The following is a 72,089-nucleotide window of genomic DNA, read 5'->3' on the forward strand; positions in this document are numbered from 1 at the left end:
ATTACAACCAATATTGTTTACATTCAGTACATTGTTTTAACATTACAATTTCATAACATAAACCGTTTGATCATTAATCTAAGCAAAACACCATGATATAACTTGATACATATTCTTCTGTTTACCTGTTACCTGAGAATACAAGTTATTTTGAAAACGGCCACCATATGAAATGTTGGTGAGTTCATAAGTAATGTTATGGAAAATGATTTTTGTGAAGTTTGAAAACCCAGAAAATCCGATATTTTCTGAAAAGAGTATTGTTTATAAAAAGTGTGAAGATCCGTAAGTATGCTTGTCGATTTTGAAAACATGTATAATTGTTGAACTTTGTATACATCACGTAGGTAAAAGTGTTGAACTCCCCGGGAAAACCCGATGTTTTCCCAATGCGTAAATTACATGACTTGTTTATTGTTATACCGATACGACGATTGTTTTTGATTACCCAGGTGACATTGGATTAATTAAGGGTTGTGAGTTGTTACAATCACGCATTATTGAAAATGACTAGTTTGTAACTACAAATTATGAACGATCCTTGATGCGTCATCCATACTACTCACATAATCCAACCACCCTGACTTCTCTTGTTTAACGTCACGAATCTGCTTACTCGGTTTCTCATAGCCCCACAACCGAGGAGAAAGCAGGGTAAGAAGCCTCCTTTATTTCCATAAGTCATTCAAGGCTATCGGGAATGCGAAAAGCACTTGGCTCGACTCGCATTTGACTTCTCGACTTCGCTAGCAGTACTATTGGACCCTTGGGGCCCAACAGCACAATAGAGCTATTGAAAGTCCTTTTACATGAAATTAGGTCATAGAAGGCCCATTAACATGTAAGCGTGTCCCCTTCGGGCCCAAAGATCATGTTATTGGGCTAGCAAGGCCCAACAAGCACGATTTGAAACCTTCAAGCCCAAAGATTGAATATTAAATCCTCGTAGTTGTCGCGTGTTTATTGAAGTACTACGGTTATTTTATTTTTGTTTAGTTATTGATTCGAGACCGAATCAATTCGTTTGGTAGCGATATTGGTTGTTGAAAGTGTATTTGTTATTATATTTCGCCGGTAGTCGTGGATCTCGTATTTTGTCTTAAGGGATTTGTTTGTTTAAAAGTAAGAATTTTACCTTTTCACAACCCTTCTTTTATAAAGTTAACACTTTTAGTCCTTTATATAAAAGAATTTCCATTTTAGTCCTTAAACCATTTTTCTTGACACTTTAGTATCAAAACTTGTTAAAAAGACATTTTTAGCCCAAATTTGCTTTGTAAACAGCTTTAGTCCTTCCAGAATGAAGTTTTCTCGGTTAGAACCCCTATTTTCGCAACTTTTATAGTTTTGGCCCAAAATAGAATTTTTTTACATTTTTGATCTCTTTTGAATTTGAAAAACATTTTTGACCTTTGAAATGGTTTTAATACACTTTAAATCCCTTGTTTTACAGAAAACTTCCTTTTCAGCCCCTCAAACTTAAAAATCTCGCATATTGAGGCTTATTGGGCCGAAAAGCCCAAGTTTAGCCCATCAAGTGTAAAATTTACATTTTTAGTCCTTCAACAATGTTTTGTTTCAGAAAAATTATTATGGAAACTGTTTTGACTCTTTTGACCCTCCAGAAACTATAATTTGTCGGTTTGGGCCCTTAGTTTTGTATATTCAACAATTTAAGCCCAAAAATGAGTTTTATGTTCAAGTATGTTCATCCTAACCATATAAACTATTTTTCTTGACTTGATTAGTATAAAATAGTTTAGGTTATGTTTATTTCCTCCCCCATTTTTTAGATCTCGGTTTTACACACTTGTTGAATAACATATTCATCACAAACACACGATATCACACACATACATGCATCAAATCACACATAGCATACATTTACACATAGATCTACACATTTACTTGTATTCTCCCCAATAAAAACTCATAAAAACCGAAAAGAAGGGGGTATGAAACTCACCTTTGGTGTGGTTTCGGTTTTGGAAGGAAATGATGAGAAGAATTCGATCCTTGCAACCTTTCTTGGAAGATCTCGAACTTGGATGCTTCTAAGGTGCTAGATCATAAGTTTGAATGAATTAAGAGATGATTCTCGAATGAAATGAAATAGCTAGCTTATGGATCTAAGCAATATCTTACCTTAGATGATGATTTTTATGGAAGAAATCCCTTGAACACCTCTTAGATCTCGAAAATATGGAGAAGAAATGAGAGAGTTTCTTAAGATTCGGCCGAGAGCAAGAGAGGGAGAGAGGAGAGAAGAGAGGTTTTGAAGTGATTTGCATGAAAACATGAGATGGTGCATTAGAATCCTATGGACAAATGTGAGGTGGCATGGGAAAGTCAACTCTTCATTCTTTAGGTTGGGCTTGGGCCGAGAATTGGAGAGGGAAAAAGAAAAGGATTGGGCCTTGTATGCTTAAGCCTTTTTTCATGGTTATGTTAAGTGATGTTTGGTCCAAATAAATATAAATGTGATTTTTATGACCTTTTAGGGTAAATTAGGTTAATTATGGCCCAATATGGTTCATTTAAATAATTTATTTCATTCTAGGCCCAATATGGCCCAAAATATTGAAATAAATGGAAGTGGGTCCAATTAGAGCCCATTTAAGAGTTCTAAGCCCAAGATAGTCAAATTGGAAGCTTATTGGTCTATTGGGCCCAATAAGGAAGTCCTAGTCCAAAATGGACTTAAACAAGAACTTCTAGGGTTTCCAATTGCTTATTGACTACTTGAAATGCTTGTATGAGGTGTTTGATTGAAATTTTGTTGTCATAGAGTAAGCATCATACATGCTCTCATGTCTTTGATTCATAATTTGGCTTAAGTGTTGTAGTTACAAGGCACAAAAATTTCTAGTTGTGACATCATCCCCCCGTTAGAGGGAATTTCGTCCCGAAATTCTTTTGAAAGCTAGATCTGAGAATGCTAGAATAGATGAGGCTACTTTTGCTTCATTTGGTCTTTGCGTTCCCACATGAATTCTGGCCCACGCTTCGCGTTCCACCGTACTTTCACGATCGGGATGCGACTTTGCTTAGTACGCTTCACTTGCCAGTCCATGATTTCGACTGGTTCTTCCATGAACAGGAGATTCTCATTGATTTCAATTTTGTCAAGGGGAATGACGAGAGTTTCATCTGATAGGCACTTCTTTAGATTGGAAACATGGAACACGAGGTGTACACTGCTGAGCTCAGCGGGTAGCTGCAGTTTGTACGCCACTGACCTATTCGGGCAACGATCTCGAAAGGTCCAATGTATCGTGGGTTCAGTTTTCCCCGTTTTCCAAAGCGAATGACCCCTTTCCAGGGTGAAACTTTTAACAGTACTCGATCCCCGACCTGAAACTCTAAGGGCTTTCTCCGTTTATCAGCGTAGCTCTTTTGTCGGTCTTTCGAGGCTTGTAGTCGAGCTATGATTTGAACTATCTTTTTTGTTGTTTCACGAATAATCTCCGGTCCTGTTAACGCCTTGTCCGATGATAGTTCCTTTGCTAGCTGGGTGTCGCCCACCTCAGCCCAACACAACGGTGATCTACACTTACGTCCATATAGCGCTTCGAAAGGAACGATTTTGATGCTCGAATGGTAACTGTTGTTATACCAGAATTCAACTAAGGGTAAGTGGGTATCCCAAGACTTCCCAAAGTCTATCACACATGCGCGAAGCATGTCTTCGAGCGTCTGGATGGTTCGTTCGCTTTGACCGTCCGTTTGTGGGTGATAAGCGGTGCTCATGTTGAGATGGGTTCCAAGTGCTTTCTGAAGTGATTGCCAAAAACATGAAGTGAACCTACTGTCTCTATCTGAGATGATAGACACTGGTACTCTGTGAAGCCTCACGATTTCTCGGATGTATATTCGTGTCAGTCTCTCCATCTTGTAGGATTCTTTTATTGGCAGGAAACGGGCAGATTTCGTCAGTCGGTCAACTATTACCCATATAGTGTCTAATCCATCTGACGTCTTGGGCAGCTTGGTCACAAAGTCCATAGAAATCCCTTCCCATTTCCACTCGGGGATTACTGGTTGCTGTAATAACCCTGAGGGCTTCTGGTATTCCACCTTTACTTTGGCACAAGTAAGGCACTTGCTGACATATGTGGCAATTTCTGCCTTCATGTTAGGCCACCAATAATGTTGTTTAATATCCAAGTACATTTTTTCCGAACCTGGATGGATGGAGTATCGCATCTTGTGAGCTTCATTCATGACTACCTCCCTAAATCCTCCAAGTTTAGGGACCCAACTACGGTTCATGAAATAGTATACTCCGTCCTCTTTTACCTCTAGATTCTTCTCCATTCCGCATAATGCTTCGCTTGCTCTGTTTTCCGTCTTCATGGCATCTGACTAGGCTACCCTGATCTGAGTGGCTAGGTGAGATTGGATGGTTATTGAGAGAGTTTTTACACGATGATTAGAGTACTCTTTCCGGCTCAAGGCATCGGCTACCACATTAACCTTGCCTGGGTGGTACTTGATTTCGCACTCATAATCGTTTAATAGTTCAACCCATCTTCTTTGTCTCATATTCAACTCTTTTTGATTCAGGATGTGTTGGAGACTCTTGTGGTCCATGAAGATGGTGCACTTCGTACCATAGAGGTAATGCCTCCAAATCTTCAGAGCGAAGACCACTGCTCCCAATTCCAGATCGTGGGTTGTATAGTTCACTTCGTGTGTCTTTAGTTGGCGGGAGGCGTAAGCTATTACCTTTCTGTGCTGCATGAGAACGCAACCTAAACCCTGATTTGACGCGTCATAGTAGACCACGAAATCTTTTGTTCCCTCTGGTAGAGATAGTACCGGGGCACTGCATAGTGCTTGCTTCAGAGTTCGGAATGCAACTTCTTGTTTGTCCGTCCATTTGAATAGTATGCCCTTTTGTGTAAGCGAGGTAAGTGGCTTGGCGATCTTAGAGAAGTTCTGAATGAACCTCCTATAGTAGCCTGTTAGGCCTAAGAATTGGCGAATTTTTGTGGGTGTCGTCGGAACTGCCCATCCTTCCACGACTTTTGACCTTAGAAGGATCCACATGTATTCCTTCCCGACTAACAACATGACCTAAGAAGTTCACGCTACGAAGCCAGAACTCACACTTGGAGAGTTTTACGTATAGTTTCTCCGTCCGTAGGGTTTCCAGGATTTGTCGGAGATGTTGGCCATGCTCTTCTTCGCTTCGGGAATAGACTAGAATGTCGTCAATGAAAACGATAACAGAGTTGTCGAGGAATGGTCGACAGATTCGGTTCATTAGGTCCATAAATGCGGCAGGGGCATTCGTTAGACCGAAGGGCATTACGACAAATTCATAATGTCCGTAACGAGTTCGGAAAGTGGTTTTGGGTATATCCTCTTCCCGGACCTTGAGTTGATGGTATCCAGATTGTAGATCTATCTTAGAGAAGTAACTAGCTCCTTGGAGCTGGTCAAATAGATCGTCGATTCATGGGAGTGGATAGCGATCTTCGACAGTAAGTTTGTTTAGCTCCCTGTAATCGATGCACATCCTAAAAGATCCGTCCTTCTTTTTGACAAAGAGGACTGGAGCTCCCCATGGCGAGTAGCTGGGTCGGATGAATCCTTTGCCCAGGAGTTCGCTGAGTTGGCTGGACAGTTCCTGCATCTCAGCAGGAGCCAGTCGGTAAGGCGATTTCGCGAGGGGAGTTGCTCCTGGAACAAGATCAATTCGGAATTCAACTTGTCTCTCTGGGGGTACTCCAGGAAGATCTTCAGGAAATACGTCTGGGAATTCACGCGCTACTGGAATGTCTTGAATGCTAACCTCTTCCTTGGTTTTATCCACTATGTGAGCCAGGAACGTCAAATCGTTCTTTCGCAGATGCTTCTGTGCCTGGATGCACGAGATGAGGCGAAGGTTCGTTCTAGGTTTCTCTCCGTAAATAACTAGGGTTTCGTGATTGGGAAGGTGAAGGCGAACGGCCTTCTCGTGACACATAATTTCAGCATGGTGGGGGCTTAACCAGTCCATGCCAATAATCACATCGAAACTCCTAATGGAAACATGCATTAAGTCTATTCGAAAGACGTGTTGATTTAGAGTTAGGGTACATCCGATGTAGATTTCCCTAGTGGATTCGGTTTTCCCATTGGCCATTTCCACCGTAAAGGTTTCATTGAGCTTCTGGGGTTGTTGTTTTAACAAATGTTTAAACTTATTGCTCACAAAACTTCGCTCCGCTCCGGTGTCAAATAGGATGCATGCATAAGTGTGGTTTAGGGGAAACGTACCGGTAACAATAGCGGGATCCTGAATCGCCTCTCCCTGACCCATGGTCAGCACCTTTCCTGTTCCTCCATTTCCGGGATTGTTGTTGTTAGGGAAATTTCAACGGAAATGCCCAGTCCTTCCACATCCATAGCAGGTGTGGCTAGGTCCTGCATTGTCGCCGCCAATGTTGGTGATGTTGTTGTTGCGGTTATTGTTGTTGTTGCTTCCCTGTTGTTGCTTCCCTGTTGTTGATTCTGAGGATGGTAAGTCCTGCAGTACCTTGCCGTGTGCCCCTTCCGATTGCAGCTGGTGCACTGCATCTCTCTGCATTCTCCATTGTGATGGAGACCGCACTTGTTGCATTTGGGAAGATTACCGGAATAAGGTCTAGGAGCACTCGGAGCAGCTGAGGCTGGAGCATGTGGTGTGGACGGAACTTGTGCGGTTGCAACATTAACTGCCACTGTTTGCTGCTTCTTGGATGATTCGGAGCCTTGACGCCCATTTCTCTTCTTGTTCTTCCCCTTCTTGCTATCATTTTCCTTCTTAACTTTAGTCTCCACTGGTTTCTCACCCTTCTTGTTGTTGTGGTCATACAGCTTCTTGGCCAATCTCTTAGCACTGTTGAAAGTTTCGGGATTTGCAGCTATCATGTTTCCTTGGATCGGGGAGGTTAGTCCCTAGATGAATCGCTTGATCTTCTTACCCTCTGAGGTAATCATACCAGGGCATAACAGAGAAAGTTCACTAAACCTTGATATGTAGGCATCTATATCAGCATTCCGGACAGTGAGATTCCACAGCTCTTGTTCCATTTTCTGAATTTCACCACGAGGGCAGTATTCGGCCATCAGCATTTCTTTCATTTCTGCCCATGGCATGGAATTGGCTACGGGGAGTGTCATGGCTTCCACGTGTCCGTTCCACCAAGTAAGCGCTTGGTCAATGAAAGTGCATGCGGCAAACTTCAGCTTCATCTCTTCAGGGCAATCGCATATCTCGAATACCGATTCCACCTTCTCGATCCATCGTTTCAGGGTGATCATTCCTCCAGTGCCGTTAAAGGTTCGTGGTTCGGCGTTGGTGAAGTCTTTGTAGGAACATGTTTTGGTAGGTCCTTGATTCTTCCCGTTGTTCGAACTTCCAGCGCCTGGTCCGTTGACTCCTCCATTGTTCCCTTGGTGAATTTGGGCCATAGCCGCGGTAACCGCAGCCGACACCGCTGCCTGAAAAGCAACAGAGTTGAACTCGGGAGGGTTTGGCTTAGGGTTTCTGCGGGTGGGTCGTCGAGGCATCTTTCTGTCATGGAACAGAAAGATGTTGAGTATCTGTGCTTTTTGTGAGAGTGTGATCCTATAAACTAGGTGTGGGGCACGAACTTAGGTACTTTCACAATTTGGCACACAATCATGGATATGTAACACATAGCAGATTACAACGTCAAAGTAAAACATAAAAGAAAATTTTACTAATATTATCCGTATTTGATACATGAAAATTTTGCTCGTAAGAGCATACATAAGTGATACTAGTTCGACAACATAAGGACTCTATGAGTAGTGTAGTCACTTAAACATAGAGTGGGGGTACATAGCATGGATCCTAATGACATAGTACTAAAGACTGATACTGCTATCCCTAGTACTCCACGGAGTATCCTAAGATAGGGGTGAGATCATATGCCGAAGTGTTGAGCCAACAACTGAGCCATCTCCATCATGTCTCCAATGACCTCATCCCTCTCATGCTCAGCTCGCACTGCACGTGCTTCCATGGCGAACAGCTGTTGCCGCAGGGCGGCAATCTCAGCTTCGGGGGAGCGATTCTCCCTTGCGGGGTTCACTAGTGGGGTGGGGTGGTCCTGCTGTGCCTCGCTAACAAACGACGTGGCATGATCTTTGCCTGAGTCTTGTCCTTCCTCCAGATCATCATCGGCCTCCTCGAACTCATAGTCGGTGTCCGTGTACTCGTCAGGACCGACGTCGTGTGCTTCCTTTTGATCCCCTTCAGGTTTATCTTCAAGCATCCCGTGAGCCACTAAGACTTGATGGAACTGAATACCCTGCTGCTCTCCCTTCATGAAGACTGGGAGAAGGTATATGAATAAACTATCGTTACTCTTATGACTCTACAACTATTGTATAGGTTGAACGGATGTTCTCTTCTTGGAGGTAAAGGGGTATGTTTTTAGGTTCCCTAGCTATTACGATCTCCTTAGGACGTGTGATAGTTATACCTTGGAGGAAATGTAGTTGATCAGGCTATATCCACTCCTTGACACGACTAAGAACAGTCCTGGCTTAACCGAGATACTAGCATTATCTTGTTTGGTTCGGTATTATGTTCTTTTTCCAAATACAATCAAGGATGCTTTTATTGTTACGTTTTACTTGTTTTGTTCAGAGTTGTGTTAGTCCCTCTTTTTGGTTTATAGTTGCATATCAATGTGTGGTTAGATATGCTAGTTCACTATAAACAGAGCTCTGATACCAACCTGTCACACCCCCAAACCAGACGGCGGAAACGTCCGAGGGCTATTGTGACTTAAATTGAATACCATCACAATGATTATACATGAATCATAACATCATTCATCACCATGCATTGAAATATTACAACCAATATTGTTTACATTCAGTACATTGTTTTAACATTACAATTTCATAACATAAACCGTTTGATCATTAATCTAAGCAAAACACCATGATATAACTTGATACATATTCTTCTGTTTACCTGTTACCTGAGAATACAAGTTATTTTGAAAACGGCCACCATATGAAATGTTGGTGAGTTCATAAGTAATGTTATGGAAAATGATTTTTGTGAAGTTTGAAAACCCAGAAAATCCGATATTTTCTGAAAAGAGTATTGTTTATAAAAAGTGTGAAGATCCGTAAGTATGCTTGTCGATTTTGAAAACATGTATAATTGTTGAACTTTGTATACATCACGTAGGTAAAAGTGTTGAACTCCCCGGGAAAACCCGATGTTTTCCCAATGCGTAAATTACATGACTTGTTTATTGTTATACCGATACGACGATTGTTTTTGATTACCCAGGTGACATTGGATTAATTAAGGGTTGTGAGTTGTTACAATCACGCATTATTGAAAATGACTAGTTTGTAACTACAAATTATGAACGATCCTTGATGCGTCATCCATACTACTCACATAATCCAACCACCCTGACTTCTCTTGTTTAACGTCACGAATCTGCTTACTCGGTTTCTCATAGCCCCACAACCGAGGAGAAAGCAGGGTAAGAAGCCTCCTTTATTTCCATAAGTCATTCAAGGCTATCGGGAATGCGAAAAGCACTTGGCTCGACTCGCATTTGACTTCTCGACTTCGCTAGCAGTACTATTGGACCCTTGGGGCCCAACAGCACAATAGAGCTATTGAAAGTCCTTTTACATGAAATTAGGTCATAGAAGGCCCATTAACATGTAAGCGTGTCCCCTTCGGGCCCAAAGATCATGTTATTGGGCTAACAAGGCCCAACAAGCACGATTTGAAACTTTCAAGCCCAAACATTGAATATTAACTCCTCGTAGTTGTCGCGTGTTTATTGAAGTACTACGGTTATTTGATTTTTGTTTAGTTATTGATTCGAGACCGAATCAATTCGTTTGGTAGCGATATTGGTTGTTGAAAGTGTATTTGTTGTTACATTTCGCCGGTAGTCGTGGATCTCGTATTTTGTCTTAAGGGATTTGTTTGTTTAAAAGTAAGAATTTTACCATTTCACAACCCTTCTTTTATAAAGTTAACACTTTTAGTCCTTTATATAAAAGAATTTCCATTTTAGTCCTTAAACCATTTTTCTTGACACTTTAGTATCAAAACTTGTTAAAAAGACATTTTTAGCCCAAATTTGCTTTGTAAAGCGCTTAAGTCTTTCCAGAATGAAGTTTTCTCGGTTAGAACCCCCATTTTCGCAACTTTTATAGTTTTGGCCCAAAATAGAATTTTTTTACATTTTTGATCCCTTTTGAATTTGAAAAACATTTTTGACCTTTGAAATGGTTTTAATACACTTTAAATCCCATGTTTTACAGAAAACTTCCTTTTCAGCCCCTCAAACTTAAAAATCTCGCATATTGAGGCTTATTGGGCCGAAAAGCCCAAGTTTAGCCCATCAAGTGTAAAATTTACATTTTTAGTCCTTCAAAAATGTTTTATTTCAGAAAATTTATTATGGAAACTGTTTGGACTCTTTTGACCTCCAGAAACTATAATTTGTCGGTTTGGGCCCTTAGTTTTGTATATTTAACAATTTAAGCCCAAAAATGAGTTTTATGTTCAAGTATGTTCATCCTAACCATATAAACTATTTTTCTTGACTTGATTAGTATAAAATAGTTTAGGTTATGTTTATTTCCTCCCCCATGTTTTAGATCTCGGTTTTACACACTTGTTGAATTACATATTCATCACAAACACAGGATATCACACACATACATGCATCAAATCACACATAGCATACATTTACACATAGATCTACACATTTACTTGTATTCTCCCCAATAAAAACTCATAAAAACCGAAAAGAAGGGGTATGAAACTCACCTTGGGTGTGGTTTCGGTTTTGGAAGGAAAAGATGAGAAGAATTCGATCCTTGCAACCTTTCTTGGAAGATCTCGAACTTGGATGCTTCTAAGGTGCTAGATCATAAGTTTGAATGAATTAAGAGATGATTCTCGAATGAAATGAAATAGCTAGCTTATGGATCTAAGCAATATCTTACCTTAGATGATGATTTTTATGGAAGAAATCCCTTGAACACCTCTTAGATCTTGAAAATATGGAGAAGAAATGAGAGAGTTTCTTGAGAGAATTGTGAGTGAAATGTGTGTGTGTGTGTGCTTGGATTCGACCGAGAGAAAGAGAGAGAGGAGAGAAGAGAGGTTTTTAAGTGATTTGCATGAAAATATGAGATGGTGCATATGAATCCTATGGACAAATGTGAGGTGGCATGGGAAAGTCAACTCTTCATTCTTTGGGTTGGGCTTGGGCCAAGAATTGGAGAGGGAAAAAGAAAAGGATTGGGCCTTGTATGCTTAAGCCTTTTTCATAAAGTGATGTTTGGTCCAAATAAATATAAATGTGATTTTTATGACCTTTTAGGGCTAAATTAGGTTAATTATGGCCCAATATGGTTCATTTAAATAATTTATTTCATTCCAGGCCCAATATGGCCCTAAATATTGAAATAAATAGAAGTGGGTCCAATTAGAGCCCATTTAAGAGTTCTAAGCCCAAGATAGTCAAATTGGAAGCTTATTCGTCCATTGGGCCCAATAAGGAAGTCCTAGTCCAAAATGGACTTAAACAAGAACTTCTAGGGTTTCCAATTGCTTATTGACTACTTGAAATGCTTGTATGAGGTGTTTGATTGAAATTCTGTTGTCATAGAGTAAGCATCATACATGCTCTCATGTCTTTGATTCATAATTTGGCTGTTGTAGTTACAAGGCACAAAAATTTCTAGCTGTGACAACAACTATCAATAAATTGTTAAATAGCCGATGCACTTTTAATCAATTCCTTTAATCCCAAAATTAATCACAAATTAATTTCTAATTAAATATTAATTAAATAACATGATATCTAATTAATATATTATTTTCATAATACATTATTAAATCATTTTAGATATTAATTTATTATTCCAAATAAATATTCTTCCTCTTTCTCGATGGTCATCCTATCAAGTTGCTAGTATGAAGGCAACCCAAAAGGACTATGCTACTATTAATTCAAGTAAATACTAATTATATTTATGGTTTTAGACACCTAATCCACCAGTCTCCTACTTGGATAAGTCTAATAACTATATTGCAAGTATAACTTCAAATTTGACTAGAAAATTGTAGCTCTCAAAGCCGCTGTCGAACTCTGACCTAGTAAGTAGCGTGTCCTAAGATAAGTGAAAATATAATCATGTATTCTGCAAGATATCATGTGGAAAAATGACATGAAACAAAATCATTCTCATTGTCCAACAGTTTGCTCCCCGATTTATGATTTTTAATGACAAAGAACTACAATTGAACACATCAATTAAGTCCTGACCGGGCCCGACACATAAGTCAACACCAAATCATCAAGGGTCCCAAGATATCGCTTTTTCCCATTAGGGAAAAAGGAACAAATAAACTTTGACTTATATGATTTCACTATTTACTCATCAAATCATGCACAACAATACATTTTATAACATCAAGTTGCTAATGTGTTTACATATTATCAATGCACAACCAACTTAGAAACAACAAATCATATATGTCCGTTTAAAGACAATATTATCGTCTCAGAATTACTCGTGATAAACTCCATGAAGTAATTCCATGAGCGTGGGTTAAGTCAATACTTAAATCTGTATTTCAAAAGTACTCATGAATGTTACAATAAACCATTGCTATGTCTGAACCGTTAGACAATGTACAACCCAATTCTTGACAGCCTTAATTCATTACTTACTTCCAAAGTATGATCGACTATAGATATTTGAATAGTCTAATTATTCGGAAAGTAAAACACGCAAAAATGAAACATAATGATAAACAATTGACAAAACATAGTAAACGATACTCATAAATAAATCTCCATTATTGAATCATCAAAGGTCCATTACATTTACTTTGTTACAAATTTCTAAATATCTATCTAATCACTAAAGCTACTATCATCCTTCAGACCAATGCTCCTCGCATGCTGAACGTGCTTAACCTTACTAAGACCCTTTGTGAGGGGATCGGAAGTATTCTCTTCAGATGATATCCTCTTTACGATGAGGTGTCATTCTTTTACTCTATGTGTGATAAAGTGGTATTTTCTGTCGATGTGTCCAGATGCCATGATCTAATGGTTCCTTTGTTAAGGCAACTGCTCCTTCATTATCGTAGAAAATCTCCATTGGCTCCTTTATAGATAACAAAACTCCAAGGTCTTCGATGAAGTTCTTCGACCATATAGCATCCTTCGATGCTTCTCTTGCAGCTATGTATTCTGATTCACATGGAGAATCAGCCACAGTTTCCTGTTTGTAACTTTTCCAAGTCACTGCTCCTCCATTAAGGGTAAACACACAGCCAAAATGAAAAAAAAAGTTGTCTCTATCTTTCTGAAAGTTGGCATCACTACACCTTGTAACTCTTAATTCATCACTACCACTAAGCACAAGGACCCAATCCTTAGTTTTTCGCAGATACTTAAGAATGTTCTTGACGGCTATCCCATGAGCTTTACTTGGATTTCCCTGGTATCGACTAACCATGCTTAAATCAAAAGCCACGTCAGGTCGAGTATATGTCATAGCATACATGATCGATCCAACGATGAAAGCATATGAAACTCAACTCATTTATGCTATCTCTGCATCAGTACTCGGACTCCGAGTCTTACTCAGTTTGGTATTGCTTTGGATAGGCAACTCTCATTTCTTGGAATTTTCTATGCTAAAACGCTTTAACACCTTATCTAAATAAGTGCTTTTACTAAGTCCAATTAGTCTTCTACTCCTATTTCTCAAAATATAAGCAGCCTCTCCCAGATCCTTCATAGCGAAACACATTCCAAGCCAAGATTTAACCTCTTGCAAAGTTGGAATGTCGTTTTCTATGAGTAGTATGTCATCAACATATAATACCAGAAAAGTGACTATACTCCCACTAGCTTTGAAATATACACATGATTCATGTTCACTTCTAGAGAAACCAAACTCTTTAACTTTCTCGTCAAAGCAATAATTCCATCTGCGAGAAGCTTGTTTCAATCCATAGATTGATTTCTCAAGCTTACACACTCTATTGGGTACTTAGCATCCACAAAACCCTTTGTCTGACTCATGTAAACATCCTCAGCTAACTTTCCATTAAGGAATGGCATTTTGACATCAATCTGCCAAATTTCATAATCATGAAACGCAACTATGGCTAGCATAACCCTAATAGATTTAATCTTAGCCACTGGTTAGATTGTCTCATCATAGTCAACCCTTGGGGTTTGAGTAAAGCCCTTCACAACCAGTCGGGCCTTGAAAGTGTGTGTAACTTTCCATCCATGCTGGTCTTATTCTTGAAGATACATTTGCACCCAACTGTCATACGACTTGGTACAATGTCAACCAAATTCCAAACTTGGTTGTCATACATGGACTTGATCTCGTTATCCATTGCATCTTTCCACTTGGCAGACTCAGGGCCTGCCATTGCTTCCTTGTAGTTAGTAGGTTCATCCAAAATTACCAGTGAGCTATCACAGATAAACATATAACCTTATGCAGTTATATGGAAACCATACAAGACATGCAAAACGCTAACTCTACTAAAACACCTAAGAGGCAATGAGTCGTCAACTGGTTCAACATAAATTTCTTCCTCAGGTTGAGTGCTAGTGTTAGAGGTTCCTTTATTGCTTGATTCTTGAATTTCTTCAAGATTTATTATACTCCCACTGTCCTATTTGCATATGAGCTCTCTCGCGAAAGACTTTACTTCGTGATACAAAGACCACATTTCAACTAGGTCTGTAGAAGAAGTATTCGAAGGAATTTTGTGGGTAGCCGATGAACATACATCTCTCACTTCGAGGTATAAGCTTGTCGTGAGTCTCTCGTCTAAAGAACGCTTCACAAACCCAAACCTTGATATGTGCCAACGAGGGAACCTTCCCTGTCCATATCTCGTGAGGTATTTTGGTTAATTTCTTTGTTGGGAAGGGATTAAGAATGTGGGCGGTAGTCTCTAAGGCATACCCCCAGAATAAGATTGGAAGTGAAGCTCGACTCATCATGGTAAGAACCATGTCCAAAAAGGTTCGATTACACCTCTCAGCCACACCTTGTCCTTTCATTCCACTCTCAACAGTTCTTATCAAGCTCTGAAGTTAAGTCAACATGGTTTCTTGGCTGTTCAGATGATAAGTCATGATGAATTGATCATCATACCTAGGAAATGAGTTCAAGACTATGTCAATAGCTAATTCCTCATCGAAGTTCACATTGAGCTTCAACAAACGGTTCACATATCGTTGCATATGTTGCAAGTGGATCGTGACAGACTCTCCGTCCTTCATCTTGCTTGTTATGAGGGACTTCACCACCTCGTATCTTTCCTGGCGAGCTCGTTGATGGTACTTCTCCATCAAGTTCTTATTCATCTCATACAACCAATAGTCCTCATAGAACCTTTGCAGCTCAGGAGTCATAGTAGCCACCATGATGCATGCCACTTTGTAGCGTCATTACAATGTCTCCTATACTCAGCCATTTGTTCAGGAGTAGCTTTTGTTTCATCAATCTCGTTCAGATATTTTTTGAGCATATATTCCTTTTCCTTGAAGCGTAAATCCATCTTGATGTTTCGCATCCAATCATCATAATTGGTGCCATCAAAAGTGACTTTTTAGCAGATGCTCAAGATCGAGAAGTTGTTGGAGGAACGAAAAGCATTGTTGGAAGTTGACATCTGAAAAAGAAGGAAAAGTTTTGATTAGATAAGAAAATCCTTAATATAACACCCATATGAAATACTAAGGCTAGGATCCAACTAAATATTTCACAATTCAGAAGAGGGATGCCGTAATCTAATTGTAAATTATTCAAAGGTAGGTAAATAATGATTTACCAATTGCACCACGAAAAACGAAATTTTAATGAATTTAGTTTTAAATGAAATTCCTAGATCTTTAGAGATTCATTAAACTATTCAATGACATGTTTAATCTCGATTATGCTCTTCCATTTGTGACTGGGATACTGACGATCATAAACAAGATGTGAATAACCATGCAAATTAGCTTGGTACTCTCGATGTCATTTATCACCTAATTAATGTGCTGGTTAACCACACACGCTCCATTAATGAATGATAATTTACGAGACACCCATTGCCACCCTTTATTAGTCCATATTAGTGTGCCGGTTAACCACACATGCTCGACTAACGACTTATATAAAATGCAATGTGCAGTTTCATGGATTAGCATCAAATTCACATTTTCCTAAAGTAACTATGATTGAGAATTTTAATAAAAACATTTAGTTAATTTATTTATTACATTATATTTATTAATGGGAATTAGGTGTCCTATCAAAACCGTTAGGCTAACGACCCTCCACCAATCAAGGCGGTCATTATAGGCCGCTTTCTTAAACTCCCTTCATAGATCGACTTCGTGAATGAGGCGTATTAGTGGTTCGATTGACTTGTCTTATACATATAGTAAATATTAAACCTTTAATTTTACATACAGTATAAGGTGTATTTTAAACATTTTAAAATGCTAGGGTTTTTAAATCTTTTAAATTTTCGTAATTAAAAACAATTTTAATTAAATTAAAAAAACGATTTAATAATTATCTATTAATTAAACTTTTAATTAATTTATTAAATCATTTGGGGATTATCCATTAATTTAATTAAAATAATTTAACCTAATCTCAATCACCTAATTTTCGAAAATATGGGAAGGATATATTAAAAAATCTTTAATTTTCTAGTTAATCAAATAAAAGATAATTACCAAAATTAAGATCCCTAACCATAACCCTAATTTTCGATATTAACATGTCTCGGGGAGGAAGGCAAGGTTTTCAATCCTTGCCATATTTTCAAAAAACCCTTGGGTTAGGAAACCCTAAATCTCAAAATTTTGGAGGCCAAAGGAAAGGGATAAAACCCTTAGGCAAAATTTCGAAATTAGGGTTAGGAAACCTTAATTTGCAAAAAACCATAACCCTATGAGTTTAATTGCCATAAATGCTAATTGTTAAGTTCAACCAATTGCATCAAATTCAATAGAAAACAATCCTAGAATCTGATACCACTGATGGGTTTTGAGCATAACAAACAATCCCTATGTGTGCATGCAACCCTAATTTGTAGGATCTATGTTTTCACTAATGGAAATGCAAGTATTGAACCCAAAACAAGAAACCCTAGGAGGCATCTATAATTTTCGAAATTAACAATAAACTAGGGTTAGGATACATACCTTGATTCTTATATTGTAATAGCAATGAAATCCTTGAAGATCTTCGACTTGAGAGCAAGTGTCACAAGTGTAACACCTCTAATGGCTCACAGACACACTTAGCAAGAGGATGAGAGGAGAGAGGAGGAAGACACTTCCAAAATTTGGCTATTCTTAGGATTATAATGGCATTGCCGAAATCAAGTGGGGTTAAGGCCCTTTATATAGTTGTAGGTAGCTTAGAGCCAAAGCTAGGGTTTTAATGAGGAAACCCTAATTCGTTAGCTTAAGGCCTATCCAACCCATGAACCCTCATCCAATAGGCCTTGGATGAAAATTCTAGGTCCTCCCTAGAAGTTTTCGTCCAATCCTCATTAGGGAGGTCCAAGAGCCCAATTTCACAAATATCAATAAATTGCTAACTAGCCCTTACACTTTTAATTAATTCCTTTACTCCAAAAATTAATTCTAAATTAATTTCTGATTAAATATTAATTAAATAACATGATATCTAATTAATATATTATTTTCATAATACATTAATAAATCATTTTATATATTAATTTATTATTCCAAATAATAAATTCTTCTTTTTTCTCAATGGTCAACCTATCAAGTTGCTAGTATGATGACAACCTAAAAGGACTATGCTACTATCAATTCAAGTACATACCGATTATAGTTATAAGCTTAGACACCTAATCCAACAATTAGAACCCCGAAATCCTTTGAAGTTAGTGTTCAGAAAATCTTCAGTTTGAACTGGCAATCCAACCTTCAAACCTACGATCCTTTTCACATTCCAGGACTCGTATTGAGGCTTTGCATTCTTGAAATAAAAGTTGAAGAGTTTTCTGTTGAAGGATTTGTTGGTGAGTTGAGTCTTCTCAATCTATTGGAGGCATCAGAACAAGAATGCTCGTGGGGTGAGAGGAAGGTCCAACTAGAATTCAATGTCGTTGCAAGTATCGAATGACGTCTTAGGTTCTAGCCAACATATTTCTAGAAGTTCGATGGCTTCCTTCTGGATTCTCTAAATGGTCCAAACCGGAAACAAGGACTTCTAACTTTTGAGAATGAAAACTGAATTTTTGACTTCAGCCTCTTCTGCCTCAAACTTCTGATGGAGAGCTTTAATGTAACGCCTGTGTTTATGGGCTTGTCATTAATGTTGATGTAATAGTCTAGGTTAACCTTTGTAACCCGTTTGAAATAATAGAAGTGTATTAGTTGAGTATTATGTGTTTTGTGCTTAATTGTGTGTCTTAATTTAATTAAGTATGAAAATAAGCGTCAAAATGAAATGTTAGATAAAGCCGATATCTATGGATAATGTTGTAGTAGTTGAAACGAGGTTTCCGAATATACAAAGAATGCCGAAATCCGAGTTATAACGAAGAAGTTATGATCTGTTGAAGTTTCACGACAGAACCGTCACGACGCTGAATGACGTAAAATACGAAATTAAGATAGAGCGATATTTATTCCTAGTGATCTAAACGAATGTTGAAGAGTTTGTTAAACCGAGAGCGTACATAAAAAGAATGCCCAAATCTGACTTCGTATGAGGAAGTTATGATTTTTCTAAGTTTCAGCTTAGCAGTTTGCAGCCCGAAACTCGAATTCGAGATCAAGTGATTTTTGGTCGAAACAATCTAAACGAGAATCGAAGATCTCATTGATAGTAGTGCATTGGTGAAAAGACATGCGAAAACGGACGTCAGATGAAGTTATGAATTTATAACGGAGTTTTCCTGTCCCGGCCTACTAAAAATAAATAATAAAAATAAATTCAAAATTAGCCGACGAAGTCTAAACGAAAGTTGTAGAGAGTAGTCTCACCTACGCGTGGATATAAAGAACGTCGAAAACGGAGTTCGTATAAGAAAGATATGAATTTTTGAAGTTTATTAAATAATTAAGATATTAAATTTAAATATAAATTCGGATATTATCCGAAGGAGGGGAGGAGTCATCGATCCAATCCGAACTACGCCCAGCGTACCCCGATGCATGAACCACTCAAGTGTTCCACCTTCGTAAGCGATGATGACTCCGGTCTGATCCGGTCTACACCCCGCGTACCGGAGAATTACGCCCAGCGTAACGCGAGGAATCAGACCCTATATAAAGGGTGCGAGGCTGCCAAGTTTCTTTGCCAAGTTTCTTTCCTTCTCTCTTGTTTTTGCATGGTTTTGCATGCAAAAAATATCCCGAAGCCCTGATATCATTCCCGAGTACCAAAGCAAGTCCCAAAGCACCGAAGATCCCGAGAAGTAAAATTTCCGAGCCGAAGCTCTGCCCACGAGAAGCCCGGTTTTTGTGAAGATCTCCCCGTTTCACCAAAGGATACTACTTCTACAAGTCGTAGTGCTGTCCGATCATCTTCTGATCAAGTGAGTGTGTAGTTACTTTCTTCTAACTCATAATTATGAAGTATTTTATACGAAATACGTGTTATGTGTATATTTTGTTGTTATATGTGTGAATATATATTCACTTTCTTCTATCTCATAGATATGATTTATTCTCTATGAAATACGTGTTATGTGTATGTGTCTCATTTGTTGTATGGAATATGTATTGAATGAGAATGCTATACAGGTTTTAAACTATGTATAAAAATATATATTTTTATCTACTAATATGTTGGGTAGAACATGGGTAGATAGTTGATGTATGATAAACAGATGAGAGGCCTCGATGTTGTTGATCTAGTCATCTAGCGGAGTATGGATGACGACCATAGACTCTTTCTAGACAGTGCAGTGGAACGCTGGCAGGTTCATAACCTGTAGGTGTTGTGAACGATGTGTTCACCAGTATACTGTATCCCCCTCATGGTTGCCTTTAGGAAATCTAATGTTTAGGAAACCCCTTTGCAGTAATGTTCGTCCCGATGAAAATCCTAGATTAGGTCCCTTGAGATAGATGTTGTTTTAGGGACGTAAAGTGAGGATAATGGGAATGGTTAATCGGGTTATTGTTGGTTGGTGAAATTAAATATAATTATTTATTGCGGGTTGAAAACCCTATATGTTTACCAGGCTCCCAAGCCTGACCCACTCAGTTTATTTGTATTACAGGTAGTGGCGCGAGGGCATAAGATGGATGAATCATCAAGTTATTTTGTTTATTAGACCAATTGTTATATGTAACTGTTGTATGGTCTATCTTTTGTTGTTTAAGCTTTTGTGTCTGTATCGGAACATGACATCCCGAGTTATGATTATATAATGAAAATACATTTATTTTTGAAATGCTTTGGTAAATATTATTTTTATCATATTTTGTTTTTGGGAACAAATTCCGCAACTCTTTTAAATCAAAAGGATTTACTCTGAAATTATTTTAAAAACATAAATGAAGCCGGTCTTTTCTGGCCGTGATTTTGGGGATGTCACATTTAAGATCATCAAGCTCTTTGTCGTGTTTCTTTCTAATAAGCTTTTCGGATTCAGACAACTCTTCTTTTTCTTCATCTTTGTCAATTCCTTTTCCCTTATCCTTCTTTGATCCAAAAGCTTCATTACCCTTCTGATCAACTTCATCTTTTACTTTAACCTCCTCTTCTCCCCCTTGTTTCGAAGGAGCAACACTTCCCGAAACACCTTGAACTTGATTTAACAAAGCGAACACATGCTTAAGTTTTTCCAAAAGAGCAAGGCGGAGACATTGTCTGACGTTGGTGTTGCCCTTTGTTCTGCCCTCTTAAAAGTGATCTGCTCTTTGGCCCGATGAGCCAAGACCTGCATTGTTGAACATATTTTCAACTAATGTGACAATATCGTCCTCTTCCCCCCCCCCCCCCCCCCCCCCATGTAGATAAAGAGTTCAATATACAACAATCTTGTAATGATTTCCCATTTACAGACCTACTTTATTGTCTATCTTAGGCCATAACACCTACAAAGTACATCGGGGAAGAAGCAATAGCCCAACCCATGATTCAACAGACTTGGGGTGAGCGACCACCGTGTTAAGAGTAGTTTGCAACACTTGAGAGAAAGCCATACGACAACTATGAGAAATACTTTTGACGGTCGTGATAGGTGCCTTGAAAACACGATCAAGCAGCTCAGCATCCAAAGCCATCCCTTCAAGTACTACGATTTAATTTCCTATGGAACCCGACTTTGAAATGCCAATAATGTGTCCACTCATGCCGCCAACCCCACTAGTAAATTGTACAAGACCATCCGGGTGAAGGCCAAATCGACTCAATGCATGAATATACATACAATTATCGAAGAGATAGTGGGAATGGAGTGTCGTGAGTGATTGTTTTGATGATGTGTGTGTGTCCCCAACATCATATCTCCATGGATGCATTAAAAAGATTAAAGTTTCGGGTTTATGACCCTTACGTATTTCATAGTTTTGAACGGTTTATATTTTTGATGATAATCACGATGATGTACCCATGATGTGCTAATGAGCTCCTCGACATTGATGACCTACAATAACAAGTCGTTTGATTTATGAGGTAACCTTTCTTTTATTTATTAAGTTATTTGGTTCTGAGATACAAGAGCAAATGTGTACAGTAAGTTAGTGGTACAAACTAAAAGTAGAAACATGCATTCCCTAGGAAGTGATAGATCGTAAACTGGTTAAGAATTTGCATCATCAAGACTCATGCAACAATATGCGATATCCAAGTCCAAATATCATTTTTTAATATCGTAACCTGATTAAGATGCTTTGATCAAGGGATTATAATCTAGTAAGTAGTATAGAAGAGACTTATGTGGGGGTACATTACAAAGTCAATGTACAACAATTCGTTTATGAGGATAGATCTAAAAATATCCCAGACGTAATTCTATTTATGTTTTAGACTTGAGATATTTAATGGGAAATGGACTTAATAAGGTAACTAATTTTTTTAATTTTTTTACATCTGGATAATTCTTTTTTTTTTTTTTTTTTTTTATACTTTTTACATCTGGGTAATTCTTTTTTTTTTTTATACACATCTAGGTAACGAACTTTTTGAAAGTGTTCACATATAACCATTATGACCAGCTGTAGCATGTTACATCCGGTCATAATGATCATATGTGAACATTCCAAAAAGTTCATTACCTAGATGTGTACAAAAAAAGATAGTTACCCAGATGTGAAAACACCGAAAAGGTAAGAGTAAATTACACAAATGGTCCCTATAGTTAATTTGTACGTTTGGTCCCTAACTTATTTTTTAACTAGGATGATCCTTACTGTTTATTTTTGTTGTGCGTTTGGTCCTTGTCTTACCTCAAAAGACTATTGTGCCATTTTTAATTTATTTTTTTCATTTTTTTTTCTTATTTATGTATTTATTTTTTATATATTTAAAAAAAGTAATAGACCCCACATATCTGCATCTCTTCACCCTAAACCTGATACCACATTTGAGAAATTTAAGTTGGGTCCCACTAGTCACCATCCCATCTCTCATCATCCTCAACTTTTATTTGCTTTCCATCTTTAGTGATATTGACGTTCACCACCCCTTATTTTTTTGGTCCTTCAATTCCAACGAACCAACCCCACAATCCACTGTCTCTTCATTGAATTTTTCACCACCACAACCCAATAGAAGGGTTGTGGTGTTGGTTCGTCGGAGTTGAAGGACCGAAAAAGAAAGGACAGTAAAGATGTTGATGTCATTAAAGATGAAAAAGGAAAGAGAAGTTGAGGAGGTGACAAATGGGATAGTGACTGGTGGGATCGTGCTTAAATTTCTCAAATGTGGTTTCAGGTTTAGAGTGAGGAGATACAAATATGTGGGGTCTATTAGCTTTTTAAATATATAAAAAATAAATACATAAATAAGAAAATTAATTAAAAAATAAATTAAAAAATGGCACAATAGTCTTTTGAGGTAAGATAAGGACCAAAACACACACCAAAAGTAAATAGTAGGGATCATCCAAGTTAAAAATAAGTTAGGGACCAAACGCACAAATTACCCAAACTATAGGACCATTCGTGTAATTTACTCTTACATTTTCGGTTTGTTCACATATAGATAACTATCTTTTTTTGTACACATCTAGATAACAAACTTTTTGGAAGTATTCACATATGACCATTATGACTGGATGTAACCTGCTACAGTCGGTCATAATAATCATATGTGAGTACTTTCAAAAAGTTCGTTACCTAGATGTGTATAAAAAAAGATAGTTACCCAGATGTGAACAAACCGAAAAGTTAATTACCTTATTAAGCCCATTTCCCATATTTAATTTCTCTATTTAAAATTGCAAGTCCATTAAAATGTACGAACTGTTAAGTTACAATTTAGATGTCAAAGTATGTACATATAGTTTGAATGGTATGGGTAGTCTTACTCATGCATGTATACGTTGTACCATAGGGAGGAAGGCACATGAATGGATATCTTTTACCTGTAAGAAGTACATCCATATCTATCATATGGGTGTATGTCCTTTTGAAAGTTATTAGTGGAATACAACAGAAACATAAAAATATTTATATGTTACGAATATTTTAAATGTATGACCATTATAGAGAAGGAAATTTAGAGGGGATATAATTTACATGTGGGGACCATTTCCAAATCCAAGGAATAGAAAATTCCATAAAAAAAATGCATGGAAGATCATATGGGTGTATGTCCTTTTGAAAGTTATTAGTACAATACAACAGAAACATAAAAATATTTATATGTTACGAATATTTTAAATAAATCATAATAATTAATGAAAAATGAGTGGAAACGAAAGTTAGTTTAACATGCCAATTAACGAGTCTATAGTTTTATGTTGGGAAGTGATATTTAAGGATAAATGATTTTTATAAGAGAAGTTAAATATCCTTCTAATTTTTGTTCCTAAAAATCTTTCTATCCAATTAAATGATGATATATATGGGTTGTATTATTTATGACTAAGTATGATTAAAATAATGACCAAGTAAAATACCATTGAGCAATGTATTTATTCATTTTTATAAATGATCTTATAAAATGATTTGATACACAACAATCTCTAAGACCGAGTCATTTATGGATGCGATGCTATTATAATACTGTTAACTATACATTCGACGTTGAAGTGATCTTATAAAATGATTTGATACACAACAATCTTATGGATTTTTAGACAAAACTGCAAAAATGGTTCGTGTGGTATGCATTTTTTTAGGTTTTGATCTAAACCTCATTTTTTTTGGATTAGTGGTCATTTTAAGCTAGTTTCGTTGTGGATTTGGTCCCTCGGTAAAACTGAAATGACATTAATACCATTGGGATATTTAGTTTCCATTTTTCTTTCATTTTTTTAGAATATAATATTTAATTATTTAGTTTAATAATTAAAAAAATAAAAGGACGCCCATCCCCCCTCTCTCTCTCTCTCTCTCTCTCTCTCTCTCTCTCTCTCTCTCTCTCTCTCTCTCTCTCTCTCTCTCTCTCTCCCCAACCTGCAACTAAAATCATGTAAATACACACTTACACATCAAAATTCACATATAAACACCAATTGCTCTTCAAAATTCTTGTGTTAATTAATTTCCCAAAGTTTATAAAAATCATCTTCACATATATAAACAGAAAGAGTTTCACATATATAAACAGAAAGAGTGAGGGAACACATTATCGTACACACTAATTACACAAACATTAACCCAACAACAATGGTGATTGATTTCAGATACATTAACCCAACAACAATGGCGATTGATTTACAGTGTGATAGTGGAAAATCATACCATTTTTTTCATTGCTCGTTCTTTCCCGATTCAGAGTGTGAGGGAGAGAACCATTTATCGAATCAAATTAAATAGGATATTAGATAGTTAGGTACAAGAGAGGGGAATGCTGAGAGAGACGAGATCATTGAAGCCACCATCTCCTCCCTTAAGCCACCATCGCCGCTGCTCAAGAAGGGTGATGAACAAACAGATTGTAAGAAAATGGGAAGAAGATAGTGTAGGGAGAAATCGAGATCGGTTTCCAAAGAGAGAGGTAAGTAAAGAAACCATCGCCACTTTTCTGGTGATCTCCCCGCAGTCCCCATTGTCACTTTTCCGATAAGCCCCTCACCATCCCCTTTACAGCTGAAAATGGAAATAAAAAAAAATGGATGTTTCGATTTCCACAGATCTGGGTCTAAAGTTGGCGATGTCGGAAACTTGCTTGTTGGTCTATAATCGTCGCTAGAGTTTGAGGAAATAGCGGAGGAAGCATAAGGTAGATGGAGAAGCACATGTTGCCGGTGGATTTGACATCACTGAGTTGAATCAGATGCATATCCCCCTTTATCTCTGACAGGATAAACGAAGGTGATGGCGGGGGAGTGTGGAGGCACTGATTGTTACCGGATTTTTATGTGTAGGGGTTTCCGTTGAGAGGAATATATTTCTGGTTAGAGGCCAAATTTCTTTTGGATGTGGAGGTGGAAGACAACATTAGAGAGAGAGAGATGTGGGCCCAAATTAATTAATTATTTTCTTTTTCATTTAAATTAAATAGAAAAAACATAAAACATAAATCAGAAAAGCATTACAGCCATTTCAGTTTACCGATGGACCAAATCCGCAACGAAACTAGCTCATAAGGACCACTAATCCAAAAAATTCAGGGTTTTGACTAAAACCCCCAAAAAATGTATACCACAAGGACCATTTTTGCAATTTTAAGGGTTTTTAAAGTACATTGTTAGGGAATTCCATATCTTAGATGGATTGGAATGAACCTAGACTATTTAGGTTGCATGTGGCCCTATTGTATTTAATATGTTGTTGGTTACTATGTTCCATTATGTGTATGAGAATTTATGATGGTTAAATGCTAGATTCTTATTTTTTTATGTGAGTGGTGTGTTAGGGCCATGATAAAAAGAGTGTTTTGTGATGATTCTATGTGATGGATGCTTGCCATGTTTTCATGGAAACACTTGTCGATGATGATTAGGACAAAGCACGCTAGTGATGTTGTCAAGGCATAATGATGATATATGCATGAACTTATTTGTTATGTAAAATGTTTTAACTTGTATTTACTTGTTTACATGTTTACATAAGAAGTAATTTAGCAAGTAATATGCTTCAAAAAGATGATAATAAATATGCATGATTACTTATGGATGTCATTTGTGTAATCCCTTAAAAGATGAATTAATAATTAATTCATTAAAAGAGGAATACACTAGTGGGAAAAGGTTAGCAACCTAGACTTAGGTGTGTACCATATCCGAATAATATGATGGCATTATGGATTGAAAGATACCTATAAGATAAGAGCTTAAGCCAACTTTGACGTTGAATGGTTTTTCTAGACAACCACTTGGGGCATGGTCCTAGTGCACATTGGTATACCGAAAATGGAGTGGTGTTGATGATTGATGGAGCATCTACCCAAACACCACGTGGGATTTGGTAGGTGTAACTTGAAGGAATTGGCACCGCTCGCACCAATCCTAAACGACATCACATGTACTATTATATGCGACGTTGGTGTAGCGAACACGACAAAACTTGGAGCAATGTTACAGGTGAGAATCACATCTCACTTAGTGCATTGGGTCGTGCCAGTCATGTTAGTAACGAATGAGATACTTACCTTGGGGTTAATGACGAATATATAGACCGATATATACCATGTATTATAACAACAATTACAAAGATGATTAAGAGGAGAGTAATTCTTAATGATGATAATGAAGATTAATATTATTTAATAATATTATAGTGATGAATGAAGTTATAAAAGATGCTTACAAAGATTAATATGGAAGTGTAACTAAATGAACAAGCTCTAAAGATGAATAATATTTATTGAGCTTCATTGTGTTGAATATGTGAAGTATGTGATTTCATGCTATCTGAGTTTTTTTAATGCAGGTTTTCATGATGTTTTGTTTGACCCATTTGGGATATGTGCATTCCATTACACTGTACGTATGATTATCTCACTTATCATTTTATGACACTTGTTTCTTTGCATGTTATTGGCCTTGATTGGAACAGGTAACATGATATGATGCCTGGAGAGGATGGTGACCTTTTGGGTATTTATATTCTAGTTTATGCCTTAATATTGATACCATTTTGGACATGATGTTGAGTTTTCATCACATTTGCTTTGGAGGATTTAATTTGGTGTAAGTTTTGAGAAATTTTATTTTGATGAACTTGTTTTGATAATAAAGTGACATTGGTGATGTTTTCATAATATTTAAATTAAGACTTTCGCTAATATATTCTGGTTAAAATGTGTACAAAATAAAAAGAAATTTTTTCGGTGAAAAATCACGGTGTTACAAGTTCTTTAGATGGTTCATCCTTGGAAGTATCCTTGTTATATTTGGAAGATAGGGGATAGAGAAGTTTGGAGACTACTAAACGATCGACATGGAAACTAAGGGTTTCTCTGCTACGACGGTAGCGAAGCTATTGGTTTTTTGTTCTTTTTCGGATTTATGTAAGTTAGGAAGATCTAGAATAACAGATTTAAAGTATTATGATTATGTATTGTTTTGGAGTTGGTATAAGTATTATAAGGCACTAGGTATCTGTAGCAAATCTTGAGGACATTCTTCAATCTCTAAAAGTCTCAACCATTGTAGTTTGTCAAACACCTTGCTCAAGGTTGGTTGTGAATCGACCCGACCATAACTAACATAGATGCGTACTCTAGGTTTATTTATGGTAGGTCTTATTTATAGTACCAACCTTCCTCAAGGTGTATGACCTAAAGGATTGAATTTGTAGTTTTAGTTGAAGATATGCTAAAGTTTTAATAAGTATTCTCATCGTAGGTCTCCGTGTGTGTGTGTGTATATATATATATATATATATATATATATATATCTAACTTTTATATATGAGTGTTGGTGAGGTCTACAATATTATTAGTTTTTTTGTACTCCAAGACTATCAAGTACTGATTAGGGTCAGAAAAAAAAAGCACCGGATGGCAACATCATTTTAGCATATAGATGTTTTGAAATCCAGCAACTCAAACAACACTTCAAACCAATTACCACTCCCGTAAATATTCAATACGTAGGGTAATTAATATAATAATTTTATTATGATGCTATTGATATAGTTGTATTCTTGTTTTGAGGATTCAACTTCTCTTTAGTCAATTTAGCTCAGATAGCAATCTGTCACACTCCTGGCCAAGGCGGCGTAACATGTCAGGTTTAGTTCATGGATGATAGTTTATTTTATTTCCTTCTTTTTTACAGTTTAGTTTAATATTTTTATCTCTTTTTATTAGTATTGCACTGTATATTATTTATTTTATTTATCGCAGATTGTACCGGGTACTTTCTATTTTGCATGAGGTATTTTGCAGGGTTTTGGAGCTCGTTGCAGTTGTGGATTAGCTTAGAGATGGGCTTTGTGAACTTTCGAGGCATTATTGGGCTTTCTGGATCCGTCAAAGAGGAATTGGGCTTAAAATGTTGAAGACTTGGATGAAGTAGGCTAATGAAGATGGGTCTTGGATTCTTATTTTCGGCTTCGTCTATCCATAGTTTGAAGCTCTAAGAGGATTGGCCAAATTTGACTCATGTGAGGTGTGGAGGGGACCAAGGGAATCTTGAGTAGTGGGGTGGTGTAGTGGAGAAAAAAGAGCCAATAACATTCTAGCAACACTTGCGAGGGTATTCGCACAACTACACACTTTGGGGCTTTTTGGTCATTTTGCTCATGATTAACTTTGGGGATTAGGTCTAGAAGCTCATACTTTGATTTTCCACCATTAGAGAGCATTGGAGATGATTTTTGGGAGCTTTATACACATTCTTCTCATCTTTCTACCAATTGTTTGTTTCTTGATGAAAAAAACACTTTTGTGATTGTTATCTGGTTGCCGTGAGTGGCTAGTTTCTTTATTTTGGTTAACTTTGGCTAAAACCTTCGAATATTTGTAGGTTTTGAAGGATTCATGATTGATTGTCATTTATCTTATGTTTATGGTTCTAGTTCATATTTCTTATGCTTATTTAATACTTTGATTATGAGCTTGGTACTTGAATGAGCAATTGTTGGTTTATTTCTTTGGTTTAGCATTGAATCATTGAATTTACTTAGAACAAAGGCTTTATGATGGTAGAAATCATATCTATCTTATGGATCATAACTCCTTTATGGACGTGTAAGCATTGACATCCTCTAGGAATTGTGGATTCCTTAATTCTTAAGGCTAATCAACTTTATGGGGTTCGATTGCTTCAATTGAATCCTTGATTTTGATTAAGAAGGTGTGTTGTGGGCTTCCCCAACCTCCATACTACCTATGAGGAATCTTGGCATATCATGCTTCATGATTGCTATAACCAATTTTGTTAGGACATGATTTCTGGTTTATACTTTACTTTTGATAGATTTTAGAGTTCTCGATATAGGACCGAAAACTCCATGTTTTTGGTGGTGTTTGGACCAAAATCACCATGTGATTTCGGTGGGCTTAATGAGGATTTCGGTTGAGGTCTTGGGATGGGCTTTTGTAATTTGGTCTAGGTATATATATATTGTATTGCTTCAGCCATGTTTATAGTTAGTCAATCAGAGAGTACGTGTGTGCTTCATAGAAACAGCGAGGAAAGGGTTTATGTATTAGACAATTATAATCTATAATTGTATGCATTGAAACCTTTGAAGATTTGTGATTGTGTTCTTAACTCGTTATAACTGTTTTGCGTTAATCATTAGATTGGGATTCCGCACCAACTCTAGTAATTTTGATTGATACCTTAAGATCGGGTTTTACAATTGCTATCAGAGCATGGATTGGTATCAATCAAACTAGCAAGATATTAACTGTTTCTTGGAGGTTTTCTTGGTCTTTTTAGTATTTTTGAGACGAATGTTTTTGCTGTTGTTCTTCGTGTTCTTTATTGTGTTGAAGACTTTGATCGAATTTGGTCTTAATTAAAATTAATTTCGTGTTTTCGGGCGTCTTCGACCAAGTCTAGGAGTTTTCGGCGGCAATCTTCGGAGTTCTTGGTTCGGTTTGAGAGGTCTCGGCGGGCAACTGATCGATCTCGGTTAGGGTTTCCAGCTTCTCGGTCTCAGGCTCGGTGTTCTCGGTCTTAACTTCAAGTTCTCGGAGGCAACTCACTATTCTCGGCTAGGTCAATTTCGCTTCTCGATGCTCTTGGGTCTTCAGTCAACATCTTCGGAGCAACTTCTCGATTATTGAAGATTTCGGTTAAGGTTCTCGATCAGGAAAACCTTGTTCTCGGTTAGGTTTCTCTTCGGACAAAGAGTTGATTTTCAAGGTTTTCGGTCAAAGGGCATCTATCTTGGTTTTTGGATCAAAATCCTTTTACACAATCAGATTCCTTTCGTTGGTAAATAATGAGTTCCTACAACAATACCAAGAAGGTAAGTGAAACCCATGCTCTCAGTCTTATGAAGATAAAATAAATAAATACTGTGAGCATAATGAGTTATTAATTAGGGAAATTGAGGACCTTAAATATGAAGGATATACTCTTAGAAAGGCCCAAAAACCCTTAAAAGAAAAATTAGAGGCCCAAACCAAAGATCTAAAAGGAATTAAGGAAGAATGCGACACTAAATGTGAACACCATGATTATGCTCAAGAAAAGATTGCAGTCTAACTGCCGAGCTTGATACACTAAAAATTAAGTTTGAAAATTCAGATTTTAATTTTAAAAAATTTGATGTGTCAAGTAAGAAAGTTGAGACAATGATTGAAAAAAAACTTAGATGGCAAGGTAAAAAGAGTGTAGGTCTTGGTTATGATAGTTCCTCCTCCATTCAATGATAACTACACTTTTACTCCTTTAACCAAGGAAGAAATGGAAAGGGAAGCACACCTACAATATGACAAACCTACTATAATTGAGACAGTAAATAATGATAGTGTGAACGATACTAATGTTTCTACCTCATGTGCAGATAAGGTCTCAGTGCAAGATGGGCATGAGCAGAACAAAAATAATTCTAGTTTTGCTGAAAATGATTCAAAAACTTGTGATGATGATACTCGCACTGTTGAAAAATTCAAGCCACAAAAATCTGTTAAACAATCTAATAAATGTTCATGTGCTTGTGCTTGTGGAATTTCCTTGAAACAAACTTTATTTGGACAAGGACCAAGTCACAATCTTATTTATTTAAAAAGACAGACTTGTTTTTACTGTGGGACTCCCGGTCACATTGCTAGAAATTGCCCACATCGTTCATATGTTCCATACTATGAACAAGGTTGACAGAACGTGCCAAATGGGAGATCTTCCAAAAAAATCCTTCAAGCTCACGTTCACGCAGTGGTGATTGGAAAGCTAAAAAGGCCAAAAATCAGACTCCTAAGGACAAAAAGGGTATGTCGGAGAAGAAGCCTAATTTGAAAGATGGTTCAGCCAAACCGAAATCGGTAAGGTTGAAGTCAATCCAAGGGTTGTCCTCTAGCTTACACTCACAACACAAACCCAAATCAAAAGGAAGTCCCAGCCTAAAAAGCAATTGAAAAAGGTCCCATTTGGTCCAACAAGAAAGTACCCAAACCTAATTACCAATGGGTTCCCAAAGGTCACATTTCAAAATCGTTCAAAAGTCCTGTAACTTCTTTATGTTCTTTTTCTAATAAACAGGATATGTCATGGGAAAGAGTATCTTGTGTAGATAGTAATGGTAAATCCAGTTTCAAAATGGAATGGGTTCCAAAAACCAACTAATCCCACACTATGTGTCGGAGCAGCTGTTCCAGACACATGACATGAGACATCTCTCAACTGCACGACATTCAGAACTTTAATTGAGGGTATGTGGCCTTTGCAGGAAGGAAGAAATAAAAGATCACAAATGGGGACCGTACTTAACGACGTGATGAATTTTGAATATGTTAACTTTGTTCCGGAATTGAAACACAACTGAGGCTGAATATGTTGCTGTCTATGCGTGATGTTCTCAGGTCATCTGGATGCAACTTCAATTGCTGAATTACGGTTTGAATTTTCTTGATACTCGTGAGTTTTCTTAAAATGATTCGTTTCAAAGACTTTTTTTTTATTTAGTTTGTTTAAATTTGCGCATTTATTTTATTTTCTTTCTTCCCTCTGCATAAATTTAGGGTGAGAAATCAAAAATATAAAAAAAAAAATTTAAAAATTTAAAAATTATAAAATAAAAATTCCAAAAACATGTCTTTTTTCATAAGTGTTCTTGGGAAGTGATATGCAGTTTAGTGTTAAAGGGCAATATGAAATACGTGTAATGCACTGAAGCTGAATTGTTTAGACTCTATGTTCAATGTGCTGGTAGGCACGAGGATTCAAAATAAAAGGACTTGACACTGTTGACAATGAAAAGACTTGACAGTGTTAACTCATCTGGACTTAGATAGTTACATTTGGACTGACCATACAACACTTGGATAGATTGAGCAGTGAGATAAACAAGGGAGCCTACGTGATACATTAAAGTTACGTATCATCTAGAACTGTGGCTCAACACTTCTTCGACATATGGACTTATGTCCTTAATTTTGGTGTTGATAGGGTGACTGGGGGGGGGGGGGTTAATAAAGTAGGTTCGTGTGAATTTTTTTTTTCTTACCCTCTATGTCAGTCATATGTTGCCCCCTTTGCGTGATTGGAAGAGATCCGATCTGGGACGCAACGTATGCATCTCTATTTCTATGCATCTCTCTATCTATGTTAGTTATATGTTATCCCCTCTGTGTGATTAGAAGAGATCTGACCTGGGAAACAACATGTGTACCTTTCTATTTCTCCATCCCTCTATCTATGTTAGTCATATGTTATCCATCTGCGTGATTGGAAGAGATCCAACCAGGGATACAACATACGCATCCCTCTAAAATAATAGAACACTCACCTAAATTTCAGAGCTCTTTGAAATTCCTTGATTTCTAGGGTATGTCGTGAAGTGGGGAACATTTTGTAGTGCACTTAAAGTTGAATTGGTTCATAAGGTTGACTGTAGATCTCGCTGCTGAATTTAAGTGGACAACAATATCCTTGGTGCTCTTCAGCAAATTGGTCTATTTAGGAACATAATTGCAATCTCTTGTCACTTATAAATATGTCCAACTTGCAAATATCCTTTGTGTTTAAGTGGACTACAATATTGGTGATTGACCAGTGCTATCCATGCAGGTGTGTGCTGATAAACGATATTAAATTGCTTTACAACTTTTGATCCCAAAAGTTTTAAATTTAGTTATTAAAATTGTATTTGTTTTATTTTATTTTATTTTGCATTTATTTTGCATTCATTTCAAATTTTAAATTTTAGTTTTATTGTATTTCCAAATTTAGGGGGAGAATTAAAACCAAACAAAAATCATAAAATTAAAAAAAAAATCCAAAAATATGTTAATTTATGTTTTTATTTATTTTTCAGAAAATTCAAAAAAATCCAAAAGCATTGTTTTGAGCGTATTTTAAGACAAAACTGCAAATTTGGTCCTTGTGGTTTGGCAAAACCTTTGGATGGGGTCCAAAAAGTTTCTAGCTTGCACCAAAGGTCCAAAATCAAGGTTTTCATGGGTTTTTAGTCCATTCCGTCATTGACCGTTTGTTTGGGGCCGTTAGTGCCTTCACGTGCCCTCCATGTGAGGGCATTTTGGTCATTTTACGTACTTATTTTAAATAATATCATATTTCTCCTTTATATACATACTCATACGCAATCCTCTTCTTCTTCTTCATTTTTATTTACAGAGAAGCAACAAAAAGGGCTTCTTCTTCGTCTCTCAAAGGATTCTTCTTCTTCGTGTCTCGTCTACTTCTACTGCTACGAGATTCAAAAATGGTGCTCTGCTTCTGTGGGAACGTTGCTGTTGTGCGAACCTCATGGACTTCACGAAACCCTGGTCGTCGTTTCTATGCATGCCCTAAAATGGTAAGCAAACTAATATTAGGTTATGATATTTCGGTAGTTATGCAATAACTCTTCTACTTTAATGTATTTTTGTAGGGATCCAGATGTGGATTTTTGGGGTGGTTCGATCCCCCTATGTGTCAAAGATCAACTGTTATCATACCAGGACTGTTGAGAACAATGAATAGGTATGAGGTTGAAGTGGGCCAGCTGAAGATGTGTTTGCTTGTCTCGTGGGTTTTGTTTCTGTTGTTTGTGCTGTTTTGGAAATAGGAATTAGAGGTTAGGACTTTTTTGTTGGTAGTAACCACTTAAAAATGTGGTCTTTTGGTGCTAGAAGGTTTAATTGTGGTTTATATATGTTTTTGTTGGTAGTAACCACTTAAAAGTGTTATCTTTTGGATCATTGTATATGTAATGCTTTTATGACAATGGGAAGTGTAATGGTTTTATCCTTTTATGAATATGAAATTATAAAGGTTTGATCTTGACAGATATGCAAGTGTAATGGTTTTTCTCTACGTTTGAATATGCAATTGTAATGGTTTTATATGCATACATTAAGTACATTGCCATAACATCTTCATGCTTTGACAGTACAACATAAACAAATAACAAACAACATTACCAAAAGGGGACCATAACAGATAAATGCCAAAACACAATCATTACCAACAAAGGGCATTAAAGTACATTATCATAAGGGCATCAAAGTACATTATCAAAATGGATCAAAAAAAGGCAACAAAGTAGCAACTAAAGTGCATTAACAAGTCTTCACAAACATAAAAAGTACTTAAACATCAATTCCCATCTTTGGACTTGCAGGTCCTAGCATTGTGACCGTTTTGCTTACACTTACTACATGTCACAGTCAAAAACTTCCTGCTCAGTGATTGAGTTTCATTATCATTTTGACTTTGACTGTTTGCTTGCCTCTTACGTTGCTGGATTTCAATCCTTTCCTCTGCTGTAATCCTTCTTTTCTTTTTTGGCCTGCCTATAGCTTTGTTGTGTGGTGGAGGCACAAGAGTTGTTGGGCAGTCACTCTTAGGCCACATGGCTCTACCTTTGATAGGCTCCACCTTGAAGGAGTACATCTCTTTCCATGTATCAAGCCAATACACCTTATGCACATAGGTGTATAGTTCTCCCACCTTTTCATTATTGTCTGCCATTTCATTTAGGCTTGCAATTGCATGTTTGCAAGGAATTCCAGTAAGCTCCCACTTTCTACAACTACACTCCCTTTTCTCCATGTCCACCACATGTTGATCATTCCATGGACCTTTAACCTGATACTTTTGTCCCCCATTCCATCGTGCATGATACTTACTAGCTAGTGTTGTGTTTGATTCCAAAATCCTAGTACCAGTTGGAGTTAATGGACCTTGACACTTGTTTAACACCTTCATCACATTGCATACTCTCTTCATAAGGTACTCTCTGATGAACTCCAAACAACTGATAATGGGTTTGTCTCTCCCTTTAACAAGCTTGCTATTGAACACTTCACAAAGGTTATTCAATAACATGTCTGAAATTGCCCTTCCTAATAGTTCATTAACAAAACAACAGTTAGTGTATATCTATACTACAATAAAAAATAAGACAACAAATTGAGAAAATACCTGAAAAATGACTTCTAGCCCAATGATGTGGAGGGATTTTCAAGAGCCACTGATATGCTTCTATGTCATAATTCCTTAGCTCTACCATTACAGCTTCAAACTCTGGTATGGTGGTGGCTGTAGCACACCTCCAAAAATACTCCTTGTATTCTGTAGTCTTAAATCTGATCCTCATGTTCTGGTATATGTGTCTAATACAGAACCTGTGTTCTGCATTAGGGAACAATTGTTCTATGGCTGGTAGAAGACCCTGTTGTCACCAAAACAAAATAAGAAATTAGTCTGTAATGCAACTAGTATGCAATATTAAATGTAACTATAGTACCTTCTGTCTATCACTGATAAAGGTGAAGTTGGAATTTGAATACAAGTCAAGATCTTCTGCAAGACACTGAAGAAACCATTTCCAACTTGAAGTGTTTTCACTTTCAACAACAGCATATGCCAATGGGTAGGTTCCATTGTTGGAATCAACACCAACTGCACTTAGTATTTGACCTGGGAAAGGTCCCTTCACGAAGGCTCCATCTAAGCCTAAAAATTCTCTCAAACCTGCCTTAAAACCTTTCTTCAAAGGACCTAAACACACGTATATCCTTCTGAATTGCCTGGTTGGGGATGAAACCACAGGTTCTGAAACCACATCAATCTTTACAGTTGTACCTTCATTTGTCTTTTGTAGCTCTAGTACATAGTCTCTCAAAGCTGCATATTGCTTTACGTAATCCCCTGCAACATTTTTGGTGGCTAATGCTCTTGCCCTAAATGCTTTCTCTTCTGAAATACTAACTCCATAAGTTGATTGGAGTTGCTCTTGTAGGGCACGAACAGGCAGTCCAGGATTAGCTTCAATCTGATCCATAATACGTTTGGAAAGAAATGTTGTTGTGCAAGATCTGATTTTTCATGTTTGGAGGCAGATGTGTTTTTGATTATAGGTCTTAATAAACCAATAGTCCTGTTCACTTGACCTAGATGCATGAAGTTTCCATGTGCATTTAACTTTATCTGAGTTTACATCTTTACCCTTTACCTTTTTCCCAGAGGTAGGTCCACCTACCCCACTTGCATTTAAAACTACAGTTCCATCACAAACAGCTGTCAATCTACTCTTGTCATTTTTTGTGAATGAGATATTCCTCCTTGTCTCTAAAGCATGCAGGTCAATTTTGTCTTTCAATTCTTTCTTGGCTTTATATTTCTGCCCAATATGAAAAGCTACCTTGTGCACCTCACCAGCAGAACATAAGGTTTGTTTCCCCAGCTCTTTGATCATTTCTCTTCTTTTCCTGTTGTCCCCTGAGTCCTCACTTAATGAATCCCACTCGTCATTGTCAATTACCTCCAAATCATCTTCTTCATCACTATCTTCATTTCTTTGACCACCCATTCTTTGACATCCATTGAACTCTGCTTCTGTATCAATATTTAGATTGAAATCCTCCATGTCAACGTCAACATCTTCAATTATGTTGTCCTCATCAATCATAAAGTCACTATCTTCATCTTCACTGTTTTGATTCTCAAAATCAATGTCATCAGGCTCCTCTTGTCTCCACTCATCATTGAAAGGAATGTTATCTTGGCCTTCAAACCCATTAAATGGGATGCTATCTTGGTCTTCAAAAGGTTGAAAGTTTGTCATTAACTCATCATCTATGTTGATGTTAGTTGAAAATTCATTGACTCCTTGAGGATCATTATCCATGACAACTCTATACCCCTCATCTGCAAATCCTTCTACACCCTCACCATTGGATTTGTTCACATCAAGTTCTTCATTCACATCAATCTATTTGTTTAACTCTTTTTCTGCATCAACTACAACAAATTCATCTACAAATCCTTCTACACCCTTACCCTTATCAACTTCACCACTTGCCATTGTTTTTTTAGCACCTTCCCAATCCAAGTTAAGCTTTGTACTACAAGACGATGCCCCTTTACTATGTTTCCAACCTTTAGACCTACTAAATTCAGGTGTTGCTGATTTGTATAAGGTTAATGCTAACCCTAAATCACCCTCACCAACATCAATTTGGATTGGAGTTACCACTTCATGAGCAACTACAGGTGATGAGGGTCTAATGGAATCCTGCTTCTCCATGTCTTCTATTATAACCCTTCTTGGACCAGTTGGGGACATAAAATATGTAAGCAAGTTCGTTTGACCATGCTCTGTGTACACTTTAATCATTTTGTTATTATGGGTAACATACCGTGAGAGATTACGCACATCATCATTGTTACCTAATGCTCGGAGTCCAAAGTCAAATCCTTCATTAGGCAAACGGAAATGGTAATACATGATTTCAGTACCATCATACCCTAATTCTCTCATCATCAAGTCTAGTTCATGAACAGAAAATTCATCAATGTCGACAACATCAAAGTACCTTACTTGGCCATTAATATACCTGATATTTGGAAACTTTGTGAAACTCCCTCCGTGATGAAGTTCAATAGAGAATATGTTGGGGTAACCAGCTTCAAAACAGAAAGAGACGATTGTTAGTTACAGTTTTTCAAATTTTGAAGCTTGATCATAAAATACAGAGTTTTTCTAAGTTTGAATCTTACCATAAACTTCTTGAACGTTGACAATCTCTCCAACATTTCTAAGTCCCCACATTTTCAAAAGCAGGAACACAATCCAATTTTCAGACGATCGTTAGGGTTTTTGCGTTTGAATCAAGAGGTATGAGTAGAAGACGAAGGAGTGAGTACAGTCTGCAATCTAATTAATTGAAGTGGCGGCAACGGAGGCTAGGACCTAAAATGACCAAAATGCCCTCACATGGAGGGCACGTGAAGGCACTAACGGCCCCAAACAAACGGTCAATGACGGAATGGACTAAAAACCCATGAAAACCTTGATTTTGGACCTTTGGTGCAAGCTGGAAACTTTTTGGACCCCATCCAAAGGTTTTGCCAAACCACAAGGACCAAATTTGCAGTTTTGTCGTATTTTAATTTATTTTTTATTCTTACTTGTTCTATTGTGTGCTAAATTTATTTTATTTTTATTTTATCTCAAAATTCCATTTGTCTTAAAACGCGAATTCAAAAGAAGAAGAGACTGAAGGAGACTATATCGGAATTTTCTGAGCAAGGAAAAGAAACTTGGAAATGAATTGACGATCATTTCACTTCACATTACTTTCACAAGGAATTGAAGGCATGAAAATGTACAAACTGTTAGTTAGGCAGTATCTTTCTAAAAACTGTCGTATTGAAGGAATTTAAAGTCTGAAACTATACAGATTGTCAAAATTGGTCTTGTCAGTTATCTTTACCTAAGAACTGTCATGGCACCAGGGCGATTCACCCTACCGGGAAATACATAGCGCTGAACATCCCACGCAGGGTCTTGACAATCTCTTTGTCATGCAAAACTGCGGAGAATCAAATGTATTCTCAGATACATTCTTTGTTGGCAAGGAATTAACGGTGTTGGCACTAGGGCGATGCACCTCGCAAGACATGATTATCGTTGAATGTCCCGCCAAAGGGCCTTGACCTTGTGTCATGCTAAACTATGGAAATATGTCTTTGGATATTTTTATCACAAGATGGTTTTGTGAGTTATTCCTAATTAACTCTCATTGGCACTAGAATGGTACACTTAACTGAGATTCAGAAACCATTGAGCTTCTCGCCAAGGGCCAAGTTAACTTGTTAACTTGAAAAACTGTATTGAGATCTTTGATTGAGGATATGCAGGGGCTAACATAAAAAATAGCCATGAGTAGTTCTACGATATTCAACAAATCGTAGTGCGTTCCTCCGTGTTTACACAGATACTGTGAGTTGTCTCTTTCTGAGCCAAGGTTGGGTCCTTGAACAACTTTGGTGAAAAGGGTCTTTATGACTCTGTGATCTACATGATTCTTTAGTCATTGTTACTTTTCAAGACATATCTATGACCGTTAAAGAACATTCATTCGAAGGAACTAGAAGTGAAGATTATTTTTCAACACTCAATCTTTCAAACCCAGAAGCAAGGTGAAGTTGTATTTGAAGTTATGTGTCTAATTGCATTGAATCCTCCTCAATCAATTTGTTGCTATATATGAACCTGCTGAAGTGATCCAAATGAATCAATCTCTTTGTAATTATATTTGAAGTATTTCAAATCTGAAAGTGCTGATTTTCAAGAACCTTTACAAGAAACCTCTATACCCAATGTGCGTTCAAAGTCAAATTTTCAAAAGGAAGTCCAACTGCTTAAGATAAAGTCATTCGCGTAGAAATTCATATGTTCATCTTGAAGTTGTGAAGAAATCGAAGATAAAAGCTGAGAGTTAAGAACAAAGAGAAGATTGAAAAGAAAAGAAAGCTATAAATCAAGGGGGAGATTGTTAGGACATGATTTGTGGTTTATACTTTACTTTTGATAGCTTTTCGAGTTCTCGGTCTAAGACCGAAAACTCCATATTTACGGTGGTGTTTGGGCCGAAATCACCATGTAATTTTGGTGGGCTTAATGAGGATTTCGGTTGAGGTTTTGGGCTAGGCTTTTGTAGTTAGGTGTGTGTGTGTGTGTATATATATATATATATATATATATATATATATATATATATATATATATATATATATATTATATTGTTTCGGCCGTGTTTATAGTTAGTCTATCAGAGTGTTTATGTGTGCTTCATAGAAACAGAGAGGAAAGGGATTATGTATCAGACAATTATAATCTATAATTATATGCATTGAAACCATTTAAGATTTGTGATTGTGTTCTTAACTCGTTATAATTGTTTTGCGTTAATCATTATATTGGGATTCCGCACCAACTCTAGTGATTTCGATTGATACGTTAAGATCGAGTTTTACAATTTTGGGATGAATGATAAGCTTCATTTTGAATCCTAATGATAAACACACAAATGTTCATTGTGTTGAATTGACTTAGTTGACCAATTATCTCCAATATTTGAGCATCTCACCATCTTTCTTAATTGCAAGCTTTTTAGTTATTTAAGTCTTATTGTTTTCAAGCAATCTTAAAACCCCCCTTTTTAGTTTAATTGTAGTTAGTTAGTTTTATTACACTAGTTCTATTGGATTGCATTAGTGATTGAATATATCCATTCCCCCAAGGATCGATACCACTTTTTACCATTATATTACATTTTATTTGCAAACAAAGGGTGTAATTTGCTTTGTGGACTTAACATCCCACCAATTTTTGGCGTCGTTGCCGGGGGAATTGGTTATTGTTATTTGATTTTTATGCCTAGGTCTACAAGAACCGGTGAATTACTCTACACTCCAAAGATTGAAAAAGACCCAAAAGGGTTGAAAAAGTTAGCCAAACAAGCAAAGCAACAACAAGTCGTTCAAGCTTTTTCCTCTTCTCCACTAATAAACATAGAAGATCAAGTTCATACTCCAACTGATACCGACACCGAACCGAGTTCTCCAATTGTTGGTCATTATTTTAAAGACATTCCATTTGAAAACTACATAGCCATGAATCACACTCCACCTCACAATCCCAAACTAAACCCAAATAATCAAGATGCCAATACCCCACCCCAACAACCAAGACAACAACAACAACACCAAAAACCTCTCATAGATATGCCACCTTGGAATCAACCCCATCCTCACCCAAATCAACCCAATTATTAACAACCACAACCACAAAACCAAAACTTCCACCAAAATAACCAACTTCAAAACAATGCTTTTCAAGTTCAACAACAACAAGCATATATACCAAATTAATCCAATTATCAACAACCTCCAATGTGCCAACACCCAGTGTACCCACAACAACAATCCCCTACAACCAATATCCTAACCACCAACCTTGTCCACCACAAATATACAAATCACCAACAATAACCATACCCACCTGACCAAAAACCTCCTAATTACATGCAACAATACCCCAATCCACCTAATCCCCCTCATGAGTTGACACTTCGAAAAATGATGGAGACGAATGTTACTCATACAGCTCTTGGTATTGTTTATCTTGCAAATCGCCGAGGGATTGAATTGAAGTCAAGTTTCATACATCAACTCACCAAGTTCACTGGTTTGGATAAAGAAGATTCTCAAAGGCATTTGAAGTCTTTTCATATGATATGTGTGTTGGATTAGGTGTCTAGGCCCATAACTATAATTGGTATGTACTTGACCCGAGAGTAGCATGGTCCATTTGGGTTGCCTTCACCAAAATAATCTGATAGGATGTATATTATGAGAAGGAGGCTATTTATGATTTACTATTATATTATAAGTATAATACATTAATTGAGAAATCATAATATTTATTAGTATTGATCAAGAATTAATTTGGAATAAATTTAGTGATCAAAAGAGATTAATTAAATTAATAGGGAATGATTATGTAAATCAGTGATATATATAGTGTTTGGGCTATTGATCCATGATGGGATAAGTTTATGTAAGTATCCATGAAGAGTTAGCCCACATGAGATATGGATCATAACCTAATTGTATGGATTAGGGTTTACCCATGACTCTTGGAATCCTACATTATATAAATGTCACCCCTTAGCCAAAATCGGTTCACCTTAATGAGTTCTGAGAGAACCCTAGCCGATTTTGGAGTGTCTAGCCTCTCTCTCAAAGTTTTCCTTTGTTCATGGTGTTTATGAACCATTTGAGGCATCACACTTGAGGTGCTAATCTCTTGAAAGGCCAAAACTACAAGCTACGATAACTAGGTATTTTCTAACTTGTTTTCATGATTCATGTACCAAAATTGTATGCTAGTTATAGGCTTCATGCTTTGGAATTTTATTGCATGTATAACGAGAGAAAACTTAAATCCAAAGCATTAGGGTTGTATGTGCACCATAGAAATTGACATATCACGAAACTCTGAATAAGGAAGAAGATGAACTGGTTGAATTTGTTGAGCTTGAATTTGATCCTCAAGAAGATGATGTTGATGACATCGCAATCATGTCAGGCAAGCAATATAAGATTCTGATCTCCAAACTCAAAACTATTTTACATTTTTTTAATTATAATGATAGGAAGTCTTATGTGAGTGGTTAAGAGGTTGATTTTTTTTATTGAAGTCTTAAGAGTCAAGTATGAAGACTTTGATAAATAATGATTTTATGAGTTTAGAAGAACTTCTTGCAAATCAATCAAGTTCTTATAAATATGAAGTCAAGGAAAATACAAAATGTTGCTCGTGAATGAAGTACATTGTTTGAACTGATCGTACTATAGGAGCCACACGAACTTTGATTAAAGTTGTCTGAGCCCTTAATAAGGCAAATGCTAGAGAACTGAAGCTCAAGAAGGAATCTGATAGCAAGGTGTTTACAAATATTGAGAATTCTATTGCGATTTTTCATGATTCTTTATCGAACCTTTTATTTTCCATCAACTTCAAGAACAAATGTCGTATGTGGTTTCTTCTATGGAATCATGCTTTGAATCTCAATAGGAATCAATCTTGGATCTTGTTCTTCGATTACCCACCAATACCCCACTCCCATTTATAAACATGTCAAAAGGGGGAGATAAGGAGGTGGTTCATCGAAAGATAGTGGTGAAGATAAAGGAAATGTAGTTAGGAGGGTGTTTCCTACTAAAATTTCAACTTCACTATAAATAAGCCATTATGAAAACTTTGAGAATAACTACTACACAAAATATCGAAGTTGATATGTCAAAGATACAATCAAAGAAAGGTAGGAGTGTAAACGAAGGAGGCTCTGGTTCATCATCACACAAACCTGTTACGACTTCTGATCCAAACGAAAAGGGAAAATATGTTCATGTGGAACCTACTACCGAAGAGAAGAAAAACCTTTAAGAGCATGAGTTTAAAAGAATGAAGCAATTAAATAGCATCATGTCAATGAGAGAGAGTGCCCTAACTATTCTTGATAAGGGAGATCCAAACAAGGTGCGGTGTTATGAAATAATTAAAATCTGGCGTATAGCGAATTTGATGCGTTTGACAAAGTTCCAAATAATTTTTTTTCCATTGAAGACTCAGACTTCAATCAACTGGACTTTCCAATTAATCATCCGTGCTCACTTTCAATTAGTTTAAGCTTGCTGAGAGTTACAAAGATATCGGAGATTATAAGAAAATGAACATTTGTTTCCATGATGTTCTTGGCATGAAGGAAAAAAATGTCTAGTCTATGGTGAAAATTGTCAAATTGATATCAATAACTCCTAATGTTAGGTTCGAAGGAGTCCTACAAAATTATCGATATAGTTTTGTCAGAGTAACCAACAGTATGGTTGAGTTCACTATTGCTAACTTCCCTTTGATGAATTTGAGTGATCTCATCACAATTACGAAGATGATTGGGATATGAAATCACCAGGTTCAAGACAAAGCTTTGTCCATCTTTGGATATGGTCATGTCAAGAGCTTCTTAGACTATTATTATGCTAATCTAGCATTAACAGATTTTGAGTTTTCTACTTTCTACAACCAAAATTGAAAGGTTCCCAAGTCATTATTGAAAGGGGAATTCAACATTAATGACTATGAAGATGGTGAAATCATCAATCATCCTTTGGGAGTTATTTTTCAAGGGAAGAATATGAAGGGTGGGAAAAAGAAGTTTTTCTTTCGTATTGACGATGTAGAAAGATACTCAAATCATAATCTTTCTAGTATCCTTCTTCATATAAAAAATTGCGAGAAAAAAATTGAAAAACGATAGACCGGAGATTAGGAAGATCATCATCTGGTATATGGAAATTAAAAGAGTTTTACAAGTGATAAAGACACTACCTACAGTCTAAAGATTCACTATTGATCACAAAGGTGTAGATTGTAGAGTCATATTTGTTGTGATATATCAAGGCTTAGGTAGTTGTCTTAATAGTAAATGTTAAGTCAATATCGAAGGTCAACATGACTTTGATTATTTAGGTTTTTTACTAGGCACTTTTGTAGGTTCACTATTAATGTTGAAGTCCTAGTATACATTTCTCATCCGTTGGGTACAGTATAAATAGTGTAGGTGCATAAGTATTTTGTAACTTTTGCATTTCATGCATTGTGCTTTCTCTCTCAGCAATTATACTTGTACCAATTCGGATAAATACGAGCTAAAACAAGATCTTATTTACATAATGTGTTCATTTGTACTCTGATTTCTTTTATGATTGATTAAACTTCCTTTCAAAGATGCTCAGTGTCTAACTCACCAAACATCAACCTGAAACTAAAAGCTGCAGCCACTGATGTGAAGATGAGGGGTCATCTGATGTCATTCATGCAACCAAGCTTAATGATAAGATCTTCATATAAGAAAGTTGCAGAGAGTACGTTGAAGAAGAATGAAGCATGATCCTGAACCTTGTTCTTGAGAATAAGAAGAAATGATTTATAGATCATCATATAATATAATCAAGCAATGTATACTCCTTTCGAATTTTTTTTAATAAAAGACTTATTTTTTGTGTTTTTTTTAAATGAAGAAATCTTAAGACATGTTTTTGAGTTTATGAAAACAAAACATAAAGTACTAGAAATACAATAAAAAATTAAAAAAAGGTACATAAACTTATATTTAAAAAAACCTCAAGATATGGAAATCATGCCCAATTCACCAATAAGGGAAATAATATTTTGTTCATCTAGCGTCTTGGTGAAGATATCAACGAGTTGGTTATCAGTGGGAATATACATCAAATCGATCTTTCCTTTTTGCAAGTTATCCATGATAAAGTGGTGCCTAATCTATATGTGTTTGGTCTTAGAGTGCTATACGAGATTTTGAGTGATAAGAATAGCACTTATGTTATCACAACAAACCGGAGTCTTCGAATCTTTGAAGCCATAGTCAAGAAGCTGATTCTTAATCCAAAGAATTTAGACACAACATTTACCAGCAACAATATACTCAACTTCAGCAGTTCAACAAGCTACATATTATTATTACATGCTTGACCAGTTAATCAACCTATTCCCCAAGAGCTGAAAACCACCATATGTACTTTTTCTGTGACAACCCGAAATTTCCATTCAAATCAAACCATATCAATCCAATAGAAGTAGAGCAGTTGCAGTGAAAATTCAGACTTATGGAATAAGTTTGGCAGTGTTAGGGTTTTACACCTAAGGAGTTATTAGGAGAGTGGGTGCACTAGGATTTTGTGCAACACTGTAATTCCATTACTCTAGGTCATTAGAATCCATTCCGAGAATAGAAATATTTTCTGCCAAAAATCTCTAGACTATAAATAGAATTCTGAACCAAATTGGTTCATTATTTGATTTCCATTTAGAGAAAAGCCAAATACTCTCTCACGGATCTTCGGGTTTTCATCCCAGATTGTGAGTCTACTTCCCTAAATGTGTTTTAATACTTGTTATATGCTTTATAACATTGTTTACATGTCCAAAACACAAGATCCGGGAGTTTACCGCCCAAGAACGTTCTTGGGGAGTAAACTCCAAAATCAAGCCTAAAGGCCACCTAGTCCCATTTCCGTGTTAGGCATCTAACTAGGGACTTAGTGTATGATCATTAGAGGCTAGAAACAAATCAAAATCACTTAGTTTGAGCAGTTTACGGCCAAGGAACCACCTCTTGGGCCGTAAACTCCAAGTAAGGGGCACAAATGAGTGTCTAGTGATCCTTTAGCCTTAGAACAAGAACCTAGAAGCCTTAAACAAGTGTTTTAGACAAACAAAACAATTAGAAAGCAACTTTGGAAAGGAGTTTACGACCAAGATGCTCCTTAGGTTGTAAACTCCACGATTTAGGGCCAAAACCCCTTCAAACTCTTCCTAAGGCTTAGTCTTCATTTTTGGCAAGTACCTTAATGTGTTTAGGACCTAGAAAACGCATGAAAAGCATAAGTGTTGAAGAGTTTACGGCCAAGAGTATTTCTTGGGCCGTAAACTCCTTTAAAGGGGTCAAAGGATACCCTAGACACTTCCTTAGGCCAAGAAACTTTTAGGGCAAGTACCTAGATGAGATATGGACTAGTTAAAATTCTTAGAACCTCATGTGTGAGGGAGTTTACGGCCCAAAGAGTTCTATGGCCGTAAACTCCATCAAATGGTTCCATTTAGTGCCTTAAACCTTCCTTAAGCCATGTGTTGAAGCCTAGACTTGTTCCTAGAATTGTTAGAGACTTGAAAGGACAACAAGAACCCTCCCAAGGGAGTTTATGGCCGTAAACTCCAAGGGAAAAGGGTCTTTGGGCCGTAAACTCCCCTTAGGAGTCAATATGGTACCTTAAACTCTAGTATAGCCTTGAAACAATTCCCCTCTAAGGTTGTAGTACTTCTAAACTCCATTTCATGACTTGTTTGAGAGTTTACGGCCAGCAGCTTACTCCCATGGGCCGTAAACTCTAATAAATATGGTCTTTTGACCTTAAACTTCCATTAGGGGCATTGCACTTCTTTGTTGCAACCCATTAGCCTCCTAGCACTTGACCAAAAGTGTTGTCCTCGCGCTTAAATGTTATTACTTGTATAATTAGTGTTATAATCACTAATTATTTATATACATATGTTTCATATGTAATTAGGATCATTGTGTGTGTCTAAGTCTTCACTTGACACCAAGCACTTGTCCGATCCTTCCGTACGATAACAACCCGTTCAATTCCAGTCACATACTGCAGGTGAGTTCATACCCCTTAACTAATGTTTTAAACTGTTTTAAATGTTTTATGGGGGGGGGATACAAGTAGAATCATGCTACTTTTTATGTGAATCACATGTGATTAGTAAGTAGGATTATATTACTTATTACATCAATCACATGTGATTAATATACAACATTCAAAAGATTTGGCTACTCATTAGCCGTTTTACCAAACAGTTTCCTTCAAATGATTTTTATAAACATTTTATATGTTTTCAAACTACTTATTACACTGTACTTCTTACTCTGTTTATCATACTTCAAACTTATTTACAACCGTGTTTCAAACAAATGTTTCTTTATACTCAAAACTGTTTTATTATACTTATGCCTTCAAATTGTTTTATAGATTGACATCAAGTCGATCTTCTCTTAAAATAATATTTCTGTTTCAAATGTTTTCCAAAACTTATTCATGCTTTTATATTATAAATTGCATGCCTCTATATGTATAGTTATATAAGAAATGTTTAAAAGACTTAGGAAGACTATCCACCCTATTTCCTTTTCGCGCCTTGAGATGTGGTCTGGTGGGACATTGGGTATTCGTCCGAAAGTCGTTTAAGGATTTGTTATATATCATGTGTACATATATAGTCATAAAAGGTCCTTCCAATTCATCCTATGCCCTTGGGTAGCAAGGGTATACATCCACGTCCATACGTACCACGTAGATTACTAGTAAGCTACCATATGGGTAGTTCAGGAAGATACTAGAACCATTACTAGAACGCGATATCATACAATGAGTCAGTTCATTCATGAGTCAATACTTTCTAGAACATTACTGTACATTACATATACATCTATACTAGGACGAGAACATATACAATTGTACTAGAACGCTTACATTACTATACTTGCTAGATAGAGAGAACACACATTACAGCTAGCACACATAGAACATTACAACTCATTACATTGCTATACTTGGTAGAACAGTCCATTACATTGTAGCTAGAACAATACATTACATTTACATATACGAGAATACGTCGATTACTGTGATTTAAATCGGAGCATGACTTAAAACCTCATGACTTGAGTTGCGGCCAGAGTCTCTTGAAGGGGGAGCGTTGAGTTTGCGTATAGATTCTATAATGGATTGACTATCCTACGCCTTGCTGCTAGCTACAGCCGGACCTGCAGGTCTGCGGGTGCCAAACGTCATACATTGATTTCGACCATCCTTATGTCGATATAATCAGTCCATAGTATGAGTTTGTGTATAGATCTATGCTGGATTGACAATCCTACACCTTGCTGCTAGCTACAGCCGGACTTGCAGGTATGCGGGTGCCAAACGTCATTCCGTTTATTACGACCATTCGTATGTCGTTGTTACAGTCGATAGTATGGCGCAATTTATCACGTAATGCCTTTGCCCAAGATCCGGCCTGAGGTAGTTAGTACGGTAGTAGTCCTTTTAGAGCTACTTTTAGTACTACGTAAATTTTTCCAGTACATATTTTAGTGATAACCTCACTTAAACAAAGTTGTACAAACTATATTTTTGGCTAATGATAGTTATACTTTGGAAAAATACTTACTCTTACAAGAGACACACACACACGCAGAACAGTTAAGTCTTGGTAGAAGACTCCTTTGTTACTAATAGGAATCATAGGGATTTCTAGGGATTTTCAAACATTTACAGTTGAGCTACAAACATTTTCATACTTAAACTAGCTTTCTTTCAAAGTAATGTCAAGTCTTAAAAATTATAAGTTTTTACAAATTAAGACACATTAATACTTATGATCTCACCAGCTTTATAGCTGATACTCGCTTTCAAAATTACTTGTATCCTCAGGTCATCATAGACAGGTACCGATGCAAGGAGAAAGGAAGATGGAGATTGTCAAAGACTTATCTTTCATTTTGATTTATGCTTAAGTGTTATCAAAATTTGACAGAATACAATTGTATAATAATTATTTTATTAATGCAATGGATGATGTTGTTGCTTGTTTACTACTTTACATTGTTGTTGATACTATACATGACGTCCTCCGCCCCAGAACGTTTCCGCCGTTCTTGGTTTTGGGGTGTGACAGATTGGTATCAGAGCATTGTTTATAGTGAATTAAGTATATCAACCCATAAAAGATATACTAACTATAAATACATAAGGGATTAAAAATACTCTGACCAAGAGTTTATACTTTAAATAGTAAAATATTTAAGTAAGTATACGTGCTGCATTCATACTAAAATCAGTGTCATTAGGACAATACAAAAGAATTACGATTGTTGGGCAACACAAGTGGACTTAGAGACATATGGTCAAAACTGGGAAGATATAGCCTGATCACCTATATTATCCGAGGGTTGACTAGCATGTGCCTAAGTTTAAGTGTGTGGTTGCAACAATGCTAAAATCTTACCAACCCTACCACAATGAGAACAATAGAACATAACAATAAATTTAAAATACTATAGGTGTATTTTGGTGTTACTATAAGTACTTTATACTTGAGAATTAAAACGAGATCTTCATTACTAAGTTGACAGTTGCTAAGTGGATACACTGAGGCTACATGTAATTAGGATGTTATAGACTCAGAATCTGTGATAATTTTGCCTTACCCCTATTCTGTGTGAATAAGGAGTTAAGGTCACTTATTTAAAGGTCTATCCCGTTTAGATTACACATAGCTGGTATGCACTTCACAAATCGCAATGTAACTAATGAAGGTTTTCTAAATAATTATCTAGATAGTTCGTCTAATAATTATCCTTTTACCCTAAATTCTCGCATAGAAATCATAGCTGGACTCCATCCCCTTGACAACCAGTATCTTCCGAATGAAGTCATAGCTGGTTGGTTTGGAGAAGAACTAGAGAATGATCATCCTTTTCCCTGAATGATCACCGTGATGAAGACCTTTTGTATGATACTAACCTCGAGCCAGAGGTTGAGAACCTACCCCGAGCAGCTCCCGTTTCGATTCCTAACCCTCTTCCGGCTTTTCATGGCCCGACCCTGAGTGAGTGGAATGCTTGGAAACAGGGAGCCAAGGACAAGATCAGTTTATGCTATTTGATGTTGATCGAATCTTTTACGACTAGAGCAATGGGGGCTCAGCAGATAGAGTCTTGCCAACCTTGGTCCACAGAAGGGCCCAGAATGAGATTCAAGGCAAGACAGCCCGACATCAGATTTCAAAAATAGTCTCCTATGCTAGAATGCATACCCTCCGCACCGTTCGTCTAGAGGATGCTCACGAGAGATCAGTGAGAAATCATGAAACCCTATTGCAAGCACTGGCTGAATCACGAGCCGAAGTCATAGGGCTCCAAGTACGCCAGAAGGTGTTTGAAAGACACCTACTTAACATGGAACGTCAATTGGCTGAACTAATAGTTCACCAGAGGGATGACCGTCGCCCGTAGTAGACGCTTTACTTTATTTACCTTATAAATAGGAATCGTTTTCTGTCTATGCCCGATGTGGCATTTTCTATGAAATTATCTTGTTCCGCAAGTACTTTAGTTAGGTCTTTATGTTGTCAGGAGCTATCTTCTGTGGATATGATGTAAGACCTTTACAAGGTCATTTTCCCGAATCTTTACATCGTGAATATCAAAGGTATTGACAGCCGGCTAACTTCTGTGTCATTCTTCATCCGAGTACTTTTATCTTACTTTCATTGGAGTCTATCTGAATCATACTTTAGTCAAGTCATTGGACTATGGTGATTTATCTCCAAAGGCATTTCCAAGTCTCTTTCAGTGGTTGGATCTTGTTATTCACCAACCCACTATACCTCAACTCGAACGACAAACGTCTTGAGACCATTCTACGAACATACTTCCATTCCGTACTAGGACTGCATCATAGGGATGTAGGTCAAACCTTCGCGAACATACTTTCATTCTTTAACCAGGACTGCATCATAGGGATGTAGGTCAAACTTTCGAGATCATACTCTTACTTTTTCATGAACAATCTAAGTACATCAGAGTCAATCAGAACCGCTCACAAAATCTTTACTCTTTCGTGTTACAGAATCATGTCGTCATCCGGAAACAACCAGCCAAGCAACGAGACCTCTATTTTTCCGATGGACGCCGCCACTTTTCAAACGGCATTTACAGCTGCCGTAGTGGCTGCCGTAACCGCGGTCATGGCGCACCGTAGCGCTAACAGCACAGTCAATGCTGTTGATGGGAATGAAGTTTCCAATCGCGATATCCATCCAGGAAGACATCCAACAGTAACAGCCACAGGCTCGCAAAGCCAGAACGCAGAGAACAAGAAAAGAAAACGTCAAGTCAAAGTGGAACGCAAACGATTTCAGAAAATTGCCAGGCAACAGTCACAAACCTCTGCCATCCCGGTACCGAGTAGACCATATAAGGGAACACTCCCGAATTGCGACCGGTGCAATTACCACCACGAGGGAATGTGCCGAGTCTTGCAGTGCGTAAACTGCAACAAGAAAGGGCACATCGCCCGTTTCCGTAGAGCTACCTCCACCACTAGGGCAAGCCTAAATTGCTATAACTGTGGTGAGTTTGGGCACTATAAAAGAGATTGCCCGAAGAAGGAAAACAAGGAAAGAACCCGTGTTCCCATAACTCCTACCCGACACTTCGTTTCCTCCACTGATGTGGGTACTAGCCAGATATGTCACCAATGCGGTGAAATTGGACACCTCCACAAGGATTGCCCGATAACGTAGAACTCTGGCGCAGACGGGAGGATTCTCAGGATCACAGCTGCAGGAGAGCCTGCTCAGGAACCACGTTAATGTTATTAAGACGTTTCGTTGTAACAGACTTATAAACTACCTAGAACTAGTGCAACTAGAGTCTTACCTTTTGCGAGATCCTATCTGTATAGGGAGTCTCGTGCTGCGTATACTTGTCTTTTGTAGTATATCTTATTCGCAACAATAGTTTTGTGGTAAATCTGAAAGTACTGTAACTCTTGTTTATGGTTGCAAGGTTGTGTTTGGTCTGTAAACGTCTTATGTTTAATTCTAATGTCCTTAAAGTTTCTGTATGATTCCGACATTATCATGCAATCAGATTCAATTTGATCGACGCCGAAACAGCTTCATACGTACGTCCCTATCTTCTAGATCACCTTTCCAGCAAAGACGTCATATCAGAACCCCGAAGTACTCATTCTAGGAGTACCTCTTAGATATTTTCTTTCTAAAGAAATCCCCGAAGTGCTCATTCCAGGAGTACCTCTTAGTTATTTTCTTTCCAAAGAAATCCCCGATGTACCACTCATGCAGTACGTCAAGTTCAATCTAGGAATTCATACGGATGATCTATCACTGAGGAAGATATACATAAGAGTGTTATATAATCAAGGTTCTACAGGTTTAGAATTAATGATTTCGCCTTAACTCTTTTCCTCCTTGGGATGTGAGGGTAAGGAAGAATCAGTTATTCGACTACCTTTTCAATCTTAATTATATACGACTCATATACACGAAATTGTGATCGTGAAGCCCAATATGAATTCTAAAATGGACTTCAGGACGGAGAAACTGCCTAGGTATACGAGTAATCACATCGTCATGCGAACAAACTTAGAACCCAGTACAACTCCCGAAAACAAATCACCCTATAGTTTAAACACCCACGGAGATACAAGAACAGCACGAGCAACTTGGCGAACCACACAGAAATAGAATTAGAAGACTAGGTTTCTCACCCTAGAGAACCCCGGTCAGATTCTTCCAGAGATCGATGGATTGCATCGTATGTGCCTCGGATATCGAGGACTCCGGAAAGATTTTTATAGAAATCGTGATCTCTGCCTCACATAGACAAAATGGTTGAGCAAACGTAAGGAAAGAAACTACTTCCAGGAATAGACCAGAGATCCGAATATCACCAGTTCGATGTGTTAGGGAAGGGTGTCTGGGAGACTATCTTCCAAATTCGATGCGGACGCCTCGAGTCCGTAGTGATACTTTTCGGATAGGACCAGTACGCCCATGGTTTTCATGAGCTAAATGAATAGGGTTACGTCTTTCTTACTTGGATCAATTCGTCATTTCTCCATGAAATGACTCACTTATCTACCCTCGTAGTAAGAAGAAAGCCCATGAAAACATTTCCTACAGAGGAACTTTTAGCAAAGTTCTCTAGGCACGAGATTTGGAAATTGAAGAGTCAAATTTCTAGGACACACTGTTAGTAATGTGGGAAATTTTGAGTACTCTTTCAATTTGTCAAAAACCATTGAGCATTTATCAACACCAGAGACACCGACAGTTTTCGCCAAATTTTAGGTCTTACCGACCTACCTCCTTAGTTCATTCAGAACTCCTCGCAAGCTTCAGAAACTCGTACGACTTTGACCCAGTGAGGGGTGGCCTTTGACTGGGAAGTTACGCAAGAAAAAGGAACCTTTGAGATTCCGAGTGAGTGACCAAGTTCTTCAGGATAACTCACTCGGAGAATGGCTTGATACGCTTCGTAAAGCGTGGAAATCTAAATCAAATATAGTTAGGACCTCCGAAATTCTTATCAGAATCGGTCCTGTGCCTCGCACAAACTAGACCTACTCCGCGAACTTAGTAGCGTACTTTCTACTCTTCGCATCTTGATCATGAAACCATACCTTTCCCTTAGGACTCTGACAAGTCCACTCGTCGAGATCCTTGCTTTCGTATCAGAACCGTAGTGACCCTCGACCGAGAAGTCAAGCGGACGAAGCAACGCCGTCACCAGTTAGTGAAGGTTCGTTGGATACCAACCGAGAGTCCGATTTCACTTAAGTGCGCTAGAACCAATCGATTAGGAAGTTTCCTTCTCACGTCTTGATCATTCGTGCATACTTCCTTGCCTAAATTCTAATTTCGGGACGAAATTCCCTTTAACAGGGGGATGATGTGACAACCCGAAATTTCCATTCAAATCAAACCATATCAATCCAATAGAAGTGGAGCAGTTGCAGTGAAAATTTAGACTTATGGAATAAGTTTGGCAGTGTTAGGGTTTTACACCTAAGGAGTTATTAGGAGAGTGGGTGCACTAGGATTTTGTGCAACACTGTAATTCCATTACTCTAGGTCATTAGAATCCATTCCGAGAATAGAAATATTTTCTGCCAAAAATCTCTGGACTATAAATAGAATTCTGAACCAAATTGGTTCATTATATGATTTCCATTTAGAGAAAAGCCAAATACTCTCTCACGGATCTTCGGGTTTTCATCCCAGATTGTGAGTCTACTTCCCTAAATGTGTTTTAATACTTGTTATATGCTTTATAACATTGTTTACATGTCCAAAACACAAGATCCGGGAGTTTACCGCCCAAGAACGTTCTTGGGGAGTAAACTCCAAAATCAAGCCTAAAGGCCACCTAGTCCCATTTCCGTGTTAGGCATCTAACTAGGGACTTAGTGTATGATCATTAGAGGCTAGAAACAAATCAAAATCACTTAGTTTGAGGAGTTTACGGCCAAGGAACCACCTCTTGGGCCGTAAACTCCAAGTAAGGGGCACAAATGAGTGCCTAGTGATCCTTTAGCCTTAAAACAAGAACCTAGAAGCCTTAAACAAGTGTTTTAGACCAACAAAACAATTAGAAACCAACTTTGGAAAGGCGTTTACGGCCAAGATGCTCCTTAGGCCGTAAAATCCAAGATTTAGGGCCAAAACCCCTTCAAACTCTTCCTAAGGCTTAGTCTTCATTTTTGGCAAGTACCTTAATGTGTTTAGGACCTAGAAAACGCATGAAAAGCATAAGTGTTGAAGAGTTTACGGCCAAGAGTATTTCTTGGGCCGTAAACTCCTTTAAAGGGGTCAAAGGATACCCTAGACACTTCCTTAGGCCAAGAAACTTTTAGGGCAAGTACCTAGATGAGATATGAACTAGTTAAAATTCTTAGAACCTCATGTGTGAGGGATTTTACGGCCCAAAGAGTTCTATGGCTGTAAACTCCATCAAATGGTTCCATTTAGTGCCTTAAACCTTCCTTAAGCCATGTGTTGAAGCCTAGACTTGTTCCTAGAATTGTTAGAGACTTGAAAGGACAATAAGAACCCTCCCAAGGGAGTTTACGACCGTAAACTCCAAGGGAAAAGGGTCTTTGGGCCGTAAACTCCCCTTAGGAGTCAATATGGTACCTTAAACTCTAGTATAGCCTTGAAACAATTCCCCTCTAAGGTTGTAGTACTTCTAAACTCCATTTCATGACTTGTTTGAGAGTTTACGGCCAGTAGCTTACTCCCCTGGGCCGTAAACTCTAATAAATATGGTCTTTTGACCTTAAACTTCCATTAGGGGCATTGCACTTCTTTATTGCAACCCATTAGCCTCCTAGCACTTGACCAAAAGTGTTGTCCTCGCGCTTAAATATTATTACTTGTATAATTAGTGTTATAATCACTAATTATTTATATACATATGTTTCATATGTAATTAGGATCATTGTGTGTGTCTAAGTCTTCACTTGACACCAAGCACTTGTCCGATCCTTCCGTACGATAACAGCCCGTTCAATTCCAGTCACATACTGCAGGTGAGTTCATACCCCTTAACTAATGTTTTAAACTGTTTTAAATGTTTTATGGGGGGGGGATACAAGTAGAATCATGCTACTTTTTATGTCAATCACATGTGATTAGTAAGTAGGATTATATTACTTATTACATCAATCACATGTGATTAATATACAACATTCAAAAGATTTGGCTACTCATTAGCCGTTTTACCAAACAGTTCCCTTCAAATGATTTTTATAAACATTTTATATGTTTTCAAACTACTTATTACACTGTACTTCTTACTCTGTTTATCATACTTCAAACTTATTTACAACTGTGTTTCAAACAAATGTTTCTTTATACTCAAAACTGTTTTATTATACTTATGCCTTCAAATTGTTTTATAGATTGACATCAAGTCGATCTTCTCTTAAAATAATATTTCTGTTTCAAATGTTTTCCAAAACTTATTCATGCTTTTATATTATAAATTGCATGCCTCTATATGTATAGTTATATAAGAAATGTTTAAAAGACTTAGGAAGACTATCCACCCTATTTCCTTTTCGCGCCTTGAGATGTGGTCTGGTGGGACATTGGGTATTCGTCCGAAAGTCGTTTAAGGATTTGTTATATATCATGTGTACATATATAGTCATAAAAGATCCTTCCAATTCATCCTATGCCCTTGGGTAGCAAGGGTATACATCCACGTCCATACGTACCACGTAGATTACTAGTAAGCTACCATATGGGTAGTTCAGGAAGATACTAGAACCATTACTAGAACGCGATATCATACAATGAGTCAGTTCATTCATGAGTCAATACTTTCTAGAACATTACTGTACATTACATATACATCTATACTAGGACGAGAACATATACAATTATACTAGAACGCTTACATTACTATACTTGCTAGATAGAGAGAACACACATTACAGCTAGCACACATAGAACATTACAGCTCATTACATTGCTATACTTGGTAGAACAGTCCATTACATTGTAGCTAGAACAGTACATTACATTTACATATACGAGAATACGTCGATTACTGTGATTTAAATCGGAGCATGACTTAAAACCTCATGACTTGAGTTGCGGCCAGAGTCTCTTGAAGGGGGAGCGTTGAGTTTGCGTATAGATTCTATAATGGATTGACTATCCTACGCCTTGCTGCTAGCTACAGCCGGACCGTCAGGTCTGCGGGTGCCAAACGTCATACATTGATTTCGACCATCCTTATGTCGATATAATCAGTCCATAGTATGAGTTTGTGTATAGATCTATGTTGGATTGACAATCCTACACCTTGCTGCTAGCTACAGCCGGACCTGCAGGTCTGCAGGTGCCAAACGTCATTCCGTTTATTACGACCATTCGTATGTCGTTGTTACAGTCGATAGTATGGCGCAATTTATCACGTAATGCCTTTGCCCAAGATCCGGCCTGAGGTAGTTAGTACGGTAGTAGTCCTTTTAGAGCTACGTTTAGTACTACGTAAATTTTTCCAGTACATATTTTAGTGATAACCCCACTTAAACAAAGTTGTACAAACTATATTTTTGGCTAATGATAGTTATACTTTGGAAAAATACTTACTCTTACAAGAGACACACACACACGCAGAACAGTTAAGTCTTGGTAGAAGACTCCTTTATTACTAATAGGAATCATAGGGATTTCTAGGGATTTTCAAACATTTACAGTTGAGCTACAAACATTTTCATACTTAAACTAGCTTTCTTTCAAAGTAATGTCAAGTCTTAAAAATTATAAGTTTTTACAAATTAAGACACATTAATACTTATGATCTCACCAGCTTTATAGCTGATACTTGCTTTCAAAATTACTTGTATCCTCAGGTCATCATAGACAGGTACCGATGCAAGGAGAAAGGAAGATGGAGATTGTCAAAGACTTATCTTTCATTTTGATTTATGCTTTAGTGTTATCAAAATTTGACAGAATACAATTGTATAATAATTATTTTATTAATGCAATGGATGATGTTGTTGCTTGTTTACTACTTTACATTGTTGTTGATACTATACATGACGTCCTCTGCCCCAGAACGTTTCTGCCGTTCTTGGTTTTGGGGTGTGACATTTTCAGTCTAGGAAACAACCTATATAGCTAGAGTCAGAAAATCTAACTAATTTGAGATCATAATCACGAGGATACCAAAGACCAAGATTTGGAGTGTGTTTAGATAACGAAAGATATACTTAGCAGCAAGAAGACGTGACTCCTTTGGTTTTGCTTAAAATTAGCACACATATTGGAAGAAAACATAATGCCAGGACGACTAGTTGTAAGATAGAGCAGTGAATCAATCATTCCTTTGTACAAAGTGGAGTTCACATTAGGGCCGTATGTATCAGCATCTTTGCAAGCTTGCAGTCGATGAATGAGAATTATTTTAGCATATTAATAACACGTTACTCTGGATAATGAATATTCCTTAGAACAGTTTCTTAACCTGAAAACCTACGAAGAAGTTTAATTCATCAATCACGCTCATCTCAAATTTCATAGAAATAACATCAACGAACTCCTTGCTCAAATCTTCACTTGTATATCCAAAAATTATATTATCAATGGATACTTGAGCAACAATGAGATCATTTCTTGATACTTGATGAATAAGGTGTTATCAGCTGCTCCTCTCTTGTACCGAAGAAGATACAACGTCAACGTATCATACTAGGACCCGAAAGCTTGATTTAGACCGTAGACAACTTTATCCAACCTGTAGACATGATAACGAAATTCTATGGTTTCAAAACCAGGAGGTTTTTTTGATAAAAAAATTCCTACTCCAGATCCCTATGCAAAAATTCAATTTTAACATCTACTTGAAAAACTTTAAAATTCATAAAATATGCATAAGCAAAAAAGACCCTGATAGCTTCAAGATATGCAACAGGGGAAAAAGTTTCATCATAATCCATGACCTCCATTTGAGTAAAACCCTGAGCATCATAGCATTTTTTATAATTATGTCGTGTTTATACATCTTGCTTTGAAACACCCAACATGTACCAACAAATTTTTTCCTGGCGGGCAAGGAACGAGAGTCCATATGTTGTGCCTTTTAAATTCATGCACTTCATCTTGCATAGCTCTAATCTAATCGGCATCATCCAAAGCATCATTTACCTTCTTAGGTTTAATAAGAGAGAAAAGGTTTACAAAAATGCAGAAATTTGAGGAAGCTTTACGATGAGTACGAACACTAGAAGTAGGATCTCTAATAGCTTGTGAGAGAGAATGATCACGAACATCATGGATGGAAAGTTGATTAGAAGAAATAGATTTATCATCAACGATAAGCTTAGTTTAAGGGTGAGGAGAAACTTCATCATCAATAACGGATTTAGAATTGGGACAGGGAGAAATAGATTATTCTTGATCAGTGATTGACAAAACATATGGAACCTCAGTAACATGGTTATCATAATAATGTGATTTAGGGGATAAGAAAGTAATGAGCTCATCTGAATTTGACCTTGAATGATCTATAGAATATGTAGAACAGGAATCCTCATCAAAATTTACATTGATCAATTCTTCAATAGTCTGTTTTCTAAAATTGAACATCCCGAAAGCTTTTGCAATAACTGAATATCCCAAGAAGATATCTTTGTCTACTTTTGCTTGAACGTAGAGAGCTGATCCTTCTGATTTAGAATAAAACAATCACAACCAAACACATGAAAATAAAAAATATCAAGCTTTCTACCTTTAATCATCTCGTATGAAGTTTGGCCATGATGCTTCACAATAATTGATCGATTCTGAGTATAGCAAGCATTATTAATAGCTTCAGCCTAGAATGAGACTGGTGGGCCTATATGTCAAGAGACAATACAAAATTATTTATCGGTGAGCCTATAGGGCATGAGACGGTATGAAATTATTTACTAGTGAGTATATATGGCAAGAGACAGTACAAGATTATTTACTAGTGAGCCTGTATGGCAAGAAATAGTGTGAAATTATTTACTGATGAGCCTATATGGCAAGGATCCATATTTTCAATTCGACCTTTGAAGAGGGATGCTGTAATGAAAATTGAATCTATTTTAGGTAGGTAGAATCATCTCACCAATTTCAATCACATGAAACTCCTGGATCTTTTGAGGTTCATTGAATCTTATCAATTGCATGTTTAATCTCGATTATGCTCTTAATAATTATGATTGGGATGTAGAGGATCATAATTAAGATGAGAATAACTATGCAAACCCGCTTGACAACCTCGAGGTCATTTATCATCTTTAATTGATGTGTGGGTTAACAACACACGCTCCATCAATAATGATAATTTTCTATTTCTCTATCACATTATATTCCCAAAATAGTGTGTCAGTTAAGAAGATAATTACCGAAAATCAGGAAAAATTGTTTTTCCATGTCGTCGCAAAAGCACTGTCATGTCGTGTAAACAGGTTTTTGAAAAAAAATAGGTTTTGATTAGTTCACCTCATGTGTAATCAATGTTTTACAAGCGTAAGATTTGATAACACTGATGGGTTTTATAGGAAACAAAATTGTACAATGCTGAAAACAATTAACAATTAATAGAGTACATGCGTCCTATAAAACATTTGTGTCATACAGCTCGATAGCAACATACAATGAACAACTAAACCTAGCATAAGTCTAGTGTAATTCGAAATTATTAAGTATATAGTTATATACTTTTTGATTTGTTTTAGTAAACAAATCACTTCAATCCATTTGTAGTATAAGACTTGAAAGCTTAACACCAAAAGGATGATGCCTCTAATGGCCCACACCCAAACCCTAGAACTAGAAGACAAGAGAAGAGAGGAGAGAGGAGTTTTTCGGCCAGAGAATCCTTCAAGGAAGAGTATGAACGAATTTGAGGTCGTAAGGGGTCCTATTTATAGTTTAGATAACTTGGGGACAAGGCAAGATTTGAATGATTAAATAATAGATTTAATTCCAGTTCAAATCTTTTCCTTATTTACCACTAGGATGCTTCTGGAAACCCTATAATTGCTCAATTATGAACAATAAAGATTCAACCCTTGGACATTTAATTAATTTCATTTAATCCCAAATGAATTCCAGATGAATTCTCATTAATAACTAATTACTTCTAATTGAATTCATATTAATTTATTAATCATATAAATTAAAAAACCAATTCTATATTCCCAATTAATATATTAATGACGTAATATATTAACAAATCATTTTCTCAAAATTTCCAATTAGTTTATCGATCATATAATAATCTAATAAAATATCATCTCTTTACAAATGTCATTCTAGCCAAGTTCTAGTTATGAGGGAAAACCATAAAGGCCTTTTCTTCTAATTACAAGAATATACCAATTTAGTTATTAAGTTAGACACCTTAATCCAACACTCATGGATGAGGATTTGGTTCAAGTTCAGATTCAAGCTTTGGCGCTGAGCCGATTGATGAGAGGCTTCGCGAGTTCGTTTTTTCTGAGATCACTTGTGGTATTTTGGATGTGACTCTTGTGATGTTTGGTACCATCAAGGACAGGATCATGGAGCTGTTGGATGAGTAGCTAGGGGAGTTCCATGATGAGATTATGGTAAGAAAGTTAGGGGCACAGATTCTCTCATTTTGGGACCTCAAGGCTTGTGGAGCCCCAAAGTTCTTTGGGAAGAAGGATCCTATTGTTAGTACACGGTGGATTGATGACATGGAGAATGCTTGGCGGACTAGTTTTTGATGGGTTTTGGCCATATGAACATTCCTATGTGCACATACAAACCCTAATGCTTGGATCTAGGTTTCTCTAATTAAACATGCATTGAATCCAAGACTTCTAATAGCTAATAGAGTATAAGAAAAATACAAAATCAAAGTTAGAAGTATACCTTGAAACACTTGTTTGATCTTCTTGTTCTTGGAGCTTTAGAGTCACAAATGTCACTCCTCTAATGGCTTACAAACACCAACTAGCAAGAGGATGATTTGAGAGAGAGGAGAGGGAATAGAAATCGGCCAGGATTTCTTTGCTTTAGCAGAAGTGTCGATTTCCCTTGCCCCAAGGGTCTATTTATACTTGTAAGGCTCCTAGGGTTTCACCCTTAAACCCTAGTTGGATAATCTTTACTCAAAGCAATCCAAATCCTTTCCATGATAAGCCCTTGGACGATTTGTGGCTTATCCTAAGCCCTAGAAATCGTCCAACCCTATCCAAGAAGGATTTACAGCCCAAAGTGTAACTATCAAACAATTGACAGTTATACCCTCTTATTTAATTAATCTCATTAAGTCACCAAATTAATTCTAATTAATTTATGACTTATATTAATCAAATAACAATATTATTATTCCTTATATTATTCTCATAATATATTAATAATATTTATTCTCTCATAATAAATCATCCTGTCAGGTTGCTATGGTGAAGGCAACCCAAAAGGACCATGCACAATCGAGTCAAATACTTGCCTAATATAGTTGCAGCCTTAGATACTATTCCAAAAGTCTCCCACTTGGATAAGTCTAGTAACTATATGCACAATTACAATTCGATTTGCAATCGTAGCTCTCAAAGACGCAGTCAAACTCTGATCTAATCAATCTTGTCCTTTAGATAAGGGATCGTACAGTCCTCTGTTAGATATCATGCTGACAATTCTATGGAATAATTAGTCTAGCATTTGGTTTCTAGATCTCCGATTTATTTGACATAGAACTTAATCGAACACATCAATTCAGTTCTGACCGGGCCCGGTACATAAGTCAAATCAAATCATCGAGCGGTCGAGATATCGCTTTTACCCTCTTGAGATAAAAGTAACAGATAAACTTCGACTTATATGCATTTACTCATTCATTAATCAACTATACACAACAATGCGTTTTATAACACCGAGTTACTGATGCGTTTTCGCATTATCAATGTACAACCAATTAACAAATAAGAAACCATATATCTAGGTTTTAAGACTATATGATATTATCGTCTTGCGATCACCCTTTTATATCATATTCCATAAGGTGATTCCAGCAAGCGCGGGTTTGTTCCAATGCTCAAAACCAGTTCATAAGCACTCATGAATGTTGCAGCAACCCTTTGCTATGTCTAAAACCATTTAGACAATCTACACACTGATTCATGACAATATTCATTCATATCTACTTCCAACATATGAACGATTGTGGACAATTTGAATGATTCGATTATTCTTAATAAACTTAATTATTCTGGAAGTCAAAACATGCAAAATGAAACAATTGTTAAACAATTAACATAAAACAGTAACATTACTGATAAATAATACTCTTTTATTTAATCATCAAATGTTAATCACATTTATCTATTACACGTTTCTACTACTATCTAATCTATGCTAATATCATCCTTCAGCCCAATACTCCTAGCATGTTGCAAGTGCTTAACCCTACTCAGTCCCTTCGTAAGCGGATCTGCTGGGTTATCTTCTGATGATATCCTCTTCACTACGAGTTGTCCTTCTTCTACACGATGTCTAATAAAGTGATATTTTATGTCGATATGTCGAGATCTACCATGATCCCTTGGTTCCTTGGTCAAGGCAACCGCTCCTTCATTATCATAGAAAATCTCCATGGGCTCCTTTATGGCAGGTACAACTCCAAGATCACTGATGAAGTTCTTCAACCATATTGCCTCCTTCGACGCTTCGCTCGCTGCAATGTACTCTGATTCGCATGTTGAATCAGCTACGGTTTCCTGCTTGGAACTTTTCCAAGTTACTGCTCCTCCATTTAGGGTAAAGACCCAGCCTGACTGCGAACGGTAGTTTTCCCTGTCGGTCTGAAAGCTGGCGTCACTATACCCTCGCACCTTCAAGTCATCACTCCCTCCGAGGACTAATAACCATTCCTTCGTCCTCCGAAGGTACTTAAGGATATTCTTAACTGCAATCCAATGGGCTCTGCCAGGGTTCCCTTGATATCTGTTAACCATGCTCAAAGCAAAGGCTACATCAGGGCGAGTACAAGTCATAGCATACATGATTGAGCCAACTGCGGAAGCGTATGGTACTCGGCTCATTTCTGCTATTTCAGCTTCGGTACTCGGACGTTGAGTCTTACTAAACTTAGCATTACTTTGTATCGGTAATTCTCCCTTCTTCGAGTTTTCCATACTAAAACGTTTTAGTACTTTCTCTAAGTAAGTGTTCTGACTAAGTCCTATTAGTCTCTTACTTCTCTCTCTTACTATCCTTATTCCCAAAATATAAGAAGCCTCTCCGAGGTCCTTCATAGCGAAGCACTTCCCGAGCCAGGACTTAACCTCCTGCAGAGTCGGGACGTCGTTTCCTATGATTAATATGTCATCGACATATAGAACGAGGAAGCTTATTATACTCCCATTGGCTTTGACATATACACATGATTCATCTTTGCTTCATACAAATCCAAACTCTTTGACTTTCTCATCGATGCAAAGATTCCATCTGCGAGATGCTTGCTTAAGTCCATAAATGGACTTCTCAAGCTTACACACTCTATTCGGATGCTTCGGATCCACAAACCCCTCTGGCTGAGCCATGTAAACATCCTCAGGCAACATCCCATTAAGGAAAGCGGTCTTGACATCCATTTTCCAAATCTCATAATCATGAAATGTGGCAATAGCTAGCATCACTCTAATAGACTTTATCTTCGCAACTGGTGAGAAGGTCTCATCATAGTCAACTCCTGGAGTTTGAGTAAAACCCTTCACAACCAATCGCGCCTTATACGTGTCTACTTTTCCATCAACGTCGGTCTTCTTCTTGAAGATCCATTTGCAACCAACGGTCTTACGTCCGGGCACATTATCAACCAAATTCCAAACTTGGTTATCATACATGGATTGGATCTCGCTATCTAACGCCTCTTTCCATTTCGCAGACTCCGGGCCTGCCATGGCTTCCTTATAGCTATTAGGTTCATCAAGGTTTATTAGTGTACCATCACTAATATACATGTCCCCTTCGGTAGTAATATGAAAACCATAAAACTGGGGTTGAACTCTAACTCTTTCGGAACGTCTAAGAGGTAAGGATTCGTCAATCGGTTCAACCGGAGTTTCCTCCTCGGATTGAGTGCCAGCGGTAGAGGTTCCTTCATCTTTCGATTCTTGAATCTCTTCAAGCTCTATTTGCCTCCCACTATCTCCGTGGCTTATAAGTTCTCGCTCTCGGAAAACTCCTCTCCTCGCAACGAAGACAACATTGTCCTTCGTGAGTATCTCGTCTTACGAAAGCCTCGCAACCCCAAACCTTGATATGTGCCAACGAGGGAGCTTTCCCTGTCCACATCTCGTGAGGTGTTTTGGCAACCTTCTTAGTAGGGACTCGGTTAAGGATATGGGCGGCAGTCTCTAAGGCATACCCCCAAAAAGAGATTGGTAGCGAAGCACGACTCATCATAGAGCAAACCATGTCCAACAAGGTTCGATTACGCCTTTCTGCCACTCCATTCAATTGTGGTGTCCTAGGTGGCGTCAATTGTGAAACTATTCCACACTCCTTGAGATAATCATGGAACTCAAGACTTAGGTACTCTCCTCCTCGATCGGATCGAAGCATCTTGATTTTCCTGCCCAATTGATTCTCCACTTCATTCTTGAACTCTTTGAACTTTTCAAAAGTTTCTGACTTTTGCTTGATTAAGTAGATATACCCATATCTACTATAGTCATTGGTAAAAGTCACATAGAAGCGGTTCCCATCCTTCGTGGTTGTTCTAAACGGTCCACATACATCGGTATGTATTAGGTCCAATAGACCCTCACCCCTTTCACACGTACTTGAGAAGGGTGACTTAGTCATCTTTCCAAGTAAACAAGACTCGCATTTGTCATCTTCCCTAAGGTCGAATGACTCCTACACTCCATCCTTTTGGAGTTGGGCTATGCGCTTCTTGTTGACATGTCCAAGACGACAATGCCACAAGGATGCTCTATCCATACTATTGGAAGAACCCATGCATAAAACATCATTTCCTAAGTTATCTACAATCATAACGGTTTCATAAATTCCATTACATGGTATAGCTTCAAAATAAAAGACACCATTTAGATAAGCCAAAATAGAACCATTCTCATTATTAAAAGAAAATCCAAAACCTTGTCTAAACAACCCATGAAACGAAATGATGTTTCTGGCTATTTCTGGCGAATAGCAACAATTGTTTAAATCTAAAGATAAACCATTCGTAAGCACTAAAGAATACACTCCAATATTGGTCACAGGCGACGATCTTCTGTTCCCCATGATTAGATTTATCCTTCCATGCTCCACATCCCTATTTCTTCTTAGTCCCTGCACATTAGAACAAATGTGGTAACCACAACCGGTATCAAGAACCTAAGAAATAGCATGAGATGAATCGTTAGATTTAATTGTGTATATACCTGCGAAAGACGACTTGATATTTCCTTCCTTGATGGCTTGAAGGTACTCTGGGCAGCTTCTCTTCCAATGTCCTATCTTGTGGCAGTGGTGGCACTCTGCCTCCTTTGGGTTAGGGCAGGGTTTAGCAGGATCAACTTTGGTCCCACTAGAAGAGGCACCATCTCGGGACTTAACCTTGCGATGGTTCTTAGATGAAGCCTTCCTCTTCTTTCCCCTTCCTTGTCCAATAGCCAACACAGGAGCAGCGGGTGGATTGGGAGTTGGTGCAACAGACTTGTCCTTCAAGTTGCTCTCAGCGACCCTCAAGAGACCTTGGAGCTTGCTTAGGGTGACCTCTTCTTTGTTCATGTGGTAGGTCATCCTAAATTGATTGTAACTTGGAGGCAAAGAGTGAAGCACCATGTCGATCGCCAAGTCTTCCCCAAAGTCAACATTCAACTTGCGAAGACGGTCGACATACCTTTGAATCTTTTGCAGGTGCACGGTAAGAGACTCTCCATGACCCATTTTAGCGGAAATCATGTTAGGTAAAATCTCATAATGCTCTTGTCTCGCGTTTTGGTGGTATCTTTCTAACAAGTCTTGGTGCATCTCGTACGGGTACATGTCCTCATAGGACTTTTGGAATTCGAAGTTCATAGTGGCTATCATGATGCAATGTACCTTCGTTGCATCACGCTCGTGAGTTTCAAAGGCAGTCATCTCAACCAGAGTAGCGATTTCAGGGTTGATTTTCTCGAGCTTCTCATCGAGGACATACTCCTTGTCCTCATAGCGAGCAATAGTGCGAATGTATCTTATCCATTCGCTAAAGTTCGTCCCATCGAAAGTGACCTTTTGACAAAGGCTCATCAATGTGAATGAACTAGCAGCAGCGTTGTTTGCGTTCGACATCTTCAAATAGAAAGGACAAAGATAGATTAAAATATGAATCCCTAATTATCACCCAATAAGAAAATTAGGGCTATGATCCAACAACAATATTTACATATTAGAAAAGAGATGTCGTAATCTAACATGCAAACAATTTGAAGGTAAGTGAATGACGATTTACTAATTCTCCACCACAAAACATAGCTTTAAGTTCTAAATGTATTGAGAATTCCTAGGTTTAGATGAGATTCATTGAAATTTTTCAATGGCATGTTTAAATCTCGATATGCCCCTCTTGTTTGTGACTGGGATACCGAGGATCACAAAGCGGGTGTGAATTACCATGCAAATTTACATGGTGCCTTCATTGTAACGATCACCTATTTGATGTGTCGGCAAACCACACACGCTCCATCGAATTATGATAAACAATGAATCACCCTTTGCCACCTTTGCTTAGAACCAACTAGTGTGCCGGTAAACCACACACGCTCCACTAACTTCTTAGCAAGGGTGCAAAGTGTAATTTCATGGGATTGCATCAATTCACTTTTCCTAAAGTAACTAGGATTGGGAAATTTTGAAAAGCATGTAGTTACTTTGTATTTCATATTATACTTTTAATGAGAGGATAAGGTTGCCCTATCCTACCCGTTCGGCTAACGACCCTCCACCGATCAAGCAAGCGGTGGGTGTGAGTGTACACCCATTAAGCGCCATTTTATAGGCCGCAACCTTATACCCACCTTATAGACCGGCTTTGTGAATGAGGCCTACTAACAGTAAGACTAGCATTTTAGTTATACATATATACATATTAATCTTGTAATATTATATTAGTATAGGGTTGGATTTTAAACTTGTAAAATTCTAGGGTTTGAAATTTAAATTGTCTAAATTAAACTTTTAATCATAAAACATAAATTTCAAAACTTGAGGGCAAGTTTTAAACATTTAAAACATAGAGGATCAAATAACAAATAATCTTAATTAACAATTAATTCCATAATTATCCATATTTGATTTATTTAATGATTTCTTGCAAAATAATTTACCAATTTAATCAAAATAATTAATTAATTATCACATAAGGAAATTAAATATTTTATTAATTGATAAATATCTTTAATTAGATCAAGATTATAGTCATATATATCAAAAAATCGGATTAGGATTGATGTAATATGATAAAGGCAAGTTTCCATAAGATAAATATCAAAAAATCCTGATTTTGGCCTTTCCTGACGCTCGGACTCGCCGAGTTCCCAACTGGACTCATCGAGTCAGGCCAACTCGCCGAGTCCACAATGGGACTCGTCGAGTTCATGACACAGAACCACAAAATTCGAATTTTGCAGGCAAGAAACAAACAATCATGCATCAATTTAATAGAAACCAATTTAGGCTCTGATACCACTGATGGGTTTTGGCCATATGAACATTCCTATGTGCGCATACAAACCCTAATGCTTGGATCTAGGTTTCTCTAATTAAACATGCATTGAATCCAAGACTTCTAATAGCTAATAGAGTATAAGAACAATACAAAATCAAAGTTTGAAGTATACCTTGAAACACTTGTTTGATCTTCTTGTTCTTGGAGCTTTAGAGTCACAAATGTCACTCCTCTAATGGCTTAGAAAAACCAACTAGCAAGAGGATGATTTGAGAGAGAGGAGAGGGAATAGAAATCGGCCAGGGTTTCTTTGGTTTAGCAGAAGTGTCGATTTCCCTTGCCCCAAGGGTCTATTTATACTTGTAAGGCTCCTAGGGTTTCACCCTTAAACCCTAGTTGGATAATCTTTACTCAAAGCAATCCAAATCCTTTCCATGATAAGCCCTTGGACAATTTGTGGCTTATCCTAAGCCCTAGAAATCGTCCAACCCTATCCAAGAAGGATTTACAGCCCAAAGTGTAACTATCAAACAATTGACAGTTATACCCTCTTATTTAATTAATCTCATTAAGTCACTAAATTAATTCTAATTAATTTATGACTTATATTAATCAAATAACAATATTATTATTCCTTATATTATGCTCATAATATATTAATAATATTTATTCTCTCATAATAAATCATCCTGTCAAGTTGCTATGGTGAAGGCAACCCAAAAGGACCATGCACAATCGGGTCAAATACTTGCCTAATATAGTGGCAACCTTAGATACTATTTCAACAGTTTTTTCCCTGAGATTGGTGGAGGCTAATATTGGTGGGAGGAGGTTGGTTACTCACTAAGAGTAGAGGCCGTGGCGGCCATGTCTTGGACATAATTCATGACAAGATTAAGGGCGGAGTTTGCACTGGCTATTAAGGTGCATCAATTACTGACGGAGTTTCACGACCTTCACTAGACGACAGACACAATAGTGGATATTATTCTAAGTTGAGGGAGAGGATTTGTTGGTACCACAGTACACCGCAGGTGAGGAGATAAAGAAGACGAGCCACCATGATATGTTGCAGGATGATATTCGGGAGTTTGTGAGCATGTACAACTGAAGGGCCTTGAAGGACGTGATTTCCAGAGCCCGGGAACGGGAGATTAATTTGGAGCTTCTGAGGAAGTAGAAGATGTCTCAGGATCAGACCATAGTAGGACAGGAAAAGAGGCCTAAGACTCAGGACTTACGATCAGGAAGCCATTAGGGTCGAGTTGCTTTTTGGTGAGAAAGGTAGGGGTTGCTTTAGTTGTGGCCATGCTGGTCATTTGAGTAGGGATTGTCCTCGGGGTTCGAGCCCGATTTGTTTCCGCTATAACTAGGTAAGCCACAAGAAGGCCGATTATCTGAAATTGACGAGTGGAGTATTGATGGCCCCTTCTCTAGCTACATTGAGGATTACTGATGGCCTCGAGGGTAGGGCAGAGGCTTCAGTAGTGAGGAGCCAAGCATTTCGGTTACAACCCAAGGAGACCCAATTTCTATCAGATGCAGTTGCGGGTATCTATCATATTTGCTTCCTTCATGCTTTTATTATTATGATTATGATCATATGTTTGTGTGTTAGACGTTATGTTTGGTATAGTTAATTCTCCACCTAAGGATAGTCGCTTCCTATGATTTTCTGGTTATTATATTCAAGAATTCTCATATACCTTTTTGTATACCGAGAATCGTTTTTAAGGCTAGCTATTTGGGCCGGTTGTAGGCATCAACACGAAATGCGACATTCATTGTTAACGTGAGCTATAAGTGGCAGTAAGCTGAGTGTTTTTCTTGGAAGGTTAGCAGCCTGGTGGATTTTGATGGTTTCAGTGTTTTAGGTCAGATAAAGTTGTGGTGTAAGTTCTTTGGTTTTTTTGAATTCGAGATGGTTGAGAGGTACAAGGGATTGGGTAGAACGTGAGTGTCGGAAGTCTTGTTGTCAAGGTCACGTTTTTAGAAATATACGTATGGTCCTTGCATAAGAATCCTCTAGGAATAGATCTCATTGTGGTCGATTGTCCCTTCGAGGAAAAGGAAGATAGAGTTTTGAGGTACTAGTGTCTCTCGGGTTGGATGTTAGTTGACTGTTGATTAACTCTGGAACCAATCATCATCGTTAGTAGAGTAAGAGTTGTTGCTGATCTATCAACGTCAGGGCATGGTTGATGAAGGTTCATGTGGGTTTTTTCCCTGTAGCAGGTGTGTTGCTGTGTTGCTTATCTATCTATTCCAATAGTGGATGTATTCGTTCTTTCTATTTAGACGAGGTTTTGGAATTGGTTCAAGGTATGGTTCTTTCATATGGTGACGTTTTCCTACAAGAGTAGCGAAGATTTTAACCCACTTTTTGGGGTGTGTATACCCCAGTTTGTTTGGTCATGGAATCTCAGTCCTTATGAGATTAGGTTGGTGGTAGAGTGGTAAGCTTGTGAGAATGTTTGGAAAACCATTAGTTATGAGGCTGGCAGAGTGACACTAATCCAAGTGGGGGATAATTTTTTTAGATGAATGGGAATATTTTCAAGTGTGAATCAAGATGGACTCCTAAGTCCTAGGTCAAGTGGAGATCCGGTGGTGATGGTGGTACGATTTGAGGTTTATGCAAGGAGTGTTGTCCATTGATCACTAATCAGGAAGGTAATTGTGGAAGGTTCAGGCTATGTAGTTCGAAGACGTGAATCATCGGTAGTGGCACATTATAGGTGAATGACTAGGCTCAGGTTGAGGGGTGTGTTAGAACCTATCTGGCTATTCTTGTTTGATGAAGGCTTTAGGGTTCGAAGCATGACCTGAGTGCCTGATTAGAGTTTAGCTGGATGGGGTTTCACTCCATGTTGGATTTTGTATGGTGTTGTGGATGGTTGGCAATACCATGGGTTATACCAATGTCAATTTTGAAAGTGTTGTAAGTCTATAAGTTAGGTAGTAGCATTCACTAGGATGTGTTAGACCATTATAGGAGTGGTTGTTAGGACTATGACGATGTTTAAGGCTTATATAGCCCTCGATTGGGGGTATGGCCTGGGTGACTATGTAACTTGGGTGAGACCCATGGACGAGGCCTATTTGGCTATAATAGGGTAGGTGAGACCCGTGGGCGAGGCTCATTTACTTAGTTTATATTTGGTGAGCGGACCATTCTAATATTTGAAGATATGCTTAGGGTATGTGGTGTTCGTCATAATCCCCCGAATCAGTGATGAAATGATGGCAATGTTAATGGGATGTGTAAGTCCTAAATCTGCTTGAGTGTCAATCAGATCCGTTTGATGGTGTGGAATCCCAATCAAACGGATGATGCCAGATCGAAATAGAAGAGAAGGAGAAGAAGAATAAGTGAATCTACGATGTATTCAATGAATAGAATGATGCTCCTTACACATAGTACACACACACACACTCTAGTTCTTCTCTCTCTCAAACACCTTGGATTTCACACACTTAAGCTCCTCTCTCCTCTCAATCATACACTCTCTCCTAGCCTTATATATATATCTATATATATATATATATATATATATATATAAATTCTTCACAACTTCAAGACGAACTTGATG

The 72,089-nt window shown here is 37.5% G+C and overlaps 2 protein-coding genes and 1 long non-coding RNA gene across 3 annotated transcripts; 1 reads left to right on the forward strand and 2 right to left on the reverse strand.

Annotated features, from left to right (window-relative positions):
• The first annotated feature begins 33,433 nt into the window (after positions 1–33,433).
• On the forward strand, positions 33,434–34,568 carry LOC122197775 (uncharacterized). Its single transcript, XR_006191450.2, has 2 exons — positions 33,434–34,094; positions 34,170–34,568. It is a non-coding gene; the product is annotated as an uncharacterized LOC122197775 (long non-coding RNA).
• A 308-nt stretch (positions 34,569–34,876) lies between these two features.
• LOC122197528 (uncharacterized) lies at positions 34,877–36,583 on the reverse strand. The gene is made up of 3 exons (XM_042901735.2): positions 36,030–36,583; positions 35,705–35,954; positions 34,877–35,625 (listed from the first exon to the last, which is right to left on the reverse strand). The coding sequence occupies exons 1-3, from the start codon at positions 36,564–36,566 to the stop codon at positions 34,877–34,879; spliced, it is 1,536 nt and encodes a 511-aa protein (XP_042757669.2). The 5' UTR covers positions 36,567–36,583.
• A 913-nt stretch (positions 36,584–37,496) lies between these two features.
• Positions 37,497–38,662, reverse strand: LOC128133648 (uncharacterized). The gene is made up of 3 exons (XM_052771156.1): positions 38,285–38,662; positions 38,122–38,191; positions 37,497–38,053 (listed from the first exon to the last, which is right to left on the reverse strand). Exons 1-3 carry the CDS (start codon positions 38,318–38,320, stop codon positions 37,497–37,499), a joined length of 663 nt encoding a protein of 220 aa, XP_052627116.1. The 5' UTR covers positions 38,321–38,662.
• Between the last annotated feature and the right edge of the window lie 33,427 nt (positions 38,663–72,089).

This window comes from Lactuca sativa, chromosome 4 (genome assembly GCF_002870075.4).
Source record: "Lactuca sativa cultivar Salinas chromosome 4, Lsat_Salinas_v11, whole genome shotgun sequence".
NCBI classification, from domain to species: domain Eukaryota; kingdom Viridiplantae; phylum Streptophyta; class Magnoliopsida; order Asterales; family Asteraceae; genus Lactuca; species Lactuca sativa.

Bases quoted from the DNA above. Each gene is read 5' to 3' on its own strand.
- LOC122197528 (XM_042901735.2), bottom strand. From the start codon at position 36,566: ATGGATCAGATTGAAGCTAATCCTGGACTGCCTGTTCGTGCCCTACAA. The intron at 35,955-36,029 runs GTACTATAGTTA...TGGTGACAACAG, and splicing joins TTATCAGTGATAGACAGAAG to GGTCTTCTACCAGCCATAGA. The intron at 35,626-35,704 runs GTATTTTCTCAA...ATGAACTATTAG, and splicing joins GGCTAGAAGTCATTTTTCAG to GAAGGGCAATTTCAGACATG.
- LOC128133648 (XM_052771156.1), bottom strand. From the start codon at position 38,320: ATGTTGGAGAGATTGTCAACGTTCAAGAAGTTTATG. The intron at 38,192-38,284 runs GTAAGATTCAAA...TCTGTTTTGAAG, and splicing joins CAACGTTCAAGAAGTTTATG to CTGGTTACCCCAACATATTC. The intron at 38,054-38,121 runs GTATATTAATGG...TTCATGAACTAG, and splicing joins ACAAAGTTTCCAAATATCAG to ACTTGATGATGAGAGAATTA.